The sequence below is a fragment of the Muscardinus avellanarius genome (genome assembly GCF_963383645.1).
Source record: "Muscardinus avellanarius genome assembly, chromosome: 14".
Lineage (NCBI taxonomy): Eukaryota > Metazoa > Chordata > Mammalia > Rodentia > Gliridae > Muscardinus > Muscardinus avellanarius.
Window position 1 is genome coordinate 46,046,355 of NC_137800.1, and position 72,089 is coordinate 46,118,443.

At 42.9% G+C, this 72,089-nt stretch overlaps 1 protein-coding gene across 1 annotated transcript; it reads right to left on the reverse strand.

The window, feature by feature from the left end:
- Positions 1-238: 238 nt before the first annotated feature.
- Positions 239-54,897, reverse strand: PRAG1 (PEAK1 related, kinase-activating pseudokinase 1; the record flags this gene model as incomplete). The annotated part of the gene is made up of 5 exons (XM_080710457.1): positions 239-1,333; positions 11,199-11,953; positions 22,271-22,428; positions 50,441-52,248; positions 54,568-54,897. 5 exons carry the CDS (start codon positions 54,895-54,897, stop codon positions 239-241), a joined length of 4,146 nt encoding a protein of 1,381 aa, XP_080566583.1.
- Positions 54,898-72,089: the final 17,192 nt, after the last annotated feature.

The following is a 72,089-nucleotide window of genomic DNA, read 5'->3' on the forward strand; positions in this document are numbered from 1 at the left end:
GGGGTGTGGGAGTCTTGGTAAGGCGAGGAAGCTAGAGTGGGCAGTGATATCCTTAGTCTATCATATATATATATATATATATATATATATATATATATATATATATATATGCTTTTTTTACATCCAAATTTGACAGTCATTTGTACCATTTCCCAGGGAGGCATGGCTGTTTCAAGGCAAGGTGAGGGCGAGGGGCAGGCCTGGAATGGGGCGATCAAGGGCAGGGCAGGGGCTTCACTCACAGAAGCTGCAGGAGCTTTAGTGATTGTAAAAGGGCTCCAGGCTCTGCCGCCGCCAGGTACTGACAGCAAAGCCAGTCTTCCAGTTCCACCCCCCTTTTGCGGTCCACAGCCTTCTCAGCAAACTTCATCATCATCAGGGCCCGCTTCATGTCGATCCAGTTGTTCAATGTGCTGCACAGCAGCTCCTCAGAGGTGCCTGGCTGCTCTACCAGCTCCCGCCTGGGCCCCCACAGCAAGCACTGCAGCACCCTCTTGGCCTCACCTATGCGGATGCGCTTGATGGGGTCAGCCTCGAGCAGCAGATGGGCCAGTTGCTGCAGGCCAGGCGAGTAGAGGGACAAGGTGGGCAGCGGGGGCAGGTCTTCCTGCCGGTAGTCCTGCTCCCGTAGCTGGGCTCGCACCTCAAATGGATTGGGCTGGTGGAGCAGCTCATAGATGAGGATACCTGTCTGGAACTCATCGAACTTGCTGTACTGGGAGGCAGACACGATCTCAGGGGCCAGCCGTGCCTGGCTCTTTTTCTGTTGCAGGTTGGCAGTGGCGCCTGGCTTTTGCTTGGCCTTCAGGAAGTTGCTAATGATGAGTCGGGGTAACTGCTTCTCACCAGGTACTCCCTGACAGCTGGGAGCCACTGGGGTGCTGGGAGTGACACTGGCTGGGGGCTTGGCAGAGGGTCCCGAGGAGGCCTGGGGGGTACAGTGCACTAGCAGCAGGTTTTCCAGACACAGGTCCCGGTGGATGACCCTGTGCTCCTTCAGATGCTCCAGCCCATTGCAGAGCTGAAGAAGGAGGAAACACACACGCCGCTCGTAAGCCTCGGGTTCAGCCTGATGGCTGGCGGCCGAGTCCCGTACAAAGTCTGAGGCTGTCTGGTGGGGCACCTCTCGAGTGATGACCACCACGCAGTCCTGCTCCTGGGGAGGGGGCTGGGAGGGTGGGGCAGGCAGAGGGTCTTGGGATGCATCGGGGCTGGTGAGCATGCTGGAGGGCACTGAAGCGACAAAGTGGCCGCAGTCCTGCTGGATGTTGAAATGCACAGGCACGGAGGGGCTGCAGTAGGAGGCTGTTTTGGGCTCAGGGGTTTTGCAGATCTGTGGGGAGAAGGAGAACTGGGGTTAAGAGTGGAATCCATGGTTCTGTTCAACAGATGTAGAGACATTTGGGTATCCACATTCAAAGAGGTAAACTAAATCCCTTACCTCACATCATATAAAACATTAACTCAAAATAGATTACACTTGCCGGGCGTGGTGGCGCACACTTGTAATCCCCGCGCTTGGGAGGCAGAGACAGGAGGATCGCGCAGGTTCGAAGCCAGCCGCGCGCGCGCTGGCTTAGGAGACCCTGTTTCCAAATAAAAATGTAAAAATAGGTCTGGGAGTGTAGCCCAGAGATAGAAGGACTTCCAGGAACCCCAGTACCACACACACACAAAAAAAAGAGATTACACTTAAGGGTAAGAGTTAAAACACACACACACACACATAATTTTTTTTTAAATTTTTAGTGGTACTGGGGATGGAACCCAAGGGCATTCCACCTCTGAGCTGCATCCCAGCCATATTTTTTATTCTTTATTATGAAGCAGGGCCTGAGTTGCAAAAGGCCTCCGTAAGTAGTAGCTGAGGCTGTCCTCGAACTGTGATCCTCCTGTCTCAGCCTTCCAAATGCAGAGATTACAAGTTTGTGCCACCACACCTGGCTAAAACATACATTTTTAAAGGTAAACATCCTAGAAGAAACATAAAAGAAAATCTTGAGAAACCTTGGATTGGGCACCAATTTCTTGGATACCACATCAAAAGTATGGTCTGCATAAGAACAAAATAAACTCTACCTCATAATTCAAAACATTTGTGTTTTAAAAGACACCTTTAAGAAAATGAAAGACAAGTAACAGACTTGAGAAAATATTTTCCAAACACATATATAATAAAGGGCTTATATCTAGAATTTACAAAACTACTTAAACTGAATAATAAAAGTTGAACAACCCAGTTAAAAAAATGGGCAAAAGGCATGAATAAGCAATTCACCAAAGAAATATTTAAGTGTCCATAGGCACATAAATTATGTTTAACATCATTAGAGAAGTTATATGTATCTTAATATCATTTGTTAGGGAAATAAAATCTGTATCACAGTGAGATTCCAGTTCCTACTCATTAGAATGTCTAGAATAAGAGATAGATTGTAAGGTCTATGAGGATGGGAGAAAAGGTTTCATCCTTGGAGGAGGGTGTGGCAGCTCTGCTAGAGTCAGCCCTGCAGGTCAGGCCAACATGCTGACATCATATTTGCCTGGATCTAGAAATTAGGGCAAACTGAGAGAACTTGGCCAAGTCCTAAAGGTTTAGGTCCCATGTATGCCCCTGAAATTCCCATGGAGAGAGAATTTCATAATTGCTGGTGGGAATGTAAAACAGTGCATCCACCTTGAACACATTTTGGCAATTACTTAAAAGTTCAAAATTACAGCCGGGCGTGGTGGCGCACACTTATAATCCCCGCACTTGGGAGGAGGAGACAGGAGGATCACGCAGGTTCGAAGCCAGCCATGCTGGCTTAAGAGACCCTGTTTCCAAATAAAAATATAAAAATAGGTCTGGGAGTGTAGCCCGCAGGTAAAAGATCTTCCAGGAACTCCAGTACCACCATAAAAAAATAGTTCAAAATTACATGACCACATGTAAAGTGCAGGTGGTACCCTTGCAGAGCAAGAGCAGTGGGATGGTAGGGAGACTGCTGTGCACAGCGTGGACTGGATGAATTCTCACAAAGCCAGTTAGTTTCCAAAGGACACCGCCTCATTCCCCAGTCCTTTCACTACCTGACAGCTAGTGTTTGTCTGCAGGGACATTCCCTTTGTAAGGAAATTTCAGGGGCGGATGTGGGCCCTATAAACCTTTAGGGCTTGGTTACTGCTCTCGTTTCTAGATTCAGGTACCTATGTGATGCCTACTATCTGGCATGACCTGCGGGCTGACTCTAGAGGAGCTACTCTGTTGAAGCCACACATTTTTCTCCAGGTGAGTCTGCAGCTGCAAGAAAACAGTAAGCTCTTCAGAGAATAAGGGAATCTATAGTACCCAAGGGCATCACCTGAACTGAGGGTAGGAATAAACAAGATACATGATTTCCAGTTCCTGCCTGGAAAGGGTTCCTGGGGAAAATGCACAGCAGTCTCTCTCATTTCTTCTGTCTAGTCTGCTTGTTTGAACCACAGTGTCAGCCATGTGCACAGCACTAATCTACACTGAGCTCAACTGGAGGGATTTGAGGCAGTCCTAATGGCCTCTCCAGGCCTCGATGTCCCTGTAATCACACTGCCAGAAACTGAAGATGGTCAGTGGTGTCTCTCAAATGAGAATGTCTCATTATGCTTTGTAAAGGCAAGAAGAAAAAAGCACCTCACCTCTACCTAAAAAATACAAATTAAAAAAAAATGTCAGCCAGCAAACAATCCCTGAACAACCTTCCTTTTGGGCTGCTGTGAGGAGAGGATTATAATAGCAGTATTTATAAAGCACCACAATCCTTATAGCTGATGCTTTTAGAAGTCCTATTGGAAGCACCTTTCTACAGAGATTCACTTATACTGCAATTTACAAACCTCTCAGCATAAAATCTTGCATGAAAGAGTTCAGCCCCTAGGGAAAGTTTTTTTTTAAGCTAATTGTGCAGAGGGAATGAATAACACATTAATTTAGTAATTTCTCTATTATGAAAGCAGAATAGAAATAGGAGAAAATATATTTACCCAAGACATTGCTATTACACTAACAAAAATACTGATGGCGTATATGCCTCAAGTGTGTTGTTTCAGGCTCTTTCTTATTTTAGTCCACCGAGCTGTCCTCAGTTTAATGGCAGTCTTCTGGAACACTATTAAACTAGAGAAAATTTATGGGGAGGGGTCTCATAAAAAGTCTTGCATATATATGCACAAAAAGCACCCCTGTTACCTTCTTACTGTAGCACACATGTGGACTCTTGCATGTGCCAGGCACTGTGCCAATTATACAGTTTTCGGTTTTCAATCAGTGTCTCATTAAAACTTCTTCCTCCCAAAGTGGTAGATACTATCACAGAGGAGGAAACTGAGACTTTCAGAGGTTACATTATTTGCCCTAGACAGCTGGAAATTATTCTAGAGGTAAAAGCATGGGCTCTGGAATGAAAAAGACTTGAGCTTAAATATGGACTCTGTACCCTTTGGCAAGTTACAGAGATTCTCATTATTTGAAGTAATTCTGATCTATGGAATAGGTGCACACACCAAAGTAGCAAACACTAAGCAGTGCTCCTAAGGAAATACAGAGAGGGTTTTCTGTGAACCTCAGGACACAATATTTGCATCAAGTGATCCGACATCACCTTGTTTTATGTATGTTTCTATTTAGAGACATCTTATTTAATACACATATTGCTGTTCGTTAATATTGAACTCATGGTCAACACTCTAGCTCATGCCTGCAGGAAGCCTACAGAGCACACATGTTTTCTCTGTAAGACCCATCTCAGACCTCCTGTGCTTATGAACACTAAAAGCACTTCAGCACTATACATGGGGCCATTTTAAACAACAAGCTCACAAACAAAAGCACAAAAATGTGAAAAATCAAGGCATTAAATAAGTACACTGCAAAAAGGACACTTGCTCGGAGCTGAAACAAGATGGCAGAGCACCCCTTGTTCCATTTTTATTGAAAATACCAACATCTTACCACTCCTATTTTTTTTTTCCTGCCTTGTGCATGTCCACAAAGGACTGGAAAGTGCTTCTAGCATTGCCTGTAGAGTTACAAAGAAATTTGAGTGGGTAGGTAATTCTAGAAATAGGGAATCCACAAATAACGAGGATGAATGGTATTTATCTCAAAGTCTGTTTTCTCCTTGGTTTAACCGAGGCAGTAATAATTCTTTCCTGATAAGGCCATCATGGATTAAAAAAAGAATAATATAAGGTGTGGCTTTCAGCACCAGGCCTGGCCTGGGTTGGCACTCGATGAAAGGTTGCTATGGTGACTGCCTTACCATTTCACAGTACCAACATGGTGGTGCCGAGCAATCCAGAATTGGCTTGCAGGTATTATACAACCCTAAGAATGCATCTTTGAGGGAGCCCGGGAGGTGTTTCCAGGGTCCCCTTTCCTCAGAGGAGCAAAACACTTGGGTCTGGAGCTCCAGTTGTGCCTCTGACAATCTGAACAGAGATGTAAATGAAGGAGCAGGGTAAATAGCAACTGTGCTGAATGCATTTATTTCACAATCAATGAGCAGGCCTCTGGCCAAGACCCGCAGCTTCATCATGCCCCCACCCCATCATCCTGCAGTGCTCGATGGGTGGTGGGGCAGAAGAGACAGGGGAGCAGCTTTTTGTCCATTTCCCACCTTTCCTCTTCCACCCAATTAATGTTTAAGGGATCCTGTCCTGGGTTTTCTCTGGATCTTTACATAGACCCTTGGTTCAGTTAAAATTTCAAACTTCTTATTGAGCCAAGTCTCATTTTAAACTTTGGAGCCAGGTCCTCATTAATGGGTGAAAATCTGGGCTAAATGATGTCTATTAAGTAATAAAAGGTCCAGGGACTTAACACGGGTTTCTAATTATGAACTGGAGTTCCAAATGGATAAGAAATGGATTGGCTTAAAAAAATGCATACAAGCTAGTGATTTTTTTTCTTGCTGCATATTCATGGAGTCAGGCTAAAGAGCTGGCCTTATTTCCTGGCTGATGAAGGTCAGTGAGCCCACACCTAGAGGTTCCAGAATTGGGAGAGCAGGTGTGAGCCTGCTATTGTTCACTGGGACTGTGCAACCAAGGCTGCAGTGGCAATTGGCTGCTTAACATGCCCAGGTAAAATGAACTCAGCAACACACAAGAGGTAGGTTGGGAGGAGCCCCACTCCCTCCTGCAGACTCTGAGATGGCCATACTCCATCTATACTAATCATGTGGAACTGCTGCGTGTGTGAAAGGATGCTCACAACTCCCACCCTCAATTACCGAGAGAGGCATATTTGCAAGTTCAGATTGTCATTCCTGGTAATCCCGCTCCAAGATTACTCTATTTGATGCTGTTCTCCAAACTTCATTTTTCATAGAGTATAGAGATGGTCCTGGAGTTCTCAAGTCTCTAGAAAAGCCAAATAGGAAACCCTTGGAAATCTCTTTTTTAGAGACCAAGGCTTACCTTCTGGCTTCTTTATGGTTTGGATTTCTAATGAAATAAGGAGCAATTCTTACTAACATCCTCTGGAAAAGTTGAATTTCTTTGCATTGTGTGTTGGAGAAAATGGCTGATTCTACACTATCACATGAAGCCCTAGAATCTATACTGTGCAGGACAATCACTTATGGGTACAAGTGAGGGTCAGATTCAGTGGCAGGGCCAGGTATCCTGGTTCAGATGCTAGGACTCTCTTGCCACGGTCCCATCACTTTCTGTCCCAAGGGCAAAAGAAATTAGGTTTCTTTTGCCAGACTTTTTCCCTCTTTCTCCTCAAAATAGAGACGTTAGCTATTTCTTGAGACGGAATAATTCCCCCAGGTCCAGTGCAGGAGGTGGAAGAGTAGCCAATGCTCAGGAGTAGAGGACAGATCCCAAGAGGAAGTCAAAGATAATCACAGAGCCTGTTCTCAGATTCACTGGGGCTAGTGAAAGGGAAGAACTTTCAAAACACCTTCAGACCCTCTGCCTTCAAAATACCCTGGCTCTGGGTCTACAGGTAACCTTAGGTGTTTAATTCATCATGTTCAACTCACTGGAGGGTCAGATTACTTTCCTCTGTAGACCCTGACTTATGATGGTTTGCTTATTTTTTGACTTTACTATGGTTCAAAAGTGATACGCATTCAGTAGAGAGTGCACTTTACATTTTGGATTTTCATATTTTCCTAGGTTAGTGATATGCAGTATGGTCCTCTCTTACAGTACGAGGCAGCAACCCTGAACCATGGTTCCCAGTCAGCCACACAATCGTGAAAGGAAGTATCTGAGGCTCTACAGTGTCCTATGCTGCTAAGGTAGAATGTATGGTAGGTTATGTGTATTCAATGCTTTTTTTTTTTGGTGAGGGAATAGAGGACTGAATCCAGAGACATTCTACTTTTGAGCCACACCTCCAGCCCTTTTTATTTTTTAGTTTGAAACCAGGTCTTCCTAAGTTGCTGAGAGTCTTACTAAGCTGCTGAGGTTGGCCTTGAATTTATGATCCTCTTATCTCAGACTCCCAATACTGGACTTACAGGTATGTGCCACCATGCCTTGCTTCAGTACATTTTTGACCTACCATATTTTCAGTTTATGATGGGTACATAACCCCATTTTTTGTTGTGGAGTTTCTGTATTTAGATACAGTACCATCCTAATAGAATAGAAGCTCTGGAATTGTTTTAAGTGGTTGAGGGAGTAGTGCAGAAGTATAGCTTTGAGAAGGTAGCTGCAATGTATGGATGGTAGAGAGGCGGAGTTCAGATATAATACTGCAGACTCCACTCAGGGTGTTTGTGTTTTCCTACTTCTGGTGCCTGCTGCCTTGGTCATCTCTTGACGCCAAGATTCTAGAGCCTTGATTTCACTACCACAGACTGGATCTTTCTAGTTTTTTCATAAGGGAGCAGCAACTGTAGGCAGCCCCATGAATATATCAATTAGGGTTCTCAATCTATATTTTATGGTGATGTCACACATTTCTTAAAAGAAAATCTCAAAATCCGAGGAGTCGCGCGTGGGGCACGCCAGATGGGGCCCGGGTCGCGGGACTCTGGGCCCTGGGCCGAACTGCAAGTAGCACGCCAGACCCCTGGAGAAACCGGGCCCAGTAAGACGCTGGGTTCTGGGCGGGGGTTGCGCACGGTGCACACCAGCCGGGGCCCGGGTCGCGGGACTCTGGGCCCCGGGCCGAACTGCGAGTAGCATGCCAGACCCCTGGAGAAACCGGGCCCAGAACAGAAAAAGATAAAGAAAAATATCAGAGAGGAGGTAAGAAAGCCGTTATGGATGCCAGGACACTGGAGATGCAGACAAAACTTATCTAAATTCACTGGAACTTATGGAAAAATTCGCCGTGAAAGAGGACTGCTATTTCTCTATATTGTTAAGAATCTCAGACATCACCTGTAAGGAGAGAGTTTAGCAGAGACCAAGGAGAAATGCGGCGTTGAAAGAGTTCTCCGCGATGGTGGTGGAGACTTGTATTCAGGAGAAGCAGAAACCGGCTCCTACCAACTTTAATTTTTTGGAGAAATTACACCAAATGTCAAATGCTACCATCACACATGATTAGGAACACTGGACAACATTCAGAGTGGAAAAAGAGCCTGGGAAGGATTTGAAACGGTGGAGGCAGTGGCAATGCCAGTGGCCAATACTCAGGGGAGGCAGAGATCTGATACATTACACCTGGAACCTTTGAAATAATAACCACAGAGACAGTGATCGGAACCTGCTGAGGGGTTAGGCGGGCGTCGGGGCCAGTGACCGACATCGGAGCTTGCTGTGAGGCAAGGCCACTACTGAGGCCTCCGTGGCAGGGATTGGAACCTGCCGAGGGGTTAGACCGATGCTGGGGCCAGCGAGGCTGGCATTGGAGCCTGCCATGAGACATGACCAGTGCTGGGGCCTCCAAGGTCGGGTCCGGAACCTGCTGAGGGGTTAGGCCGGTGCTGGGGCCAGCGAGGCTGGCATCAGAGCCTGCCGTGAGGAAAGGCCGGTGCTGGGGCCTCCAAGGTCGGGACCGGAGCCTGCTGAGGGGTTAGGCCGGTGCTGGGGCCAGCGAGGCATCAGAGCCTGCCATGAGGCAAGGCCGGTACTGGGGCCTCTGAGGTCAGGATAAGAGCCTGCCGAGGGGTTAGGCCGGTGCTGGGGCCAGTGAGGCCGGCATTGGAGCCTGCTGTGAGGCAAGGCCGGTGCTGGGGCCTCTGAGGCCGGGATAAGAGCCTGCCGAGGGGTTAGGCCGGTGCTGGGGCCAGCGAGGCCGGCATCGGAGCCTGCCGTGAGGCAAGGCCGGTGCTGGGGCCTCCGAGGCCAGGATAACAACCTGCCGAAGGGCTAGACAGGTGCTGGGGCCAGCGAGGCCGGCATCGGAGCCTGCCATGAGGCGAGGCCAGCATCGGAGCCTGCCGTGAGACATGGCCAGTGCTGGGGCCTCCTAGGCCGGGAACGGAACCTGCCGAGGGGTTAGGCTGGTGCTGGGGCCAACGAGGCCGGCATTGGAGCCTGCCGTGAGGCTAGGCCAGTGCTGGGGCCTCCGAGGCCGGGATTGGAATCTTGCCAAGGGGTTAGGCCGGTGCAGGGGCCAATGGCCAGCATCGGAGCCTGGCGTGAGGCAAGTTCACTCCTGCGGCCTCCAAGGCCAGGACCAAAGCCAGCTTAGGGGTTAGACCGGTGCAGGGGTCAGCGAGACCAGAACTGGGGCCTCCCATGAGGCAAGGCCACTGCTTGAGCCAGCGAGGTCTGGATCAGTCCACTAAGTAGCCAGGCCACTACTGGGACTATCAAGAGTGGGATCGGTACTTGCAACGCAGCATGCACAGAGAAATATCGCAGAAAATATAAATCAGACGCTTCTCTTAATCAGCAATAACTAGGAGGAAAAGGGCAACAGGAAGAGGTTGAGCTATAGAAAGGGCCCTATAGGGAAGCAACTAATGTGACCAATCAGAGGGTATGTAATACTGGAGGACAGAGCCTCTTTAAAACGCAGGAGGTACATAAACAAATGTATCAAAGTAAATCACCAAAGAAGCGTGGGATGGAGGAAGGGGGAGGGAATGGGATGGGGGCTGGAGGAGGGCTAATTGGATAATGTGTGCTTGTATATCCTCTCAAGTCTTGTACTCCAATGTGATTGATATATGACTACAATGCACCAATTTAAAAAATAAATTAATAAAAAAAAAGAAAATCTCAAAATCCTCTGCAATTTCCTTGGCTAATAATCACTCTATTTTTAGAAATGTTGCTGATCAGCAAACAAACCCACCAGACCATTTCAAATTACTTCACTCTTTGTATTTTTCTAGCTGGAAAAAAATAATGTCATGGGACAGGTAATGAGAGCTTAGGACCCCTTTCCTCACCCCCCACAAAAACCTGTATGTATTCAGGGGTCATGAAGAGAGTCACAAGCAAGGGCTTGTGTCCATGGTGGATATCGCAGTGGCCCAAACAGGTAGGTGTAGTTCTGCCAGTTCACTCAGGGCTGTGCCCTGAGAGGGCAATGTGGTGTGGTACCAACAACCATGATCTAGCATCAAAGATGAATATTTTGTGTTACCTTGGGTTAGTCACTTCTCTGAATTTCATTTTTCTTTAGTGATAAACTTTAGAGACAAACCATTTCTGCTACTAACTGGTTATGCTTAAATGACTAAATCACTTTCAACCTCCAATTCCCCACCTGTACAACCTAGCTACCCGGCATAATTACTATCAGAACTACAGGTAACATAGACAGTACATCTAGCCAAGGGCCTAGTTGTATACAAAATACCTAAAATGGTATAATTGCTTGTATAACTCAAGATGATGTCTCAATTTAATGCTTCTATGGCTCTAACATTTGAAGAACAATACCATAACTTTCTATCTTTACTATAGTATAAGTCCACAAGCACTTTTATTTCTCCCCTATCTGGTCAGATTATTGCAAAACACATGGCATAGAGTGGGTACATAGTAAAAATCTGCTGAATAAATGAGTGAACTCCCTGTGGCATTAAAAGGTAACTGTTTTCTAATTCCACTAGATCCCATAAGTTTATTCCTGAAAGCACAGAATATATCTTATACTACAAATCTCTTTGTGCCATGTCTTGGGCCAGACAGAGTAAAATCAAGCACCAAGTGTTAAAAAGGAACCAACCCCCTAAAGCCTGGAGAGGTGGAAAGACTGGCTCAGGCCAGGGGCAGCCAGTCCCCTGTAGAATGGAAGGAGGGGTGGTACCTACTTTCACAGCATAGGTACTGCCGGGGTCCTCGGAGCAGGTGGCGCAGTAGTAGATGGCATCTCCTGAGTCACAGCAGGGCTTGTTACAGGTCAGCTTGAAGAGTGACCAGTTATTCTCATTGAAGTGCAGCTCCTTTTTCTGGCCATCCATGAAGAGGTCCTCACACTTGGTGACGAGGCGGGCCAGAGACTGCGTGTAGAGCCCGCCCAGCTTGGCGTAGGTGCCTTCCTTGCTGCTGATGCTGCTCAGGAGGCTGTGGAGTTGCAGGTGGTTGCTGCTGGAGGAGGCCTGGCTGGATACGCTCAGCTGGGAGGAGGAGGCGGAGGCCACTTTGCACTGGAGGCTGGGACTCCCACTGCTGCTTTTGCTGCCCGCCAGCCCCAGAGCAGGAACCCAGTGGCCATTGCCTTTGAAAGCTTTCTCCAGAGGCTCAGAAGAGGAGAAGACATGGTGGTGGCGGTTCCCAGGGCTCAAGGAATAGCTAAAGTGGGACTCGTCGTGAACACAGACATTGGTTTCCGAGTGGCTTAGGTTCAGCTTCGGGCTTGCTGTTCGTGTCTTGGGGGAGCCTTGGGTCCAGAAGAAGCCATCGGGAGAAGATGCTGCTCGGCTCACTAGCTTCTTCTGGGGGAGTGGAGGGGGCTGTGCGGGGCCACTGGGGGATACATCTTCAGTGGAGCCTGAAGGGAACAGGACAGGCGCAAATAGCTTCTTCCCACTGATGGTGGGTGAGTGGGTGGGCTCATAAGACGGACCTTAAAAGAGAAGGAGAAACCATCAGGCTGGAGGCCAATGCACTTAGTAGGGCCAAGGCCCACAGGCTTTTTTGTTTTTCACAGTCAAAGCAATTCATTTCATTTTACTTCTTTTCTATTTCTTTATAAAAAGTATATGCACAGTAGATAAAATTCACAATGCAAAAAATGGTATACACTAAAAATTAAGTCTTCCTTTTACTCTGTCTCTTAGCATTCAGTCTCCCTCATGTTTTCCAAGTAATGTTGCAATAGCAATGACAAACTTGAACATGTGTGGTGTGAGGACATTTTTCTTTAAAGTCAGGTTCACAGAGAGTATAATTTATCTGGAGTAAAATTTCCCCTTTTTAGTGGGCAGTTCTTTGAGCGGAGTTTCACAAACATCTTGCTAGTTTCATGGACAGAGCAAGTCCACAGATAGCTTAGAAGCCAGGGGCATATGCTTTTAAAAATGAGGAAGCAAATCAAAAGGAATCAAGTCTTTCCAAGCCCCACGGTTTCTGATTTGGGGCACTGGACACTGCATCTGATTGGGGCAAGGTTTGATTGGGGCCACAGGTTTCTGCAGAGTATGGGGACATTCAAACACTTGTCTAGGCAGCATAGAGATGGTGATATGGAGGGCTATACCACATTTTGTATAAAACCACATGAGGTGGTTTCATGATAAAATATGAGTTTCAGTTAAAAAAGAACATTTAAAAGATATAGAAAAGATAGCAGGCATGGTGGCGTACACTTGTAATCCCAACATTTGAGAAGCTAAAACAGGAGGATCATAGTTTGTGGATAGGCTCAGGTACTTAGTGAGGACCTTTGCAACTTGGTGAGACCTTGTTTCAAAATAAATAAAGCCGGGTGTGGTGGTGCACACTTGTAATCCCAGCATTTGGGAGGCTGAGACAGAAGGATCTTGGTTCGAGGACAGCCTTAGCTACTTAGTGAGGCCCTTTTCAACCCAGTGAGACCCTGTTTCAAAATAAACAATAAGGTAGGATGCCCCTGGGTTCCATCCCCAGTACCGCAAAAAAAAAAAAAAAAAAAAAAAAAAAGATATAGACAAGAGATATGGACACTTGGAGAAAGAAAGAAAATTTTAAATAATATTCATTTTTCTTTAAAGAACTGACTTAAAGAAGTTTCCACTATTTTAATATAAGACATGTTAACATTATTCATATGTTGTAAAAGGTATCCTATTATCCTAAAGGTTAAAGTATAAAAATAAATGGGTCTTATATTTAAAAAAAAAGAGTACTTATGATGTATATCCCTCATTGAGTCTACTGTGCCAGGTCATCTTAAGGGCAGGACATGTAGTTTACCTTTGTACCTCTCCTTTCTTAGCAGTGAGGCCAGAATAAAAAACCAATAGATCAAAAGCAAGAGGCAAAAAGTCAAAGGAATGGAAGCTAGGATCCTTCTATGGCTACTCCTGAAGAGTTAATGACCTTGAAGCCCTCACCAAGCCTCTCCTGCTTTCCCCAACTCAAGAGCAACAGAGTAAGACTGAGAGGCAGCAATCCCACACCCAGCCCCTCAGATCGAAACTGGGTCTTCCAGACAGCATGACAGATGACCACGCCCTCTGGGCTCACTGGTCCTGGGCAGGCTGGGCTGACACTCTGGCCCCAGGATTACTGATAGAGATATGTGACAGCAGAGCCTCCTGCTCAGGACAGACACATCTGCAAAGCTGGTATGTGGCCTATAGTACACAGGAGCTGAGAACAACCAGGATCGTGTATAGCGAAGGCCAGCGTGGCCTAGTGAGATTGTGGGGCCCATGCCAGCACCCTCCCTGGCTCCCCCCAACTCTACTGTGCTTTGAGAAGTCACTCTTGCTTCCCAGTGCTTTATCAAGATCACAGCCATCCTTCCCACCTCACCCTGATCTGCTGGTGGCTGGCACGCCAGGCGGGGCTCTTGCAGCAAGGCTAAATGAGTGATTTATGTCCCTTCCAGGCGACTCAGGTTAATAATAAATCAAGGGGTAGTGGCATATTCAAGACCAGTCAGCTTTACACACCCAGGAATTTCCCTCTAGCAGAAGAGAGGGTGTTTAAGAAACACCCAGTGGAGGAGGGGAGAACCTGCTTGTTGCTGGTCTCGGTGGGCTCTGAAACCCTGGAGTCTAAGGTCTCCCATCCTGCGCTCCCAGGACAGCTCCTCTGCTCCAGGGGCTGGGCCAGCAACATGGACAGATGAAGCTCAGACAATGACTCACTTTCTCTAGCAGAAGATGTAGAGAGAGGAGGAGGATCACTTACTCACTCCTGGCTAAAACAGCCAGGGATAAGACACCTACCTATGAAGCTCTCCAAGGACAGAAAGTCTCTGTCACTGAGCTCCCAACTCCCGGACTGATGAGCAAGAGGGTGGGTGGTGGCAAAACCACATGCTTCCCGAGAAACCCCTCACCACTGAGCTGTCTGATTCTCAATTTATAAACACCGTGGCAGGGGCTGGCAGTGGAGTGGGATCCAAACCCCTGGCTGGTGCTTTCTTAGTGCCTCCAGTGCCACAAACAGCCTGACTAGGGTAAGGACATATTCTGGTCCTGGTCCAGGCAGCCAGGGTGCATTCTAGCAAACCAGTTTCTTCACTGGTCCCTTATTTAAGCCTGAGGCTTATTTCCATATCTTTATTGGTTTTTGTCCTGTTTGTTTTTAATTTAGGTCTCCCAGTGGCTACAACATGTCCTTTCTGTTTCCACTTTGATTTAGAGGGAAATAGCTGAATGAACCATTACCTGGCTGGTGGCCTTACTTGGTCATTTGCTCATTAAAAAAAGGATCAGATTACATAATTGGAAAGCCCCCCTCCCTGCACTAATTGTCTGTTAACTTCAGCCATTCTCTCCATTTTCAACCTTTCTAAACATGTATTTTGTCTGAAAACTGTGGGAATAAAATATCTCTAGGCAAATGGTGTCTCTCTCTAGTTACCACAGCTTGCCACTGGAAAACTTCCTAATCTATAAGAATAGTGGGCACCTTTTTAAAAAATAATCTGCAACACTTCTTATTCCTCTGATCATCCAAAAGACAAAAAAGCTTCTGCTACAGACCTTAGAGGGGCCCAGCTCAGAGGCTGACAGGTGCTGAGGCAGTGTGTGGGAGGGGTGTCTCCTTTACCCTCTGTGGTGTTCTCTTGCCTTCTATGGAAATGTGCTGGTCAGTGACTTTAATCAAATCCAAACACTGGAGCTACTTGGGTAAATATGGTACAAGGTACTGGGCATTGGGAGGCAGAGCGCCAAGGGTTAACCTGTGGACTAAATTCTCCTTAACTTCCTAGATGTGATTAGTGTTACCTAATTACACTCCACAAGAAACATACTCATCAAGATGGCGCTATTGAAGAATATTCCCCATTACGTACTTGGTCAGCAGAAGCAGTAAGTTACACATATCTTATGTGTGAGGCTTGCCTGAATTGTGGCCTTTACACATATAACTGGGCATGCTGTACATACATAATCATTTTTGTGTTAAAAAAAGCAAGAAAATCCTAATTCTATGACGGGCATTTCCCAACTTGCTATAGCCGTCTGAACTCTCATATCCTTAAAGCTCTCTGGGTAAGAAAGGACAATGGGGTCAGAGGCTGGGAGTTACTCTGAGAGTCCCCTGAGTACCTTAAGATCATATCACTTTTAGGGTGTTGTATTCTTAGGGCTACTTGGAAATAGATGTTGACACGTGGCCCTTCTAGATGAAACTTTGATTTCTCCACCGCATGACCAGCAGTAACGATCCTTTCTGGGATCAGAGGGCACTGGCTGTCATTTTCTTGCCTCCTATTTGGGGAGCCATCTCTTCATCAACATGGCCTTGGGCAACACAGTGGCTAGATTTGTACTATGTGAAGCAGCTGCTGTGCTCTGCATTTAGAAAAGCCAGGAAGAAAGAACAAATTTGCCCTGACGCCCAAAATAAGTTCAAAATTTACAGGCAAACCACTGGCTCAGGAAAATCTGCCTAAAAAAACCTTCAATGACTTCGGCCAGCAGCCAAAGGACTCAGATCCCATGGAACAAACATCTAATTCAACTATCTCCTGGTTGTATGCTGCTGTTAGGTCACTGCTGTTAGATTCTGGATTATAATTAAAAGGGGCAAGAAACTTTCCTCACACTTATGACTGTATCACAGTGGGTAGATTTTAGGTCACTGGTGAATTTTAAACGACTTTGCATTTTAATTGGGCTAGGGGGGCCCAAATGCCACTTTATAAGTTTCCTTTCCATTTCTTATAAAGAAAGCACCCAGTGAGAGAGCGGGGCACCCAGCACCCCTTTAGTGCATGTGATTTGAAGACAAGAAACCATCTCTAGCAGGAACCCACCTATCACATGTGTGCATTGGCTGGAATCTTAACAGGGCCAAGGGGAAGGTATGCTGGTTTGGCTTCTTTATATTTAGAAAGCAGGAAGAGCACACAGAATTTTAATAATAGAAAGAACAGGTTAAGCCCTCTACAGAAATGCAGGGCAAGAGTTCAGAAGTGGACCTCTGAGGTTTAGCTTATGATACAGTCCTTTCTGCTTGCTGGGTTTTAATAGGCATGTTCATTGTTTCTATGGCTACCTCAGCGCTAGGCCGAGAGAGAGAGTGGCCATTCTGTTTTGAGTTTTTGAGCCACACAAATGTGTGCCATTGGGCTCCCTCTCAGCCGGGTTGTACTGTCTGACAGAGCTGTGACAGAGCAAACAAGCATGGGAGCAAAAGGCTGAGTCCCCAGGGTTTCCCCAAGCTTCTTGCTCTTGGGATGACTGCTCTCCAAATGAGAGTGAAACAAAAAAAGTAACTTACTGCAGTATTCTATGGACAGATTTTTTTTGATGAGGATAATAGATTGTAACTATGACACGGATTAGTCCATTCACTGGTCAGTATTTCTTGGGCACATACTAAGGTGAGGTGCTGGGAACAAACAGATGGAGAAAACATTGCCCAGGCCCCGTAGCCTAGTTCAATTCTCTCCTGTTAGAGGTGAGACTATGGTCATCTGTGTAGACACCTGGCTAAGGGTCAGGCAGAAGACGAAGCCACTCCCCTGGTCCCCTTCCCCCTCAGGGACCTGCAGGTGAGGGCAGGAGGGTGCTCTAGCATCACCTGTACCGTTTTCCTCCAAAGGAAAATTGTGCAACCTTTTGTTTGGTTCCACAACAAGAATAAACTCAGCATTCCTTTTAAAGGAAAGCTTTGCTTTTTAAAGAAGATAAATGTGTTCAGAAACTGGAAGCATGTTATTAACATTTTACAACTGGATGGAAATGTGGCATTTGTGAGGAATCTCTCCAGACCACTTATTCCAGGAAACAATAATCAAGAGAAGAATATGATTTACATACAAAAGAAGAGAATCTTGGTCTCAGTTTGGAAAACAAGCTCTGGATGCCTCTGTGTGCTGCTTGCAGCCTAACGGTGGTTCTGGAATTGTGACCTTCCAATCTCTCGTTATTAACAAGAGTTTATCGTCATTAAGGGTTTTCTTCCAAGATAGATAAAAATTCATTCAAAGTACTTTTTACATGTTGTTGACATAAAGGTAAACTGACAGTTTCTTACATGTTGACAGAAAGGTAAGCTGACAGTTTTAGAGGATAATTTGGTAACATCCATTTGCAATACACATCTTTGAGCATCAATTCTAAATAAGAATGTATCTTACAGACTTGCTTACCAAATCCTGCCAATGGATTTTGCAGGATCTCACTGTAGTTTAAGAAAAACAACTTCAACATGTATTGGCAAGAGAAGAAAGGGTTTAACCAATTCATGCAATGAACAAATATGCAACAAAAATTTTAAATGAGGTAGACAGAAAGGTTTTGATTTGAAAGACTTCAAAATACATTAGATTAAAAAAATTTAGAACTAAATTTTGTGACATTCAAAATATAGAAAAAAATTTCTGAGATAATACAAAAAAATGTTCAAAGTGGTGAGAACTGAGATAGGGTGTCAGAAGACTGATTTTATTTCCTACTTACCTGTATTGTTTGAATTTTTATCATAGACATGCACTAACTTGATTGAATAACATATCATTTAAAATGTAGTTTAAGAAGAATAGTTTAAGATGCAGCTTCTTTGCTAATATTGTAGCTCAGAACATGGAAACCCTTAAAAATAAGTATCTTTTCCTGTGGGATACTGCTTCCGTGCCTCAGTAATAGATTTTCCAGATCAGAATCCATGACTCAGTGTATCTCTTTGTGGTATTGGGGTTACATACTAAGTTAGGGCAAAACAACAGTGTCATGTATTAGACTGAGCAGTGAATTTGAGATCAAGTTTGAAACCTGTTTAAACAGATACTACGTGAATTTAAGTACAGAGTTTCAGGTGCTTTTTCCACGGAACCCCCCCCCTTTTTTTTTGGTGGTACTGGGAATGGAACCCTTCTACCTCCAAGGCTACACTCCCAGACCTATTTTATATTTTTATTTGGAAACAGGGTCTCTTAAGCCAGCAAGGCTGGCTTCAAACTTGCACGATCCTCCTGTCTCCACCTCCCAAGCGCAGGGATTACAAGCGTGTGCCACCACGCCCGGCCCAAGGACCCCTTTTTAAAACTATGATTTCTTGCTGGGTGTGGTGGCGCACGCTCGTAATCCCCACGCTTAGGAGGTGGAGACAAGAGGATCGTGCAAGTTCGAAGCCAGCCTTGCTGGCTTAAGAGACCCTGTTTCCAAAAATAAAAAAAAGTATAAAATAAGTCTAGGAGTGTAGCCCGGAGGTAGAAGGGCTTCCAGGAACCTCAGTAACACCATTATATATATATATATATATTTTCTTCTGACAGCTACAGATGACAGTCTGAGGGAGGTAGGTGCTTGGTGAAGGTCAGGCTGTCACTTATTCTGGCTGGCATCTGATTTTGTGAACTTTTTGCTTTTCCCCTTGACAGGCATTCCAACTTCTACCTGCCTCCTCCAAGCCTGACCACAGTGCTCACTACCATTGAACACAGTAGTTACTCCCCAGGAGAGGAAGGCTGGATGTTTTTACTACTCTATCCAACAAATATTTACCAAATGACTGACTAAATTCATGCATATATTTAAAAAATATGTTTGGCATTATTATTGAGAAAAACAAGCTGACTACTGCCAGGATATATAATACCTTTCTCTAGCTCTGGTTTGCTAACTGTAAAAATAAGAAAAAGGCTTATGCAGCTCAGTGGTAGAGTGCTTGCGTAGCATGCTGCACATGGCCCTGGATTCAATCCCCAGAACCAATAAATAAATAAATAAATAAATAAATAAATAAATAAATAAATAAAAATAAGACCAGCACTGTGCTGGTACTTGTATTTAGGTGAGTTTATACCTAGTTACCATATTTTAGACCTCTTTTTCTCCATTGCTGGTACCAATGGTCTCAGTTAAACAGAGAATTCTAATCTCTCATCTCCAGGCATCCACAGACATTTGTTAAACTGCTGAACTGAATTTTTATGTTGTCCTAAATCAAAGAGGGAAACTATCTTAATAGGACATTTGGCTTGTGCATTTCTTCCGGTGACCATTTCTGATGCTAGTCTGTCCACCTTCTCCCCCTCCCACCCACCCACCCATCCGTTCACCACAAGTAACCTTCCTCTTGGCAGCTCACATAGACCTGTCCCGACACATGCAGTCTATCCCTCCCAAACCAAACAGCTGCTTAGGCAGATTTTTCCTTCCACTGAGTTGACTCACTGTTCAACTGAGCTGCCCTATGGACAAATAGGGTGACAGATGAGCTGGGGAGAATATGAAATCTAAGTATTAAAAAGTAGAATTAACATTGATATAAAAATTCCATTTCATTACCAGAAAATTTAGATATATCTGTTTTAAAAATCCAACGAAGTTATACATTTCAGTTTTATTTTTTGTATAGAATTTAATACCTTTTTGTCACAAAATCTGAGTAGCACATTAACTTTAACCACTAACCTTGATACATTTTCAAGACTTTACACAAACTTCTCCTAATATGGGTCCTGAAATGACTTTTTACTCAACTTACTCTGGCTAGCCCATAATGTGGATGCAAAAAGTCTACAAAATGTACTAATTTTCATTCGGAAAAAAATAAATGTATATTCATCAAATGGGATCTTACCACTTTATATATAATATGTAAGAGGTAGACACTAATTTTTCCTTTTGAAGAACTTCAGCCTGGACAGATTCTACTTCTATTCTGCTGAGTGGTCTCAGAGCTACCACCAGAAATAAAATCATAACAGAATTAGAAATGGGTAAATATTGCACTGCAAGACAAACGTGATTCATGAGACTGAAAGGTGATTGTTTAGTAATAGACCTAAAGTAAGCTGCCTTAGTTAGTGGTTCAAAGCTGAAGGAAGGATTTCTCATTTTATGTGACCAGTGGGTCTGTATCTCCAGAAAAATGTTTAGGAGATATTAAAGAGAAAGAGAAAGAGAGAGATTAAGAGAAAGAGAAAGAGAGGGAGAGGGAGAAAGAAAGAAAGACGGAGAGAAAGACAGACAGACAGACAGACAGACTATGAATGTCTTTGGTCTCTTGCCTGTTTCAAAACCTAGTTCTGATCCAGAAGTATAGGAAAAAGCAGCAGGTAGCAATGGTTGGCTCCAAAGTATCAGAGTTTGGTGACAAGATACATATGCCTTCTTGTTGATTCAGGAATCCAAACAAAGGGTTTTCTACTGATTAACTAACTTGTGATAAATAAATAATTATGAAAATATATTCTTTTAATTCCTGCTATTCAGAAACTAAGATGAGAAAATGTCTTGTCACCACTGTCATCATAAACCTCCAGCAGTTCTCTATGTTCTAACTCCACAAATGGGCTCCCACAGCCTTGTACAATCTAGCCCCTGCTTCCCCTCAGCCCCATGTGCCATTTCCCCTTGCCTGCATCCACTGTGGCACACCAGGCTGGTCCTCTTTTCCCAGTGTGCATTTCTACCCTGTTCCTTTCTGTTGTTTCTGTGGTCTGCAAAGCTCTCTCCTTATCAACCGGCTTCTCAATTCCAAGCAGACCACAGACGTGAGCTGAAGTCCCACCTTCTCAAAAGCCCTCTTATGAAACCTCCCTTTGTGTTCATTAAATCTCTTTCTTCTGGAAGCCTTTATAAGCCTTCATGTCCTGGGTAGCCCAATTTCCCATCTTGTCCCATCTATCCATGTATCTTTTGTTTTAATCTTATCTTTCTTTCTCCATCCTTAAGAACCCTGGTACAGACATCATGATTTACTGGTTCTAAGAAGCAAAGTGGTGAGGCCATCAAGCCCATTTCTCATAAACAGCAGATGACAGAGGGGTCTATTGTGAATAGTTCTAGTGACTGGATCAGAGCTGACCTGCAGAGGAGCTAATGGTCAGATGCCAGCCTTTCAGAAAATAATCCCACACTGAATTTTTGCACAATGGGATGGGAAAAGGAAGAAGATAGGAGCCTGAAAAAAAATCTGCATTTCTGCTACATTCCCCCCAAATCAAGACTAAGATATTTCCTGTTTTTAAGTGAGAACTATCAGAAGCTTCCTAGGAGAATATAGCATAGTTTGATTTAAAATACATGCTATGTCTTAGTAAGGACTCATCTTTTATCTAGAAAAATGTTGTTGACAATAAATCTACAAGAAAACCCTCTACTCCCAGATTTGTACTGAGAAGCACTTCCATAGAAATGAGAAAGTCATAAAGTGCACATCTAAACCTAACATGCTAATCCATGTCTAAGAGAAACACAGGAGATGGTGTAAGCACTACCCATCCAGGCCCCGAGTACAGAAAACCAGGGGTTCCTGTATCAGGACATACTCACACATTATGTTTTACGGTGAACTAAAGAAGCTTTCATTCAATAAATGTTTATGTAAACACCTCCTGGCTCCATTTAAACAAGTAGAAATGCGTGCCTGTGTATGTGTGCTCGTGAGAACGAGACACAGAATGCAACAGGCAAGAGCTGGTGGCTAGCGTGCACCTGATCTGTTTAAACTACTCCTGAGGACAGAAAACAGACCTGTCCATAGATGCATCATCACCCGAGGAATAAGGAGCCTTGCAGTATGCTTCCAGCTTGAGGGCCTCCCACCTTGTTGTCATACCACTCCCCTTATAATAAGAGAGGGCAACAAGGCTGAGGCAGCTTCTCATATAGTCACTGGGGAATTAACTTCAACTGCTCCTTGGTAGAGTCAGGACACAGGCATGAGGCCTTGCTCAGCTCTTCCAAATCTTGGCAGCGATCTAAGACCTGGCCTCAAGAATCCGGGAGACTCTGAACCTTTCCACTAAGGGTCAGCCCATTACCTCCATCACTGCAGGTCCTGGAGTCAGAGGTGAGGCTGTCCGTGGATCCCGTGGTGAAGCTGACATGGACAGCCCTGAAGGATGGGCTGAGGCTCTCTGTCGAGCCCTGGCTCACTTTTTCCAGATCAGAGCTGCTTTTGTTCATTTTTAAAAGGTGCCTGGAAAAGGGAGAAAGAAACAATAAAATTCATTTGGTTTCCATTCAGAGATTAGTCTGATAGATCATGAACCTACCATGCTCTTGAAACATGGCCAGAGGAAATTGAAAAAAATGGGGAGGGAGAATAGGGTTCTTCTGAAATCTTACAATCATGGATGACAAGAGGTTTCCCAAGTGGAATTAGAGTCTACAAAATTTAGACAAGCACCAAAATCCTGACTTGGGAGGAAATACTTCACATTTTGATCCCATGTGCCAAAATATTTACACAATTGATGATATCATGTATTACAATTCACTTTTTGGTGGTAATAGGGATGAAACCCAGGGACATTCTACCTCTGGGCTATGCTCCCAGCCCTATTTCTTATTCTTTATTGTGAAACAGGGTCTCACTAAGTTGTAAAGGGCCTCACTAAGTAGCTGAGGCTTTCCATGAACTGTGATCCTCCTGTCTCAGCCTCTCAAATGGTGGGATTACAAGTGTGTGCCACCATGGCTGGCTTATATGTTACACATTTTGATTTTTATAAGAAAAATCAAAATGCTGTCATACAAGCCAATGTGTAGAGATCTACAGCAACTAGGTAGTTTTTTCCAAGATTCCAGAACAAGTGAATTGCAAAATAGGACTAAATATATGGCTTCAAATTGTCTAGGTTCTTCCTTGGAATTAATAAAAACTTTATTTAAATTTTAAACAGACTTCCAGTGGAATGCTTAGAACCAAGTTAATGTAATCCTTACTCTAAGACAACCATAGACTCTGCCCTTTGACTTCCTGTAAAATCTTTCCTTGTATTCCTATGACAGCATTATCAATATATCAGAGACAGAGAGACCAACTTTAAGAACAAAGAACTTGCCTTAGAGAAAACAGTTCCACTGTTTGGTATGTTTGTTTTATTGGTTTCTCTTTCCTTGTTTGCAAGACCCACATGAAGATTCACTTCTGAGCTGCCATTTTCACCGTGAAATGAGACAGCCTGAGATCTATCGAGCTTTTCTCATGTTTCATCATGAAAGAATATGAATTGATGTTTCTTGATGACATTACTGTTCCTATACCAGATCTATATTTCAATATCTGCTATAGGAAATACACAATTTAGTATTGATTTGGCAGCAAAACTATCTTATTTAATACTTCTGATCAGAATTCATTGATTGTTTTTATGTTAACATTACTAGGTCCTGGACCAGGTTTCAGTCACTCTAATGTCTTGGTTTGTTTGTTTGCTTTAAAAATTTTTTATTGGTGCATTGTATTCATGCATCTTAATGGGATAAAAGATGGTGGAGACATACATGCACACATCACCCAATTAGCCCTTACCCAATTCCTGCCCCATTCCCTCTTCCTCCCTCCTTCCCATTCTTGGCTTAGTGACTGACTTTGATATGTTTGTTTAAGTACATCATGTGCTTTAGAGAGTTTCCTTCTTCCCCCCTCATTCCCTCTGTTGCCTTATTTGCTTCCTTATTTTGTTTGTTGTGTTGGAGATTGAACTCAGGGGCATTCTACCTCTGAACTACACCCTCAGCCATGTTTTGTTTTTATTTTGTATTAGGAAACAAGGTCTCACTGAGTTGCCAAGGCTGGCTTTGAACCTGTGATCTTCCTGTCTCAGCCTCCCAAGTATTGGGATTACAGGCATGTACCACTTACACCCAGCTTAATCTCTTAACAGAAAAGTTTAGAGAAAGTTTGTGTGCTATTACAAGAAGTGCTCTTAGACATGTCTTTGAATAACATTAAAAATGTGTTAAAGCTGTTAAGTATTAAGTGACTAATCTTTCTATTTCAGTATCACTGTAGGGATCTTGGAAATACATCTTAGGAAATGCTATGGTAGAAGATGATCTTTAACCTCTGGCAAATATAGTTATAAAAAGTTTCTTACAATATTTTTATCCTTGTCAGCTCCATCAATGATGGCCTTTAAATGGAAGCCAGGATATAAAGTTGTGATAACAACTCCTCGGTCTAGGAGAGATGCCAACTCAGAGGAATCCAGATAATTTTCCTCTTCAGAGTGGTCCCTAGGGTCTTTTGACTCCAGGCCCAGAGGAGAAATTCTAGCACCCTGGGGCTCCTGAGCTGGTACAGCCCCCCACTCCACAAATGTAGAAGACACTCAGTGAGATATGGTAACAGGGAAAACTAAACTCTATATAAATATGTGCATGCTTGAAGACACACACTCACACACAAGCTTTAAGGAAAGAAATTCTCAGGTGTGGGATGCAAAGAGGGAACTCAATACCCTCAACTCTCAATAGCAGTGGTATTTCAATACTAAGTATATGTTTACTATAGATTTTGATAGATTCTCTTTATTAGCTTAAGGATATTTGTTTCTAGCCTCAGTCTTCTAAGAGTTTTATATTTTAAGTCACGTATAGTTATTCAATTTTATAAAATGCTTTCTTATATCTAAGGAAAAATCACATTGTTTTTCTCAGTTGTTCTGTTACTATAATGACTTCCATTAATAATTTTGTTTTTTAAAATTTGTTATATTTAAGTAATACACAAAACATAACAATTGTGCACTAATATTATTCCATGTGATGTTACTAATAACTTCCTAAATCACACCATGTTTGTCTATACTACATTAACTTCTTTTTCTACCATTGCCAATTAAGTTTCATTAATATTTAATACAGGAATATTTAATATTTTATTCAAATAAAGACTAACCTATAATTTTTCTTTCTTGTCCTATCACTGTTTGGTTTGGGTATAAAGGTTAAATCAGAATCTCAAAATGAATTAACTTATTTTTATTCTTCCATTATGTGATGTAGTTGTTATCAGATAAGGTTGATGTGATCCCTGAAAGGTTGGCTAAAACCCACTGTAAAGTTATACAGGTTCAGCTGTAGTATATTTGACAGCAGTGAAGATTCAGTTCTAGCCAGGCATGGTGGTACACACCTGTAATCCTAATATTTGGGAAGCTGACACAGGAGGATCACAGGTTTGAGGATAGCCTCAGGAACTTAGCAAGACTCTGAGCAAACAAGGAAAACTCTGTGGTGTTTTTTTTTTTTTTTTTTTTTTGTGTGTGTGTGTGTGTAGTACGGGGCATGAAACTTAGGGGCCTTCTACCTCCGGGCTACACTCCCAGACCTATATTTTATATTTTATTTTGAAACAGGGTCTCTTAAGCCAGCTGAGGCTGGCTTCGAACCTGCACTATCCTCCTGTCTCAGCCTCCCAAGTGAGGGGCTTACAAGTGTGTGCCACCATGCCCGCCAAGACTCTGTTTAAAAAAAAAGTATAAGCCGGGTGTGGTGGCGCACGCTTGTAATCCCTATGCTTGGGAGGCAGAGACAGGAGGACTGCGCAGGTTCGAAGCCAGCCGCGCGTGCTGGCTTAGGAGACCCTGTTTCCAAATAAACATATAAAAATAGGTCTGGGAGTGTAGCCCGGAGGTAGAAGGGCTTCCAGGAACCCCAGTACCACCACCACCAAAAAAAAAAAAAAAAAAAGTATAGCTCATTGGGAGAATTTTCTTGGATTCTATTCTGCCCCCAAATTTGGTTTTGAGAAAAGAGATTAAAGAAATAGACTTTTATATATAGAAACTTGTTGTGGAATAAAGAGTACTCCATTGAAGGAGGATGGACAAGTCAGCTCCTGGTCCTCACGCTAGTTGTTTATTTTTGTGGTAGCCTCAGTGACTCAGTGAGGCCCTTCACAACTTAGACTAGCTATTTATGATGAGAATAAAAAAGAGAGTAGTGCATTCATATATAAAACATATATTTTTGATGGAAAAAATCAAATTTTAAACTTGTTAGAAGAAAATATCAGAAACAACATTCATAACTGTGGGGTAGAAAAGATCTCCCCCCCCCCTTTATGTGGTACTAAGGATTGAACCCAGGGGCTTTCTACCTCTCAGCTACACACCTAGCTCCTTTTTATTTTTTTTTTTAATTTTGAAATAGAGTCTTGCTAAATTGCTCATAGTGGCTTCAAACCTGTGATCTTCCTGTCTCAGCCTCCCAAGTATTAGGATTACAGGCATGTGCCACTGTGCCCAGCTGGAAAGGATCTTTTAAATAAGGTATAGAAACAGCAACAACAAAATAGAACTATAGAGGAAAAGTTAGATACATTACACTACTTTAAAATTTAAAACTTCTGTTTGAAAAGACAAACCTTGGAGTAGACAACCCACACATTTGTCATCCACCTAACTGATAAAGTACTGTAAAATATCTAGAATATAAAAAGAATGCCTATCAATGTAAGAAACAAATACCCCATTTTTTTGGTGAGACTGGGTGTGTTCAGGGTGGTATGGTCATAGACATAACCCCATTTTTAAAAGGCAATGATAATAAACAGGCAAAAATCTCAAAAGAAGAACCATGAAAGGCCAATCAACACATTTAAAAAATGTTCTGACTAGTAATCAGACTATAAATAAAAGATTTTATTACACATCCATCAGATCACATTGGCAGTATCAGGTACTGTTAAGGATGCAGAAAATTGGAACTTTCTTGCACTGTTTGTAGAGACTACAGACTAACACACACACACACACACACACACACACACACACACACTCACACACACTCTTAATGTATCCTGAAAGCTAAATGTACACATTTCTGTATTCCAGTTACTCCCTTTTGGGGGTATATATATCCTTAAGCAATGTTATTAAAATCACCAGTAGTGAACAAATGGCAAAAGCAATCTAGTGGGTCAGAGCCATTTACTCTCCTGTAATTTACTTTGACAAAACAGAGCTAACCAGAAAATAGGAAGATGTATGTAGCAAGGATTTGTAAAATTTTGTCTGTGTGAAACATTTGTTTTAGGTATGTGTTGAATCATAATAGTAAATATATTTCCTATTGTGGGTCATGGTTTAAAAATATTAAAAGTAATTGCTCTAGGGATCAACATTATTCCTTAAATAGCAAGACGGTAGATATTTAAGGTGCATAGCCATATATATTCTGGTGCAACTATTCAATTCCACTGGTATAGCAGAAAAACAGCCATAGACATTATCTATATGAATGGGCACATTTATCAATAAAAATAGATGGCTTGCTTATGGGCAATCGGTTACTGATTCTTGCTTCAGAATATGCCTTGCCCAGTAGAAGCATAATGCAAGCCATATATGTAATTTAAAATTTGTAGTAGTCATAAAAATGTAAAAACTTAGGTGATATTAATTTAGTAATGTATTTTTTACTTAATAGCATATATAAAAATTATATTTCAAAATATAATCAGTATAAAGATTATAATATGGTATTTTATATTGTTTTCTTCATTCTAAGTCTTCAAAATGTGGTGTTTTAGATTTCAAGCACATTACAATTTAGACAAGCTGGACTAACTACATTTTAAGTTAGTGGCTACTGTGCTGTACAGTGCAGATCTACAAAAACTCTTAGGTGTACAAGGACATCTGCAGTGTTACAAATACCAAAAACAAAAACAGTTCAACTGATCATAAGAAAGGGATAAATTGGGATGTAATCTTATAGCAGAATACCATATATAGTAACAAAAAATAAAGATTATATACCAATAAATTTTTTAAATGTTAAAGATTAAAAGTAGTTTACAGAAGACTCAAGTACAGCATGATACCATTTATCTATAATTTTAAAACACATAAGAATATTTATATACTTTTTATAGATCACATAATAAAATATAAATGATAGTCAGGCATGGTGGTGCACACTTGTAATCTCAGCATTCCAGAGACTGAGACCGGAAGATCACAGTTTGTGGACAGACTCAGATACTTAGGCCTTTCGCAACTCAGTGAGACCCTGCTTCAAAATAAAGAATAAAAAAAAAAAATAGGGCGGGGGGTGTGGCTCAGAGGTAGAATCCCCTGGGTTCCATTCTCAGTACTGAAACAAAATTAAAAAAATATAAATGATGATTACCAACTTTGAAGCAATAATTGTCCCAAGAAGCAATGAAAAATTAAAATGAGAGTTGGATAGAAGGAATCTTCCACTATAGCAGTAATATTTTATTTTTTAAAATCTAGGACTCAGCATATTAACTCAATGGCAGAGTGCCTGCTTAGCAGGTACATGATCCTGGGTTGAATCTCCAACATCAAGAAGAAACAAAGAAACAAAATCTAATACAAATTGCAAAATGTTAGTATTTGAAAAATCATGAGAGGATATTTAAATGTCGGTTAAATTATCCTTTGAACTTTATAGTATGCTTAAGATATTTGATAAATTGAAAATGAACATTTCTAGTAAGAAAGAAATCCCTAGCGCCTGAGTGGATCCAGGGATGGTCACTACTATTAATCTGTCCTTGAGCCTCTGAGAGGCAAGCGGCATAACAGGAACCAGGCTCCATGACAGGCCCGGGGAGGCTCACTGACTTAGTTCCCTTAGAATGGCCATGTGGGTGGAAAAAGTTGCTTCTCAGATTCAGCAACTTGTCTGTGACTTTGGGGTTAATCCTTCTGAATCTTGTCCTTATAAGGAAGAAGTCTCAGCTCTGAAGAGTCTCACCAAGAGAATGCAGACAAAAGCAAACTGGCCCTGTGGTTACAGGACAGATTCTCTGCCATGTGGGTGTGTACGTGCTGTGTGCATGCACGTGTGTACGTGTACATGCACACTGGGAAGGCAAAAAACCTCCAAATAGTAGATTTTGGTAAAAATCCTGGGAATGACAGCTTTTTCTTTACTGGAAACGTTCGTAAATTTCAGGTCTTACCAGGTAACCCAAACTCAACAGGTAAGCCAGATGTGATGGCGCATGCCTGTAATACCAGCCCTTGGGAGGCTAAGACAGGTAGATCGCAGGTGTGAAACCAGACTCAGCAACTCAGTGACACACTCAACAACCTAGCAATACCCTGTTTCCAAACAAAAAGTACAGTGTTTGCCTCATGTGGGGGAGATCCTGGGTTCAATCCCTAGTGCCTCAAACCAAAACACCTAACAAACAAAATCTTAGGCATAACAACTCTCTCACATGAACTGCATCAGAAACATTCCACTTCAACCTGTGCCTCTGCACTCTGTGAGGACTGCCATTTAATTAGGGAATGAACAAAACCACATCAATTTAAAAAGGAAAGGCAAGCTTGCCATCAAAGCCGGCTTAGAACCAAGATGTTTTTGATTCTTCAGTCAGCTCTGTGTATACAATAGACTTCTTAAGGATCTCTAGAAAAGGCTTAATATTCCAATGGTGACTTTTCTGAGCCCTAATGGAAGTTCTGTCAGATGTAAGGCCAAATGACAATCTGAGCACACTTAAAGTATAGCAAGACTATACTTATTTTTTTTTTAAGGCACGTTTCCCTCATTAACTTTAATTTGACTTGTCTTCCATAAAGCTTTTGTAAACCTCTATAAATGAAATTCAATATCATGTAACTTACGGAAGTGGTTTCAAGGGACAAAACCACACACTCTAGTCTTTCCCCTTTGGTTGGGGAACAATATTCTTTTTTTTTTTTTAAAGAGCACAAAGTTATATTTTATTAACAATATACATATGATTTTGATACTAAAAAACAAAACAACTACAGAGTAGCAAGGCTCAAAAACAGGGTACAAAGGCAATTCCTTATACATGATTTTCATCTGAATGGAATTTCTTCCCATAAATCCAACAACCATTCCCATTTTAAGTTAATACTTTTTAAACTAAATTATCATTCAACAAATAATTATCCGTGTTTGCCAAGTACTTTACCAGGTTCTCTGCTGGACACCGAGAGGGTGACTATCTACTTTAAGAATGAGCCAGATGAAGATTCTCTGAGAAGTGAGGCTCACCAAGTTAGACAATATGCTAATTTCTAAAAGATTGGGGGAGTTGCAGTTTCACCAATTCATTCCACCACTTAGTACTGCTTTGTTTCAGCTCATATTTTAAGCTTTTTGCTTGTTTATTTAATCTCATCAAGCAAATGTTTCACTTACATACTTTCATTTACATTATCTAAGGCACTTTATTTTTACTGGTACAATACAATCTCACATGTATAGTAATATTGAGAACACCTATTTCCCTTTTTAAAAGAAATCCTTTTTTTTTTAATTCATTACCTATGGTTCTCTCGGTTTTAAGTTTGATGTCCAGATTTCTTTTTTTTAATTTATTTTTTTATTGGTGTACTGTATTCATACATCACAGTGGGATACAAACTTTTGTAGACATACATGCACACATCGCCCAGTCAGCCCCCACCCGATCCCCACCCCATTCTCTCCCCATCCCTCCCTCCCATGCTTGGCTTAGTGGTTGACATCTAGTATTATAGCAATTTATCCAGAATTTAAAATGATAATCTCACATAACAGTTTCATTTGTCTGATACCAAGCTTTTGATGACTTAAAGATAACATTTCAATATTTCTTTTTACTTTCTTTCTTACCAGAGAATATTTTTTTTCTATTTTTTTTAGGTGAAACTACCATATATTTATATATTTATTTTTCAGAAAAAAATCTATCCTAATATGGACTCTAGATACCCAAAACGATTATGAAAAAGAACAAAGCTAGAAGATATATATTTTCTGATTTCAAACCATATAAAGCTACAATAATTGAAACAGTGTAGTACTATTCTAAAGGCAGATATATAAACCATTGGAGTTAAATAAAAGCCTAGAGCTAAATATTCTTATCAGCTACAGTCCAGCTTGGCCTGCACAGATGTCTCTGCTCCCGCCCTGTGATAACGACTTGTTCTTACTCAGACTTCCTTTCCTGCCTCCCACTGCTGGTCACAGGAGAGCTGTGTGAACTATGGGGCTCAGTGGCACAGCCTCGGCCTTGCAGCTGCTGCCTGGGGCTTTTTGAATGGCTTTTCCCTGCATTGTGCTTAGAGACCGAAGTCTTGCCAGAGTGGTCTCCAGGCTGCACTGGTAGAAAGCTGGGGAAAAAAATAATCCAGCCGGAAAAGCCATCTGCCAGACTTCCTCATTCATGGGAAGAAGCCTCATCTAAAAATACCCCCGAGCTTCCAGAGTGAGAGCCTTCCGAATGTCCTCAGACCTACTGGAGGCCATGCCCCAGCATGTGGCAGAGACTATAGCTCTCAATTCACGTGGCTGCTGGAGTCTCAGACCACAGCACAACTGGCAGTGTGACCAAGCAAAGTTTTATTCTCAGTGCCCGGCTTGGGTTTAGTTCACATACACTTGGCAGAGAGCTTTTTATCTCTGGAGCTGAAGATCTGAAAACACAAGTAATATCAACATACTGTTTGAGACTAGCTCTTTAAATCCCAGCAAATGTTCACATCCTCAAGTCTTGGGACTGGTCACATTCACTACTAAATTTAGTAACAGTGTGGAGAAGACCTACAAGAAAGTTTCAAACATTAACTGCGCTCTGAAAGCATTACCAAGTTTAAAAGTTTTCTACACCTTTTTAAATCACTAAAAGGAAGCACAAAGTTGGTTTTAGATTCCATCTATCAACAAATACCTCAATCAAAGAATGGGAACTTCTCACCATCCTAGACCCCAGTCCGATGTGCCGTTCTCATCAACGTGGTCTCCACAGCCTCATGACCAGTGACTTCAGGGTCTCCTGGAGCAGCCCTGGAGGGCAAAGGGCCAGCTTCAGAGGCAGCCCAAGTGCTCTGTCAGAGTGCTGTGGATTCTCCAGCTCAGAGCTCTCCGTTCCCCTCAGTTCCTCTCTGACTTTTCTATAAAATGCACTTCCTGCAAAAGCACAGGAAAATAGGGACGGCTCTGCCTCTCTGACCCGCAGCTCCGAATCTCCAATTGTCTTATTTGGCTCCCGGATTAGAAAATTTAAAACAAGCTCTAAAATACATTAAGCTTTTCTCCATTTATTCTCTACTGGTTAGCCATGTTCTAAGACAAAATCACTAATTGATTCAAGTTTGCTTGTGAATAAGAACATCTTTTTAACTTCTCTTATGCCTGTATTATTTGCAATGCTTCTCCTTCCTGTCTATTCCAAACCCCACTGTCAGGTTTGTCAGCGTGAAACACCACCTACCTACTCTGTGCCAACTGTGGTGTGAGCTGCGGGGATGCAGAGATGAGTAGCACTGGTATGATCCTGTGGCTCCACAAACCTGCAGCCCTCTAGGAAATATTTATCAAGCTTCTCTAGAGAGAGTTCAAGCCACATCTTCAAAAAGATTTGCACCCTTGGGTTATAGCATCCGGACTCAAATCTTCCTAAAATACTACATCTCATCACCGAATCCTATGAGGAGCTCCTGTAAAGATATTCTACCTTGGCCACCATATTGGATCAGCTTACAACTTCCTTGCGACGGAAACGCCTATCTCAGATTTTCTTTGACAACCTCATATTCAAATATTCCCTTCACCTTCTCCATATTATAAAACACACCTAGATTTCTATTTTGCAAACAAAACAAAACAAAAACAAACAAACAAAAAAAAAAGAACCACCGCCATCTTTTTGGTTAAAATACTACCACTTTCCCTAACAAATCCTTTGCTCCAATCAGGTTCATCCTCTGCTTATCCACAAAGTACCCAGTATTCCTTATCTTTTCTCCACATGCACTCACAGTAACCATTTCCCTCTCCCTTTCAAATCTTCATTCTCAGGACCCACCATCAGTTTCACTTACCTACAAATTCCTCCCAAACCATTGCAGTCTTCTCTGACAGGTTCCTCCCATCTATAACTCACACTGAACTGAATCTGAATCACTTTGCTGAGCATTGGGTTATGATCCTAGGTATGTTATTCTAATTGTTTCATGTTAAATCGGCTTATTACCATACCAAAATTATACATAGTTTGAGGAGTTGTGTCACAGGCAGGACATGCTGGAACACAAAGTAATTATTAAATACTTCTTGATTAAGTTTATCTGCCTCTGTTGGAGAAAGGAGGGGGGAAGAGGAAAATCTCTAAAACACACAATGTACTTAAACATATCGAAGTCAACCACTAAGCCAAGCAAGGGAAGGACGGACAGGGAGGGATGGGGTGGGAATTGGGTAGGGGTTAAATCAGTGATGTGTACATGTATGTACCCACAAGTTTTTTACCCCAATATGATGTATGAATATAATTACACCAATTATAAAAAAGAAAAAGGAAAAAAAGTTTATCTGCCTCTGTTTTGATACCCCAGTGGCATTAGAAAGAATAAATGCTTTCTGTAAGAAAGAATTACATTTGCCTGGCAAACTTCAAAAGGCAGGAACACTGAGCCACTGACAACCATCAGGAATATTGATTCAATAGCAGACCATTCTCATATCTATGAAATACAATAGTCTTAAACATATCTTTAATTTGAAGAAATCTTATTGTTTAAAATAATTTCTTTTCAGAAGATGGGATGAAAAAAGCAGGTAACTCAGCTGGAAAGGTTTTTATTATCTTTATAGCATATTTGGACAAAGTTGTGAAAGTCATTTTGTAAGTGCCCAAGTGTCATCTGAAAGGAGTCATAGGACCAGTTTGCTCTTAGGAACATATTTTCACCATCAATTTATTTGCATGTATAAATAAAGAAGATCTGCTTCATCTGTGCTCAGATTACTGGTATGGTCCCCATGATGCAGATCTGTGAATTTGCATTTGCAGTTAAATGCCCCACCAATTCTGCTAGGGCTCTAAAGGTTTAAGTTCAACTTTGCATTTGGTGGAATTTAGCTCCTTTAAATGAGCTAAAGGCAATACTGGTCATGAAAGATGATTGACTTAGTCAATCATGTCTCTAATGAGGCTTCTATAAACCCAAAGGACAGTGTTTGGAGAGTTTCTGGCTGAATACTTGAACGCTGGAGTGGTATGCCAGAGAGGGCAGGAAAGCTTCACACTGCCTTGGCCTATGCTGCTTTCCACCTGCTGTTCAACAGTATTATTTGAAATAGCGTTTATGATAAATCTGTAAGTAGAAATGTTTCTCTGAGATTTGTGTTCAAACACGCCACTCTAGCAAATTAACCAAATCCAAGAAGGGTGTGTGGGAACCCTGGTTTATAGCTGGCTGATCAGAAGCATAGGTTAAACAGCCTGGGGCTTACAACTGGCATCTGAAGTTGGTGGAGAGTGGTTTGGGCAGGGGCCCTCAACCTGTGGGATCTGTGGACAGTGACAGAAAGAACTGAACTAGAGGACAGCTAGCTGGGGTCCACTGAAGAATTACTTGTTTGCTTGATGCATGGGAAAACCTCATACACATTTAGTTATGAAGTCTTCTGCATTATTTAGAGATAGAAGGAATGAAGGTAAGGTGCTCAGTCAACAGAAATTTGTAGGCATTTGTTCTAACTATATAAAGTTACATCCTGATATTGAGAGGTATAAGTGTGTGTGTGTGTGTGTGTGTGTGTGTGTGTGTGTGTGTGTGTGAAGACTGGTTATTGAGGTTTCAGAAAATCAATATTTTATTTGTGGTTCTAGTCTACATGATTATGTACTTTCCCAAAGAAGCACTGGGCTGCCTGGTGTGGGGGTGGGGATGGCAGATGTCTGGAGTTTCCAAGGTTGGGGAGGTTTCGGCTGAAACTAGATGAAGAGTTGAAGTGTAGATAAGTGTTGAGGAGCTCAGCAGCATGACCTATTTCCCAATCCACTGCACTTTCACCTCCAGTCACCTAAAGACATGTCTCCAACCCACAGCCTGGACTGTCAAGAAAGAAGTCTATACCTGTCACACAGGAGGGGCAGATGGGAAGAGGAGATGAAAAAAGAAAACAAATAGAAGCTAAAGACAAGGACAATCCGCAGGACACCTCCTCCCAGCTGCCTACCTACAGATGGGCACAGAGTGGGCAGGGCCCTCAGGAGCCTTTGGAAGAGTAGCTAGACAGGCAAGTAACTTCCTAAATGAATGTCAGAGTTATGTAGGAAAGCCACTGATGTTGTGAAAGCATGGACATTGGGGGCCCCTGGTTACTGATGTGTGTCTTAAAAAAACAGCACTTGTTAAGCGTAGTGGCACACATTTGCAATCCCAGCATTCGGGAGGCAGAGACTGGAGGATCGTGGTTTACGGACAGCCTCAGCTACTTAGTGAGGCCCTAAAGACTTAAAAAAAAAAATAGGGCTAGGGTCTAGCTCAAAAGTAGAATGCCCCTGGATTCCATCCCCAGTACCGCAAAAATTAATAATAATAATAATAATAATAATAATAACAACAACAACAATAATAATAACAGCACTTAATCTGTTAGTTTTCCATTTATAATAGGAAGATAACAATGCTTATCTCTTACAGATGTTAGGAAGATTCAACAAGTTAATATTTATAAAGTTCTAAAAACAGCACCATGTATAGAGAAAGCACTAGTTTAATAGAAGGATGGATGGATGAATGAATGGATTGATTTCAGTGTCCTCTAAGAAAATGATTAATGCTTTTTTTCTACCTGGACAGAACTAGAATCAGATGGGCTAGAGATTTCACTCCACCTTGATACCTCTATTTTATTATAGCTTTTTTTTTTTTTTTTTTTTGGTGGTCCTGGGGGTGGAACCCAGAGGCTTTCTACCAAGCTATACTCCCAGACCTATTTTATATTTCATTTGGAAACAGGGTCTCACTAAGTTGCTGAGAGCCTCACTAAGTAGTTGAGGCTGGCTTTGAACCTGTGCGATTCTTCTGTCTCAGCCTCCCAAGCGCAGGGATTATAAGCGTGCACCACCACGCCCAGCTTATTATGGAATTTTAAGGGGACTCAAAGAAGAAAGATAACCGATGTAATGTTTTGAAGAAATACACTATCCTAAAATAAAGGGAAAGAGTTGATTTGTCAATAAATCAGACCTCATTTTGAATCTATGTGTTCAAGAGCTGGATCATTTATACTAATCTCCAGATGCAGAAGCTAACACAATCCTCAGCTAAACAGGTTGCTCAGTTCTGTCATCTTGCTTCCATTATAGGAAAATCTAGAAAAAGAAAAGGCCTTTTATTGTGTTACACTGCTTTCTACCTGCAAAATAATAGTAATAACAATAATAATAATCTCCCTTGAATACCTTCAGTCTTCTAAGAGTTTTTCTCCCTTCACCCTGCCCATCTAACCCCCAACACACCTCTGGTGGTCGACTAAAGAACACGAGTAGTAAGCTCTAATGATGTTGGGAGTCACTGTGCTTATTTTTTCCTGGCCTATTCCTATAAGACTCCATCCACCCAAATCAACCATACCTCATGGGAATCTTTGTTTCTGGACCACTGCGTTTGTGAACTCTGTTCTCAGAATCCTGAGACCATCCTTTCCTTGATTAGCAATTATTCAATTCACTTTGCTGACCCAGCATCCAAGCCCAACTATTTGCCTTAAGAAATCATTTTTATACTAGACTTTATTTCTACTTTTCTGGCTTGGCAGTCTGCTTGGAAGAAAGATTCCAGGGTGAGCTACCTCCCGTTTCTCATGCTGGTCCATCCCGTTGCTCAGTAAGGATCAGACACTCTTCTATGTTCCTTCCACCCACCCAGGTAAGTCCCAACACTGTCTTGCCACAATAGCTCCATTTCCCTATTCTCCCCACTCTGGACAACTCCAAACATTTGCCATTCTCACTCTTGCACCAGGCAGCCCAGTGCTTCTCTAGGGAAGTGCACAACCATGCAGGCCAATATTAATTCATGTGGGCTCCCACTCAGTGCTTGCACTTGATCCAAAGTAGTTGTTCCGCACATTCATCACTTTTATTCATCTTTGTAATTGCCGTATTCATCTCTCAGGTCCTTTCTCTCTCCATGGCTCAAGCTCTCCCTTCCTGTTGTGCTGCTTGCATCAGGTGCAGGGAGATGAGATAAACATATGCTTCAATTAATGATACATTTTCGCATTGTTCTGTACTTTAGTTTTACCCTTTATCCCATTTCTACTTCCCCAATATCTCATTTCTAGGTATGAATACTATTTTGGTATCTATTTTATTTATATCTTGTATATATTTTTAAAAATACAATGTTAAGTTAAAGAATAAGTGGAAAAACATCCCATGTCCATGGATTGGAAAACTTATCTTGTTAAGATGCCAATACTACCCAATATGATCTATGGATTCAATGAAAGCCATATCAAAATCCCAAGTAGCAAATTTTGCAGAAACTGGAAATTCCATCTTAAGATTCATATGAAATCTCAATGGCCACAAAGAGCAAAAACAAACTTGACAAAGAACAAAATTAGAAGTCTCATATTTCCTGATTTGAAAATTTGTCACAAGAGAAATACAGCAACATATGCATACCTATGTTCATAGCAGCACAATTTGTAATAGCCAAAATATGGAACCAACCCAGATCACCATCAATAGATGAATGGATAGCAAAACCGTGGGAAATACACACAATGGAATTCTATTCAGCCATAAAAAAGAACAAAATTATATCATTTGCAAGAAGATGGAAAGCCCTGGAGAGCATCATGTTAAGTGAGATCAGCCAAGCACAGAAGGAGAAGATACACATGTTTCCTCTAATATGCCCAAACTAGAAAACACAAAGGATACCAGTAGGACCCCAGATATTAGAGGGGAAATACTAGCTAAGTTTTAATAGAAAGATAGGAGAGGAGAAAGGCCGATCTTGATTAATGAGGGTCTACACCTGAACATGTGTAAAATTATGAATAAGACATGGTTAACCTGGACAACCATTGGTGGGGGGGGAGAGAAAACGGGGGAAGGGGGGAGAGGGCACCAAATATAGTGTAAATGTATACTACTTATGTTCAATAAAAAATTGTTAAAAAAAAAGAAAAAGAAAATTTGTCACAAAGCTACAATAATCAAAACAGTGTGGTAGATAAGCACGTACACTAATGGATTAGACTAGAGCCCACAAATAAACCTTTTACATGTGGGCAGATGATTTTTATCAAAGGTGCCAGGACCATTCAATGGTGAAAGGACAATTTTTTTTTCAACAAATGATGCTGGAAAAATTGTATACCTACATTCAAAAGAATGAAGTTGGACTGTTATTTAACATCATGTATAAAAACTAGCCCAAAATGGATCCAAAGCCTAAATGTAAGACCTAAAACTATAGAACTTTTAGAAAATAGGAGAAAAGCTTCATGATGATTTTACAATGACTTTTTAGGTATCATACCAAAATCACCAATAACAAAAGATAAAATAGGTAAGTTGGACTGTCTGAAAATTGTTTTATGTTTCAATGGATCCAGTAAACAAAATGAAAAGATAATCTATGGACTGAAAGACTCAATTTTCAGATTCTATATCTGATAAGAGTTTAATATCCAGGGTACATAAAGAGCTCTTAAAACTGAACAATGACAATAACAACAAACAAAAATGGGCAAAATATTTAAACAGACATTTTTCCAAAGAAATATATAAGTGGCCACAAAGCACATGAAAAGATTCTTAACATCACTAATCATTTGGGAAATGTATATCAAAACCATGATGAAATACTATCATATACTCATTAAGGTAGTTACTACCAAAAAACCCAAAAAATTCTATGTGTTGGAGAGCATATGGAGAAATTAAAACTTTATGCACTATGATACCACAGTTATGGGAAAAAGTATGGCAGTTTCTCAAAATATCAAAAATTGGGTTATAAAAATATCCATCAACTCATTCCTGGGTATAGACTCAGAAGCACTGAAAGCAGAGTCTTGAAGAGATATCCCTCCAGGGCATGGATAGCTGGTTTCAACTATCTTTGATAAAATTTTGTATCATTTGATAAAATTTGATATCATTTGATAAAATTTTGTATCATTTGATAAAATTTTGTATCATCTGACTTTATAATTTTCACTCATCTGGTGTATGTAAAGCTTACTATTCCTAAATTCCACATTTCTCTGAATATTAATTAGGTTAAGTAGCTCTTATTTCTGTTACATATTTTGGTTTTCCCTTTGTTAATTGGCTACCTATATCTCTTACCCATTTTGCTACTCATTTCCTAATACTGTGCTAATTGATTTATCATAGTAACTTAAAGTATTCTTCATATTAATCCCTTTAAGCCTTTTTTTAAAATTTTTTCAATCTCTCACTCATTAATTATCTGCCTATGGCATCCTCCATTCACCAAAAAATTTTAATTTAATTGGATGAAGTCAAATACACCAATCATGTTACGGTTTATAATTCTGCCCTTAAAAATGCCGTGAATGTTTTCAAGTTGTTTTTTTTTTTTTTTTTTTTTTCCAGTACTGGGGATGGAACCCAGGGGGATTCTACCTCCAAGCTATACCCCTAACGCTATTAAAAAAAAAAAAAAAAAGCTATACTCTTTTTTTTTTTTTTTTTTTGCAAGTCTGGGAATAGAACGCAGAGGCATTTGACTTCTAAGCTACACTCTCTGCCCAATTTTTTATTCTTTATTTTGAAACAGGGTCTCACTGAGTTGCAGAGGGCCTCACTAAGTAACTGATGCTGTCTGCGAACCGCGATCCTCCGGTCTCAGCCTCCCAAATGCTGGGATTACAAGCGTGCGCCACCACACCCGGCTTGTTCTTTATTTTGAAACAGAATTTCACTAAGTTGCATTGGGCCTCACTAAGTAGCTGAGGCTGTCCAAGAACTGTGATCCTCCTGTCTCAGCCTCCCAAATGCTGGGGTTACAAGTGTGCGCCACCATGCCTGGCTCAGCTTTTTTATTTTACCTTCTACTTTTGGATCATTATCCCATGTGCAGCCCACCTTTGTGTAGGGTATAAAGCAGGGCTTCAATGTCGTTTTTTCCATAGGTAAACCAATTTGCTAAAACAATCTAAAAAACAACCTGTATAGTAAGGGCTTTACCTATATCCAGTCCTATATCCTATTATTTAGTGATTAAATGAATGTCAAAAAAAGAGGTTTCAGACCTTGAACTATAAGGGTCTGGTCTACTCTGCATGAAGCCAATCATGATCTTTCTTTGCCTTTGGAGGAAAGATGGAGAAGCACCGAGATTATGGTAAGCAGCAAATCTGGGTTTAGAATTCACTTTATAGACAACTTTCCTATTTTAAGTTTTGGAGATGACATGAATATAAAGAAGACATTTTTAAAGATGTGAAGGAAAGTTACCAAGTATATATGACACATCAGCAAATATCTGTCCTGGTTTTCTTCTATTATCACCTAGGTACACACCAGACCCCAGTTGAGCATTTCTATAAGAAAGATGGTCTCTTATCACTAGTCAAGAAAGTTTGAAAAAAGCCTATACAGTATGTATTATGAAGATAATAGTTTTGTTCTATTTCCAAATTTTCCAAATTTAAATTTATAAAAAATAATATATATGTTCAGATTATCCTTCCAAAGAATTCTGACATACCTCCTGCACTGACCACTTCACACCCTAATCTCGAGCATAAGAAATGGGAGGGACAGGAAAGGCTAAGTGCCATGCTCAAAAATTTAAGAACTTAAAATGTAAATTTAAGGTCTGTAAAGGAAAACAGTACTTTAAATAATGGGTAATAAACTTACTAGTAGCTGTATTTATTTCAACACAGAGTTGCCAAAAGGTTAAAATTCATGCTTTATTCATAATAACTTCATTGAGAGGAAACAAGACACTTGACATTCCAGTCTGCAATGTGAGGCTATAATCAAAGAGGATTACATCTTCTGTTAAGCATTCAGCTTAAGGTCACTGAGTTAGACAACCACAGGCCCCATTCTCAGGTATAGGACTGTTGAATTCTTAAATTAATATAGTAAATGGTTATTGATCACCAGATATTTTGCATTTGGGATGACAAATTTTAGATTTTTAAAGCTTGTTTAGCATATAGCCAACACAAGTATCTATATCGCCACCTCTGAACAATCTGCAGACATTACTAATCAATCTTGGCAAATTTTGCTACAGGTGGAATTCCACATGGAGAACAGTATTTCAACTGATCAGAACTAGCAGAGAGGATCCAACCCAACTACCCTCATGGTTTAAGAATATGCAGTCAGGCTGAGCACAGTGGTTCATACCTGTAATGCTAGAGAGCTGGGAAGTAGAGGCAGGAGGACTGAAAGTTTGAGACCAGCCTTGGCAATTTATTGAGACGCTGTCTCAAAATAAAAAACGAAAAAGGCTGAGGATGTAGCTCAGTAGCTCAGTGATACAGTAGCTTTGGGTTCAATCCCCAGCATTCATATTCATTATCTCTCTCTCTCTCTCTCTCTCTCTCTCTCTCTCTCTCTCTCTCACACACACACACACACACACACACACACACACACACACACACACAAATGCACAGTCATAATTAATATTTTGTGGTACTGGGATTGAACCCAGGAGCATTCTACCTCTGAGCTATACCCCCAGCCCTATTTTTTTTAATTTTGTTTTGAAACAGGGTCTCACTAAATTGCTGAGGTCCTTGCTAAGTTGCAGAGGCTGGCCTCAAACCTGCTATCTTCCTGTCTTAGCCTCTCAAGTAGTGGGATTACAGGTATGCACCACCATGTCTGGTTTAATAATGATTTTAAGTAGTGTTCTGCCCTAACATTCCAGACTCTCCTTCCCTTTCTACTTGATCATATTACTTACTAATATGTCCCTTTAGCTTAAGAATTCTTGTATTTATCCAATGTATCTTAATTTCTACTAATTTTTACTGCCATGAGGAGCTTCCGTTCTGAAGGGCTTCTTACAATTTAGAAATATGGCACATTTACAACCAATGATTTGCCTAGCTTTTAGACCTTTAAATTTTTTTGTACTACATATATACATAGGTATGAAATGTCAAAAAAACCAAATTACCAGAAAATCAAGGGAATCACTTGACAGTGATGAATGATAAAATTAATAGATGAACAAGATATCTGAGTAAGGCAGAAAGTTATTTTGTGTTGTTTTGTTTTGTTTTGTTTTGTTTTTTTTGGTGGTACTGGGGTTCCTGGAAGCCCTTGTACCTCCGGGCTACACTCCCAGACCTATTTTTACATTTTTATTTGGAAACAGGGTCTCCTAAGCCAGCGCGCGGGGCTGGCTTCGAACCTGCGCGATCCTCCTGTTTCTGCCTCCCAAGCGCGGGGATTACAAGCGTGCGCCACCACACCCGGCGCCTTGTTTTGTTTTTTTAAGTAGTCTTCAACCTGGAAATTCCCCTTGTCACCCAACAAAGAACAATTATTTCTCTAAGTCTGACTGTCAGAGAAGCTCAGAGAATCAGCCACCCAGGGCATTGGATACAAGCTTATTGAAGCAGGGAATTTATAAAGCTGTATGGGGAACAGCAGGAACACTTTTAACAGCCAGCATTTTTAAGGATCTGACGAAAAGTCAGTAGGAGACATAACAAGCAATTAAAACATGAACTCTGACCTTTAAACTCTGATACTTAGTAGCTGCAGAAAAGGGCACCAAATACTCTTTGTTGTTTGATCTATCACCCTGATAGAAGGAATGCAAAGTCAACCAAATTAATCCCTAAAACAACAACAAAACATTCCTTGAGCCACTAACAAAAAAATTTCATACCAGTTGGTGACTTTATGCCCCCAAAGTAGTCTGACCACTCTAGGGACAAAGTCCCTCCATCTGCATGATGGGCAGAGGAGTCGCGAAAGCTTGAGTTTTCTAACTCCTCTCAGAAAGTATAAAAAACTTTTCTCAGAAAAGCAAAACCGCACCCTAGAATTCCTTGCAATTTGCTGGTAGATTATCACTACCTGAAAGGAAAGTCCTTGTACCAAGAAAGGTTTGGCTCTATACACCTGCTCAGACAAAAAACAAAAAAAAAACCAAAAACAAACAAACAAACAAAAAAAACAAAGTAGAGTAATAGAACCCAGTTGCAAAAGTGATGTGTATAATCATTGCAGAATAATCTATGAAAGGATGCACTGTGCCCACACAGTGTATGACCACCATAAAACATTAATAATTATTAACCTCAGATAACAATGCTCTCTTGAACACAGATAGCCAAAGAATTGCAAATAGTGTCAAAGAGAGATCAAGCTAAAATTATTTCATGTGTAGCACACTATGGCCTTAAAAAATCAATTATGAATTGAATACCCATAATGTATGGGATTTTGTGTTAAGGTATGCTATGGAGAAGTCAAGGAAGAAGGTATGAGATGTAGGCCCTGCACGCCCCACTCCTCAGAGTTTACACTTTCTTCAAAAGATGCACACATAAATCAATTTTAATGCACTGCAAAACATACTGTATTACCTGTAAAAATAGAGTATGGCAGAGGAATGGGGAAACTAGAATACCTGGCTTCAAAGGATACCTCATAGTCAAAGCTGTCTACTTTGTTCCTAAACACTCCTTGAGCAACCCATTATGTGGCAGCATGCCGTTAGATGCTTGCCTTGTAAATGAGATAAAGAGCATGGTCTGTGCCTATAAATGTCCAACCAAAAAAATATTTCTTGAGCATACTATGTGCCAAGCTATACCTTCTGTAGTTACAGATGATTCTATATGCCTTTTATATATTTATTTTGTACTGGGGATTGAATACAGGGGCATCCTACCTCCACAGTACAACCCTAGCCCTTCTTATTTCTTAAAGAAGCACCTAGCCTATTTTATATATATAGAATTCAGATCCTATGAGAATCAGTCCCATCAAGGGAATCAAAGCAGGGGACAAGCATTTGGTGATCATATTGCACATCTGTGAATTTATTTATTTTTTTCACTCTCAGACCTATTTTTCATATTTTTCATATTTTATTATTATATTTTTAAATTTTTATTGGTACACTATAGTTTCACATCATAATGTGGATCATACTGACAATGGCATACATTCACACAGTACTTGGTGCTCTACCCTCCCAAGAATAAGTGTCTAGGTTGACCACACTACATTCATACTTATACACATATTCGAATGCAGCTCTTCCATTTATAAACCTCAGCCTTCTTCCTAAAATACCCTTCCTTTCTAGCTTTGCTGAGGTTTCCTCTCCATTATTTGGAGTCCCTCTGGTATCCCTAAAACTCCCTAGTTTGGTCATATTAGAGAAAATATATGTCCCTTCTCTCTTTCTGTGCTTGGCTGATCTCAACATGTTTCCATCTAACTGCAATCAGAGTGACAAGCATAAAGAAATCAAATAACAACAAATGCTGGTGAGTATGTGGGGAAATAGGAACTCTTTTTTACTGTTGGTGGGAGGGCAAACTAGTTCAGCTGCTATGGAGATCAGTGTGGAGATTCCTTAGAAAACTGGGAATGGATCCACCATATGATCCAGTTATACCAGTCCTGGGTATCTTTCCAAAGGGGTTGAATTCAGAGAACTACAGTAACATATGCATACCTATGTCATGGCAGCACAATTTGCAATAGCCAAAATATGGAACCAACCTAGGTTTCCATCAACGGATGAATGGATTGCAAAATTATGGGAAATACATAATGGAATTCTACTCAGCAATAAAGAAGAAGAAAATTGTGTCATTCACAAGAAGATGGAAAGACCTGGAAAACATTGGCTGATTTAATTTATACCAACTCAACCTTCAGAATCCTTAAGGAATAGAACCTCTGATAGGTGTGTGTGTGTGTGTGTGTGTGTGTGTGTGTGTGTGTGTCCTGGGGATTGAACCCAGGGACATTCTATCTCTGACCTATATCCCCAGCGCTATTTTTTAATTTTAAAATAGGGTCTCATTAAGTTTCTGAGAACCTCCCTAAATTGCTAAGGCTGGCTTCAGATCTGCGATTCTCCTGACTCAGACTCCCAAGTATTAGGATAGCAGGCATTTGCTATCATCACTGAACAGTAACTGCATTTTTAAACACCTTGCACAGAGCCCAGTGAAGAGCACACAGTTGGTAGATATGTGACAAAGGATCTTTAATCCCTGCCCTTCATCAGGGATGTATGCTCAAAATTAGACAGATGGTCTTAAAAGTTTTATACATACTGCCGTCAAATAATTGATTTTTAAAAAATCAGAACAGGAAGAAGAAATCAATTTCAATACTCTTTGCTATAGCACATGAAATGTCCTGTGTTTTCAGGTTCTACTTACAAATGCAGGGGAAGAGGCCAACAATTAATTAGCTTCTGACATGGAACAGAAGATAAACTTGCATTGTGGATACATGTGCTTTGTTTTCTTTATCTAACTCTATGTGTGTGCGTTAGGAGGGAATTTTTCCCACTAGAATATGCTCAGTGTTCAGTTATCCCTGACCAGCTTCACCTCCAGCCTGCTTATTTAAGTTTAGTCAAAAGGCTAACCATATTTAGAGAAGAGTCTGTAAAAACAGTGCTTCCTATTACAAACTGATTTTCAAATGTCCCATACATAAGTCCATGACCCTTGGAGACAGTGGGATTCCCTAGTCAACGGCGCCACCCAAAATTTGCTGCAGTAGATCACACCTCCAGAACAAAGCCCATGGAGCCTTTGTCAGATTGGAGATGGAGTCTGGAGCCAAACACCTCGTGCTGTTGCCATCCTAGGGGCTCATGCTGAGCGACCATGTTATCGGGAGAGAACACACACTGAGGTTGCTTCAGCTCCTTTGGTTAGCAAAGTGGCAGCTTCTGTGGACAGAAGAGCGCTCCATTGTGACCTGCCTACCTGTCTGGTGAGAAGCAGCGTAGGAGGGGCCTGAAGAAGTGGCAAAAGTTAAAAGGCAGACTCAGCCCCTGCTCCGCAATAACCCCGAGAGGAAGAGGGAATTCACCGGGTCATGGGTTAAAGTTAAAATTGTCCTGAGTGACAATTTTAAGAAAAAAAAATCTAATTTTCTTGGGGAAACTTCTTTTGCTTAGTATTACCTGGGAGAAGCCATTTGAAAACTGAAACCACATAAACCCGTCTCATTCCTTTTTCCTCTTTTACCCTCGATTTTGCAACAACGCCACCTATTATCCTGATTTGGGGTCTCCATGTAAAATGCACACCTGCACTAACTAGATGATTCTCCTTTGACTGACTTTGTCACTCAAAAGTCACATCATTTTAAACTAGGTTTGCTCTGCAGAGAAATAAAGGGCAGAAAGAAATGCAATTCTTGTATAACTCTCAATTAAATTCCCTTAAGTCTGGAAGGTGATGTTTGTTTACACTAACAGTCCATGCTTCTTGTCTGCAGTTTTTCATTTCCTAACCAACAGCCAATCCTCATTTTATGACGCTGCCCTAAATTGGGGCAGGGTGACCCAGAGATCTGGTGAGGTTCATAGTTCTAAGTGCATGGGAGTTTGTGAGTGTAGAGGGTAAGGAAAGCCCAGATTGTTCCTCACCTGCTCAGCAGCACGTCCAGAGAAGGGTCCTTTAGTGCATTAACTGGGCATGGAGAGCCTCTGACCAGGAATGGGTTTCTCACAAATGCAAATGGGCATTTACAGAGGACAATATCTCTAAGACAGATAAGCTGCTGCCAAACATTCAAACAGGACTTCAGGAAAGCCAAGTCATTTGCAACATCTATTTATTCCCCAATCAGTCAGAGTCAGTTTTATAATAGGATGACAGGCAAGCCAGAAAATCATTATCTTGTTTTTCCATGATGGCCCAAGAAAGCAGATCTATTTATCCATACTGTATATGGGAAAGTAACACAGCCCTGCACGGAGCAATTCCTTTCTTTAGAGTTCTGAGCACATATAACAGGCATGACAGAGGGGTTCACTAGGCCTAGGACCCATTAACAGATGGGTCCATATGAGGCAATCAGTTTAACCTTCCATGCTGCTTAAAGATATTCCACATTTTCTGTTTTGGAAAACTGACCTCAGCCTGCCATAATTACCAGTGTAACCTGGTACTGAAACCGGATCCACTGGAAGCTTTATTCTGGCTAATGCTCTGGTTTGCCTATACCCTGATCTGCAAGGTTTGAAGACTTTGGGCTCCTGGCACCTTTCCTAAAGGAATTCAGTAAGTTTTGAGTTCCAGAATCAAAAGCCAACTTACAGCCCCAAGCTTTTCCTCTTATAACCTCACAAGGGAGGTGTGAAAACCCAAAAGGTTATGTCAGTAATGTTTAAAACTCAAAAATGCTTTCCCAAATGAACTAGTTTGACTTCTTTTAAATACTATGAAACAGTGGTCTTGTCTTTTTTCTATGTCCCCTTGGTTAATTTTTTTTTTTTCTGTAATGGGGATGGAACCCAGTGGCATTCTACCTTCAAGCTACCTCCCCAGCCCTATTTTTTATTCTTCATTTTGAAACAAGGTCTCACTGAGTTGCAAAGGGACTCACTAGCTGAGGCTATCCATGAACTGTGATCCTCCTGTCTCAGCTTACCAAATGCTGGGATTATAAGTGTGTGCCACCAGGCCCGGCTGGTTAATTTTATTTCCTAAGTTTTTCTCCAAAAAGCCCTCAAAATAAGAACTTTCTTATATTTTTGTTTTGTTCTTTAAGAACTGGAACCTAAAATCGCTGAGATTCTCACCTGATTTGAGCTATATTTATTATAAGAGTTTTTGTCATAATACATCTGACCAAAAATCTCTAATCTCAATCAGATATTAATTAAAACCCTTCCTGAGTCATGTTGCTATGGTTACCAGGATTTCTCCAAGTCCTTTGACTCTTAAATGAGAAACTTTTAGTTAGTTCCCCAAGGCTCAGGTGATGTTACTGGGGCTGGACCAGGCTTGGTCTATTATAGGTAATGGGTGTCCCTGCCACACTTAACAAATTCCTGTCCCTTTTTACTACGGAATAGAGTAACTTCACTGTTGGAGATCATTGTTCATCTAATTTCAATAACAGGGTGTAATGTAAGTATTATTATCACCTCACAAAAACCTAAAGACTTAATCACACTGGAGGGTTTGCTTGGGGTCACTCAAGTGAGGGGGATGGAGTTGAACTTGGATTTTTTCTTTTCTATTCTGCAGTACTAGGAATTGAACCCAGTGGCGCTCTAACACTGAGCTATATCCCCAGGCTGATTTATTTATTTATTTATTTATTTATTTATTTATTTATTTATTTCTGAGACAAGATCTTGCTAAACTGCCCAGGCTGGCCGTGAAATTACTATCCTCCTGTCTCAGGCTCTCAAGCAGCTGGGATTAGAGGTGTGTGCATCACGTTGTCCTGCGATGAACCTGGTTTTCTGACAGTGAAGTTGATGCTTTCCATCAACCTTCCCCATACACAGGCACACAGATACAATGCCAAGGCTTCATTCTGCGATCCCTGCTCAGTTCCAGTGATGTGTACTCCATGTTCAGGAGCAGAGACTTGGGGCTGGACAGCCAGATACAGGTGCAAACTCAGGCAGGTTACTTCAGCTCTCTATCTTTGTCTTGTCATCTGTGGAATGGGGCTGGTAATTCTTTTCTCCTAGGGCTTTTCTGTGAATTAAATGAATTATCATGTCTAACATTCTTCAATCTGTGCCTGGCCCAGAGAAAGTATCATATAAATGAGAGTTTATTTTAGCTACTGAATACCTCATTCATTCAGGGAGTTCAAATAGTAGCCAAAGCGAGTGTGCAATCACCTTAGGATCTGGAAGATGTCTACTGTGCATGGTGGGCAGCCAATGCAATACCAGAACAAAGTGGTGGTCATGACAATAAGCCCATGTTAGATCACATCACAGCCTGGGACACCTTGATGTTCAAAGTCAGGTGTCACAGCTGCGTCTCTCTGTGGCCAATTCCCTTGCTTCTGACATCAACCTCGAGGCACATCCACTGAAGCAGAACACTGGCAGTGACATGACTAGAAAAAGCCTGTTTAGAAAGGCTGTCATTTTTTTAAGAACAGCAGGTTTATTCTTTCCTTGATAAAGATCAGCTCTGCTTTCACTAAAGGAATTTTTTACCAGAATTTAAATTTCATGCACAGCTCAATAGCTTGAAAAAAAAAAAGGCATTTATTTTTCTGGATTCTTTGAAAGATACTTTAAACTCGCAGGACAGCAATAGGACTGTGGGTAAAGCTGTGAATTTCACTAACACAAAACTACAATTTTTTTACCTTTAAAAAACCCACACCTGAGAGCTGAGGGTTAAGCTCAGGGGTAGAGTGTTTGTCTAGCGTGCACAAAGCCCTGAGTTCAATCCCCTGCATGGTAAATAAATAAAGTAAAACATAAACTAAAATAAAGAAACCCAGGTCTGAGCATTACTAACCATGTGCATAGCTTCTTCTTTTCTAATTCTGGCCTCAAGCCTAATCACCATCCTGTTAAATAGTTTGCTTATTTATTCGTTTGTGTGTTTGTGGTGCTAGGAATTAAAACCAGGGGCATTCTACAAGTGATACCCCAGCCCTTTTTAATTTTTTAAAAATTTATTCCGAAACAGGGTCTTGCTAGGTTACCACATACTGTCCTTGGACCTACAATCTTTCTATTTCAGCCTTCCAAGAACAGGGATTACAAGTCGGTGCCTCTACATCCAGCTTTGGTAGCAGCTGAACACACTTAGACTATGCTTGTTCTGCCTCCTCAGATCTTGCATTATAACCTCCCTTAGCACTCTTTTGTATATTTAAGCAAATAAAAAAATTTAAGCATTTCTTAAAAGAAGCCTGCAGAAGATACTTATAATCAATATAGAGAAAACAAGAGTACCAGAGAACTGGGTTATAAAAACAAAATATGGGCACCAGAAATGAGCAACAGCTTGGTGGTGCTTCTCGTGTGTGTGCGTGTGTGTGTGTGTGTGTGTGTGTGTGTGTGTGTGTGTGTGTGCTGAGTATAGAACCAGAGGCTCATACATGCCTATATTTTATATATTTTATAGCCCCTGGTATTTATTTGAAAAATTCTTTCCAAATAGCCAATGTAAGCAGAGCACTACTTGTAGGTTTGTTTGCTGAACACAAATTCAGAATGCCAACAATTCCTGCTCTCAGAAGGCTGCATTGGTGCTCTTGGAAACTTATATAAAGGCATAATGGCTTCTGGGCAGATGTTGGTGCCTGGAGGGCAAGACTGCCAGCTGGCCTGAAAGTCTTCCAGAGAGGCAGCAAAGGCAGAGGTTTCTGGAAGAGCCCTGGGTTCTGTAGATGGGTATTTTTCCTTTAGAGTTGGCCTATGTCTCCCCATACAGACACTGGTACTCACCTGGACTTTGGAGGTGGAGGAGGTGGTGAGAAGGCCTCCATCCTGCTTCTGTCCTTGGGGAATTCAAAAGCAAAAGAGGCTGATTTGCTCATCCCAGTCGCAGCTTTGATATTCTGTCCAGAGGAGCCATCAGAAGGGTGGAGTCGGTGCCAGGTAGAAGAATTTGCATGGTCTATGGGGCCATTTTCCTTCTCTCTTCCCCAGCTTTGACTCAACAGTTCCTGCTCCACCTCCTCCTCTTCCTCTATCCGGCACTGACGACTCCAGGCACCTGTCTGGTACCTGGGACGCCTCTGGTCCAAGGCTGAAGAGGAGGCAGCAGGCGGAGAGCACCTAGCAGGGTCGCTAGTGACAGCTCCATTGGTCCGGCAGGAAAAAGCTGGGTCCGTGGAGCCCTTGGACGAAAGCTGGGGTGCAATGCCACTACCACTGAAGCTCCCATCACTGAGCTCAACCAATGGGGAAGCAGATGGTGATGCCGGCGACCCGACGGGGCTACTCTTAGACAGCTTAGGGGGAATGGCAGGCCTCCCCTTGGGTGTGTTCTCAGTTGCATCATGAGGGTGGCTTTCCCTGGAGCTCAGCCTCTTCCCCATTGAAGTGTCCTCTTCCCCAGCCTCCGAGTCTTGGCTCACAGGTCCCCGTGGCCACTGCACTCCCACTGCAGAATCAGGGCTGCTCAGGTAGATGGTCCGATGGTCCTCTTCTGGATGGGTTGCCATGACTGTAATGGTGGCAGATACCTGGGGAGCCATGTCAGGACCTTCCCTGTCCCGGCCCCAGCCAGAAACTGCTTTCTGAGCCCAGCAGTCCCCTGTCTGGGCCTGGCCCTGCCCTTGGCCCTGAGCAGCTGCTGCCTGTTCTGCCTTGGCCTGTGGCCTGGAAGGCACTCGAACAGGCTTCTTCCTCTTGGTGCTCTCAGCATAGATGGGTTCTGGCTGCACAGCCTCCCTGGGGTGGACTGGGAGCTGGGGTTCCTCAGCCAGCCCCGGGCACCTGCTAGGAGTCACCTTATGGCAGCCAGTATCCTGCTGCCTCCCTGGGGTGGGCTCCTTCACGAGGGAGCAGTAATCACTCTCCAGGTGGGCGGTGAAGGGGCTGCTAGTGCCACTGCTGGTGCTACCACAGGACAGACCATCGGAAGAGCTGGTGACCTCTGAGGTGAGGGATGGCTTCTTGGGGCCCAGGCTGGACAGGTTTCCTGTGGGCCCCTGGGTACAGAACTCCCTGGGGAAGCTCAGAATACGCTTTTCTTCCTCAGAGGGACCCGAGCAGGTACCCTGCTCCCAACAGGTTAGGGAGCAGTTCCCTTCTCCAGGTCCATCCCGGGGACCCTTGGTGTGTTCAGCATCCTTGGCACCTGGGTTCCCAGGGCGGCAGTCCAGGATGGAGCAGTACTCCCCACCTTCACTGTCCCCTGAGGGCGAGCACCTTTGATCGCTGTCATCCTCCTCCTCCGAAGGCAGTGACTCCCGTGGGGGCTGTGGAGAAGGGCAGGGCCTGGGGCCCTTGTGACAGCTTGACATCATCCCATTAAAGGCAGCCAGTTTCTGGTGGAAGCTCTCCTGAGCTGAGCGCAGCTCTTCTTCCTCCATGCCCTGTTCATTTGTAAAGCTCACTTGGTGGAAGGCGAGGTTCCTCTCGCCCCGGGTCTCTAGGTTGTGCAGGCCGACCATGGTGTACGCTGGGGGGCAGCGAGAGCTGCCATCTGTGCAGGCGGGGGGACCACGAAAGCTGCCCAGGTAAACTATTGGCACATCTTCCTGCTTCGGGATGGGAAGCTTGCCGGGGGCTCGTCTCCAGATGACCTACAGCCCCAAGGTTAAAAGACTTACATTAGACCTTGTCAGAGAAAAAAGGAAGAGAGAAAGAGTGAGGGCCAAGTGCTATGACATCGTAGACTGTCTTTCACATGCAGTGCAAGCAGGAGGGAGCATGGGCTCAGGCAAGCCATGCACACACCCACTTTCTGATCTCCCCACTGCTATGAACATTTCTGGGGCACCCATCAAGCCATCTGTCTTCCTAGGTGCTGTGCTAAGCTGCCCACCCAGGGTCTGTACGCTGCAGGCTTAAGTCAGTGATGTAGGGGGCAAAAATTCTATAAAAGAATAGTTTACCTTCTCCTTCTCAAATGCTGAGCAAAATAGTTCTCTAATAGGCTTGAAAAATAGTGTTAGGTCTGGCTTCATTTTTTTGCTTTCTGTTCCATGGTTGGATAGTTGTTTGATAACCCTGTCATGATGCGTACTCAAAAACTGAAGTTGCACGATTTCTAAAACACCTGAGGCAGGTTATAGGGGCAGGAAAGGAAGCTGAGGGGTGTTTCCAAGCTGGGTGCAAGCTCCAGGGCTTCTTGCTGGGATCTGCCTCAGGCCACACCACAGAGCTGCTCTTTATCCCAGTTAGCAGTGGGACCTCAGCCAGAGCCTGCCTAAGTGGTTGGACTTGTTGGGCTACAAGATAGAGATGCAGACTGGTCATTTCCATCCTCGAAGTCACTGTCCCCTCTTCCTTTCCTTCATAATCCTTACCACCACCACTTTTTGAAGCAACCTCAAAGTAGGGCCTGTATGTGGCTTCTTTCCCAGAGGACTCTGGATTTAGAGTCACTGGCTTATGTAGGTGAAGGTTGAAGGTCTAGAGAATGGCCTGGTGAATAGGTGTGACCAGCTTAAGGAAAACAGCCCTGAAAGGAATAGGGATCTCATGGCAACCACAGGAAATGCCTCTCTTCAATTAAGCCTCCTCTGGTTCTGAAACTGACCTTTGTTTTCACAAACACTTACACACCCGTCCGGATCCACTACCACACGAGTGGAAGAAAACTAGAATATGCAAAGAGGCCAAGATGGCGCAAGTAATTCTTAGAATGCCACAGACATACAGCCTCTCAGAAGTATCTTGAGGCAGTAACTCCAGAGGGCAGGGCTTACCTGCCCTCTCAATAATTATACCTTTCTAAGGGTTTCTATACCTTTCTCAGAGGACTCTGGATTTACAGAGTCCCTGGCTCATACTTATGGGATGAGCAGAAGGGTCTAGGCTCTAGGAATATAACTGTTAGGTGATCCTATATCAAAGCTGGTCAAATCCAAGCTTCAAAATGGGGATATGTTCACTGGCTGGGAACTAGATGAAAATATGTAATTACTGTAACATTTTCAGTGTGATAATGGCATTGTGGCTATATTTTTAATCAAATCTTTGTTTATTGGTACTGGGAACTAAACCCAGGAGCATACTACTTCTGAGCTACACCCCCAGCCCTTTTCATTTTTTTATTTTTTATTTTGAAACAGGGTCTCACTCAGTTGCTGAGAGTCTCACTAAATTGATGAGCCTGGCCTTAACCCTGTGATCCTCCTGTCTTAATCTCCTAAGTACTGGGATTACAGTTGTGAGCTACAATGTCTGGCTAAAATCTTTCTCTTTTAACATTTGTACTAAAACCACATGCTGTTTGGGGTTTGCTCTAAAATCTTGGGGCAGGGGGTGGGCAGAGATAAAACAAGACTGTAAGTTGATGGCTTTTTAAGCTCATGTTGAAGACTGCCCAGTGCATGGGATTCATTATGCAATGACTACTATTTATTTATTTATTTATTTATTTATTTATTTATTTATTTATTTGGTGGTACTGGGGTTCCTGGAAGCCCTTCTACATCCAGGCTACCCTCCCAGGCCTATTTTATACTTTTTTATTTTTGGAAACAGGGTCTCTTAAACCAGCGTGCCTGGCTTCGAACCTGCGTGATCCTCCTGTCTCTGCCTCCCAAGCGTGGGGATTATAAGCATGTGCCACCATGCCCGGCATGACTACTATTTATATACATGTTTAAAATGATCATTTGAAATGTTTCAAACCCGTTTTTTAAAAAGCTTCACTTCTGTCTGCCCTTTCACAAGTCTACAGTCATAGGAGAACATCTGAGAGACTGGACTGACTGATAGGAAGGTAGCCATAGTCAAGGAGCTGTCATCAGGAGAGCACTCTCTGGGCAAGCCAACATGCAGCTGTCCTGCACAGTGCCTGCTCCGACAGCGCTTTCTGGCCACCAGCCAGCCACCAAGCATCAGCATAGGAGCAGCCTCGGTAAAAATACCACAGGGCTGAGTCAGCTCACCTGCGGGACTTCTGTGCTCAGACTGGCCTCTGTCCACACCTCGGAGGCCTCGGAGCTCATCATGGTGGGCTTCACGGCGATCGTGGGCTTGGAATAGGGCGAGCTGTTCACCCCGTCATCTTCCAGGCGGAAGTTCTCAGGCCTGGGGGGCAGGCGAGGTGGAGGGGGCAGGCTGCTAGCTCTGGGCTGAACACAATCAGAAGCCAGCTGGTGGTCGCTCCGAAGGCAGAAGCAGTTCTTGCAGGACCCAGGCTTCCAGATGTGCTCTACAAAGTCACTGCACGCAGACATTTTTGGGCTCTCGGGGTTCAGTCGGACAGTGTGGAGCATGGTGAGCCCGTGGTGCGCTGGTGCATCTTGTGCCCAGCTCTCTGGTGTGGCCTGGTGGGAGGTAGAGGTAGGTTCCAGAGCAGCCTCCTGGAAAGGCAGAACACTGGCCTGATGAGAAGGTAGATGCAGAGGGCTGGGGATTTAGCTCAGTGGCAGAGCGCTCACCTAGCACACATAAGGCTCTAGGGTCCATCCTCAGCACTGGCAAAGAAAGAAAAGAAGCAGCTGGGCATACTGGCAGTCAGTCTGATTATGTGATTGGGGAAGAGGGAGATAGTGAGGAGGGGAAAATGGTTTAGATTAGTGTTCCATTATTCTCCTCACCCATTTGTCACAAGACTCTTGGAAACTCTCTAGTGGTGTGGCCTTATCAGAAGGTGCAAACACTCAACAGGATAAAAGACATTTCAGTGCCCTCCAATGCTAAAGACCAGGAGGTGTGGGGCAGTTGCAAAAGGGGATCATATCAGGTTTGACATGAGAAGTCTGTACCTCCTCCATATGTTCACTGAAGCACTGGAAGGTCCAGAGCCAGGGGCCTGCCCCAGAGGGGGAAAAACACCACCTCAAATTAGTACAGCAAATAAAAGCAATGGCTCCCAGCCAATAAATCACAATTTTTGACCAAGAACAATATCAGAATAGAAATGTACTTGAAACAGGCATTGTAAGCTATATGTCTGATAGGTAGAGGTAAGAATAATTGAGAAAGGGGAGGTATAGCTCTGGCTGTCCCCCAGGGGCACCCTATCAAGAAGTATGGCACCTTGGGATTTCTGCTTCCTCTTCTTGCTTATTATATATATTCTACCCTCAGCTGAGTAGGATCAAGAAAGCTGGATGCTGTGGGCCAAGAAGGAAACCAGAAGAGAAAAATATGCATGGTCACCAGTCCTAATCTAAGAGTGATTGGGCAGAATATATGAGAGACAAGACATTATCAAATAGTCATTTTCCTTAACATAGCTCAGTGAAGGAGATCAGCTTGCTGAAAGAGATCGTTGCTGCTGAGAGTGAAACTAAAAGCACAGTTTGCACCAATGGCCCCCCCCCCAAGAGGAGATCAAAGAGCTTCCGACATCAGTCAATTAACCCAAATAACACCCCATCAGTGCCTCTTATCCCCATTCTACAGGTGAGGAAACTTGGCTAAGTCAAAAAACAGACTTGTCCATTGACACTGAGGTTTGCTGGTTCTGGAAAGAGAAGCCAGTCTGGCGGCCACCTCTTACCTCAACTCCTGGTTATCTGCATGGGCTCATCGCTCATATTCACCTACTCTTCTTCAAGACCCCATGTGAGCTGGGTGTGGTGGCTCACGCTTGTAATCCCAGCATTTGGGAGGCTGAGACCGGAGGATCGCGGTTCATGGACAGCCTCAGCTACTTAGTGAGGCCCTCTGCAACTCAGTGAGACCCGGTTTCAAAATAAAGACTAAAAAATAGGGCAGGGGGTGTAGTTCAGAGGTCGAATGCCTCTGGGTTCCATCCCCAGACCCGCAAAAAAAAAAAAAAAAAAGACCCCATGTAAGCAGATTCTTATTGTACAGGGTTTGCCCTGGGGTTATACTTCACTTTGCTCCTGTGAGAATCTGCTTGAGGTTGATGCTCTCTAAATAATCAACAGGACTAACAAGGTGGAATGTGCCAGGAGCTCCAGAGATCATTCCAGAGCCCTTGTGGGAAGCGCCCTCGCTCCTGTCTCCCACACGCTCACATGGGAGTGCTTGCTCCAGGAGGGCTGAAGCTAACTGGACCACTTTTCGCTCTCAAAGTTAACAATGAGTGAAGCAGCTGCATCTTTAAGTCAGAGGAAAACTGAAATAAGACTTTGTCGCTCAGCAATCACTATTCAGATCTTTTTTTTTTTATTTTTTATAACAGTGTTGGGGGTAGAACCCAGGGCCTTGGGCATCCTAGGCAGGTACTGTACTGCTGAGCCTTAGATCCTTTCTTTACTTTCCCTACCCTAGCCCTTAGATCCCTTTATTTAACCATTGTCCCTTAGGTTCTTCTCCAAATACACCCAAGTAGCAGGTTCCTTCCTTGCCAAGTTCTCCAGGACAGGTCCCTGGGCTTCAACAAGCAGAGGAGGCATACATAGCCAGGGTTTTTCTTTCTCTTATCAGAGAGCTATAGGTCTCCACTAAATTTTTGAAGGGGTTGGGGTAGGAAAGTATTTTGGGTTTCAGGGACTGGGAGTGGGTCCCTTCTAGAAAGCCAGTGAGTGAGTAAACAGACTTCCCTGGCCACAGAAAAGACTCTGTCGGGCCCACATGTACTGCAGGCAGAGGCTGCCACATACCCTGGTAGAAGAGAGCTGAGAGACCAGGTCCATGTGGGCTCCTCAGCTTCCTGCCAGCTCTTAGTCAGGCTGGGCCATCTGAGGAGCTCAGCATCCAACCACTTCCTTGGGGGCTACCATAGATTCACAAGAAGCGGTTTGCATGGCCATATTTCATTTCTTCCTCGCCAGGCAACCCAGAACTCAAATTTGTCATAGGAAGTTTGCTGGGTGTCAGAGGGCCCACTTTCTAAGGCCCCCTGCTCTGTAGCCACCGGCCTGCAATCGTCCTGGGACCATGCATGTTTCCTTGAGAATCCCTCCCTAGTCTGACTGCTTTCTTGGCTTCCATCCTCAGCCCTGAAAAGCTCTGCTGGTCAGACACAACTTTCACCCCACAAATGCCCAGATACACAAAGGTGTTTCAGGGGAAGTCATTGAATCAGGGAATAGAATGAAGCCCTGGGCTTCCCACCACCATTGACTCACTACATCCTGTTAAAACTGGTTTCCCAGTCATAGCAAAGCGAACTTACAGCCAGGGCTATGGAGTCAGTTAAAAAAAAAAAAAAAAGCTCATTTCCTGTTGCCCTTCTGCTCTCTAAGGATCTTCTATTTGTTTTAAGTAAAATACGGTAAAGCATGTAGCTAGTGTAGCAGTGGTGCCAGTTTCCCCTTGCCTGGGAATGGCACCTTCTCACCTGGTGTTCCTTACTCTGAGGGAAGAATTATGCAAATTATAGAATTATGCAAATTCTACGTTTCAGTGGGAGGCTGCAGTGCCAGATTAAAGAAAGATCTCAGCATTCTCTCTGATCTAAGTCATGACAAAATAGCTTTGCCTCTGCAAACTTCTGCACTAGCTCTGTGGCTACGATGCTTAAGACTGAAGCTGTCAGAAGTCTCACCACTTTTCTAAGTGAATTTAAAGAATCCGGGTGGCCAGAACCATAAAATGAACTATTTTGGCTAAACACACCCTCAAATTTATGCAGGAATCACTTTCCTTACCCTGAGGTGACAAGATTCCAGGAAACTCGCATCTTAAAAAATTCTATATATTGCAAATAAATGAATGCAACATCTGGGAAAGGACATGAGCCAGGGCTGACCAGGCCAAAAGGAGAGAATGACAACCTTAACTGCCCAACTCCAATAGCACACTAAGTTAATATTCACACACCTTTTCCTTTCTCCAATGCTGTATAATCTCATCTCACCTAGAGGGATGTGGGTTTGCACCTAGTACAGTCTAAACCAATATGGACACGTAGAGCTCAACAGGACCCCAGGACAACAAGCTAACTGCAGACTTCCTTTTCAGAAGAGGAGAGAGACCAATAACGCCTTCCGAAGATGGACTGGAAGCATTGCAAAACTCCTGGCACCTAGACCTTTGGGCTTTGCTATCAGCTCCGTACAGACATGTGCGGGCTTAGCTTCACCAGGGAGAAACAAACACACAGCAAGTCCATCCGCCTCCATTCGCATTCGCAGGGCTCAGAAGTCGAGAGATTCTATTTCCCAGCGTGCACGCCTGCCCGTTTGTGTCCAAGCAAAGGTTAAGAGTGTGCTCCCCGGGTGCCTTTTCAGGGCTTGGAAAAGGGGCAGCATCTCGTTCCCTCCCGAGCCCCGCCGCCGCACGAGTGAGCTAGCCTGGGCTCCCGAGCCACCCCCGGGGCTGGTCCAGGGAGCCGAGGCGACCTCTCCCTCCCTCTCCGTCCCTCTGACAATACGCGGTGGAAAGCCAGCCCCAGAGCGCCGGAGCCCCTGCCTCAAACGGCAGCAAGACCAACAAAATCATCACAACAGAACCCCCCCCCCCCCCGCCGGAACTCGAGGGAAAGTTTCCCCGTTTTAAAGAGCGCGATTCTCGAATGAATTGGAGACACCCCTACAGCTCGCACTCCCGGGCCGGCACTCCGCGCTCGGGCGCACGCGGTGTGGACGGCCCGGCCGGCCGCCTGTCACCCGGACGGGGCTGGGGGCGGGGGCTGCAGCGCCCCGCGGGCCCGGCGCGGCCACGCTTGCCAGACAAAAAGGGCGGGGGGGCGCGCACGCCCGGCTCACCTGGGGGCTGCGCTCCGCCCGCCTCGCCGCCGGTGGCCGCGCCGCCTGCCCGGCCCGGCGCCTCCGAGCATTGTCTGCGGAGCGCGGCTCGCCCTGCGCCCGGCGGCGCCCGGTGTCGTCTGCCCGGGCCCGCGGCCGGGTGGCAGCTGCCGCGGCTCCGCCCCCGCCGCCTCCGGTGACGCCGCCCGCCCGCAGCCCCCTGCCCCGCCCCCGCCGACCCCGGCGCGCCCCTCCTCCGCCGCCCGCGGACTGCAGGGCGCGCGGCTTGCAGGCTGCTTACTCAGGTGCCCCGCGTCCATTCATCCTGAGCCGAGGGAGAAGGAGCAGGAAACGAGGAAGCCCGGGGTCGGCCCGGGAGAGAAAGCCCGAGATTGCGGTCTGGGGAGGGCTCTGAAAGCGGCTCGGGCACCGCGGCTGTCCGTTCCTGTGACCCTGTGACGAGGGTCGCCCTGCTGAAGGAGCCTGGCAGAGAATCCAGCAGCGAATTCCAGGTCCTGCCCACAGCCTCCTCGACTCAGGCCGCCGGCGAATTGCTTAGCCTCTCTGAACTTTGGTGTTCCGCCTGTGGACTGGAAGGCCGGGACTGCAGGGCTGGCCTTCCACCGTGCTGGGGCACCCAGGTCCTCCGTAGGCCAGCATTGCACCTGTGTTTACACCGTTCCCAGTTGAGTCATTCTCCAAGAGAGGAGTTCGAGATATTCCTCAGGCGAAACTCTTTTAACTCGGAGCATGATGGCTTATGACCCAATCAGTCCCTCCCTTCCTCCAGCCACTGGCACCTTGGCTTGGGTGTTCCCTGGGAGAACCCAAGCCCAGGTCCCCTCCCCAATGCTACACCTGGGAAAAGACCTCACCAAAAAATAAAACAAAACAAAACAAAAACACATAAAAAAGACCTTACCAAAACAACAACCACCACAGTCTTCTCTCTGCCCCTCCTGCCAGGGGCAATTTATATTATTGAACTCTATTTAGAATCCTAAGCCAGGCACGGCCTGTAAGTCTCCTCCTATACCCTGATGGGAGGAGGAAAGTGGCTCCCCGGGATTCTCGTGCTCTCCTCTGTAACTCTATGTGGTAGTCAGAGCAGGACTGAAGAGGACAAGGTAGAGGGAGAAGACACATTTCTTACATACTTGTCTTTGGTGTCAGAAAAGGAAAATACAGGGGAAATACAGGGACTATTTCCTGTATTCCAGTGTTACAGATGGGGGGATGGGTTGGATGGGGGGTGGATTTTTAGGAGGGGGTAGAGAGCTGGAAGTGGAACCAACACTTGGGAAGTACCTATCCTGTGCTAAGAAACCACGGGAGAGAGGCATCATCATGCCCCATTTTACAGAGAAGAAAACTGAGGCTCATATTGGCCAGTGTCCCTCAGCTGAAAAGTATTGGGATTAGAACCAAGAGCTGACTGGTTCCAGTGATACGCAATTCGTTTCTGCCGTGCTGTCCTCCTCAGGTTCTGATCATCCAGCCTTATTTCTCTTCCCAAAGTGAAGAGAAATCATTTGAACAAACACGTAAGGAAAACTTATCACTATTCAACTGAACTGAAAGATCCAGCTCAGCCATTTACCAACACCCAAGAGGGGTGTTGCTGAGCTGGGTGTGGTGGCACAAGCTTATAATTCCAGTACTTGGGAGGCTGAGACAGGATGATCACAGGTTTGAGGACAGCTTCAGCAAGGAGTGAGACTCTGGGGTATGGCTCGTAGATATATTGCTCCTGGGTTCAATCCCCAGTAACCTCTACCCCCGCCCCCCAAAAAAAGAGGGCTGTTGCTAAACAGACAAGTACAATGTAGTCTGCACTGGAGAAGTACAAAAGTGACATGGTAGGTAGGTGCATGCAAATTCATTACACTGAGATTTCTTTCAGGGTTTTTGAGAAGTTCATGTTTCCCAGCATTCAGACTACATATTTCAGTTCTTCCTCTATAAAGCCTTCTGTAGGAGGACACCCTCCTCATGGGGTAAATGAAAGTCAGAAGATAATTTTTTTTTTTTTTTTTGGTGGTACTGGGGTTCCTGGAAACCCTTCTACCTCAGGGCAACACTCCCAGACCTAGTTTTATACTTTTTTTTTTTTTTTTTTTTTTTTTGGAAACAGGGTCTCTTAAGCCAGCACGGATGGCTTCGAACCTGTGCAATCCTCCTATCTCTGCCTCCCAAGTGCAGGGATTACAAGCCTGCGCCACCACGCCTGGCGTTGAAGATGCTTTTACACTTTTTTTTTTAATCTAATGTTATGGTTACATAGAATGTCCCTGACGAGTTCATGTATTAATGTTCAGAGTTGATATTTTTTTGTGTGTGTGGTACCAGGGATGGAACCCAGGACATTCTACCTCTGAGTCACACCCCTAGCCCTATTTTTTAGTCTTTTTATTTTTGAAACAGGCTCTCACTGAGTTGCAAAGGGCCTAAGTGGCCAAGGCTGTCCACGAACCACGATCCTCCAGTCTTCACCTCCTGAATGCTGGGATTATAAGTGTGCACCACCAAGCGCCAGCTCAGAGTTGATATAATTAAGTCACGAAGATTGTAATCTCATCAGTAGATAAATTCAAGGTAATGGATTTTCTGAGTGGTAACATAGGCTAATGGGGTGTGGCTAGAGAAGCTGGGTCCCTGAAGATGCAGCCTTAGAATTGTGCTTTTGTCTTTGGATTCCCTTGTTTGTCTGCTCTCCTTTCTGGCCTCTCTGATATGAGAGCAGAGCCTTGCTTTCTTGGTATCTCTGGTTCCCTCTGCCATGCCCTGAGCTCTGCGGATCCCAGCCTCCCATGGACTGAACCCAGAAATCTCAAGAAAACTGTGAGCAAATAAATCTTTTTTCCTCTAAGTCGTGTGGTCTGTTATTTTGGATTATATCAGTGAGAATGTTGAGTGTGGTCTGTTATTTTGGATTATATCAGTGAGAATGTTGACTGAGACACCAAATTTTCCTTAATATGTGAACAGGCAAAATAACATAATTGAGAGAAGCAATGGTGTGTGACAAGACTACTCATTCTTTGGAATGTTATAGCAACTGAAGGGTTAATTTAATGTTTCTGCAAAATAAACTGTTGTCAGGTGCTCACACAAAATAAATGTATTATGCTCTAGTTGTTGACATATAATGTTCATCTTTTTATACCCACAACCTGGCTGTAAAGATGGTTCATCTTGCCTAATGAAAAGAATCAAAAGATACTTCAAAAGAATCGCTTAGATGCACATAAAATACCCATCCTCTTAAGCGGTGCTGCACTGGTGGCTGTCGGGCATGTGATAGCCTCAGTCAAGCTATAGTAAGCTCCTGCAGGTCATCAACAATTCTCCTTGAACCTCCAAACTGCACCCTGCAGTGCAGTGCAGTTTGTATATACACTGCATTCTACTTCTAGCAACTTATCACTCTGCTTTCCTTACATATTTAGCTGCTGTGCTTGGGATCCCTGATATAGACCAAACCTTTAAAAAGAGCAATTCTCTTCATTGTTTTAGTTCACAGCCACCATTGCGGACAGGACAGTGGGCAGTTATATTTTAGGAGATTAAGATAAGTTTAGATGGGTAGTATTTATGGGTGAGCAAGATAAGGGAGTTTGGAATTGGAAAGGCAAAACAGCAGAATTAGAAAGTACACACTATTAAATTAGATGGAAAATACAAACAGGGGTATTTGAGAGCTCTCATACAGCACAAAGATTGGGCTAAAGAAATCCTGGGTCTCGCACCTTAAAGTGTAAAAGGTGTTTAATTTTAGTCACTGAATATTTAGAGTGCTTTCTCCTTATGAAATGCTATATGAGGATCTATAGGAAAAACAAAGCAAAATGAGTAAGAGTTGAAAATATAAGCTCTACAAGAGGAAGATAAGTCAAGGGCAGTGTAGGCTCAAAGACGAAGTCAGAAACACAAGAAGTCGTTTCATGGGAGAAGAGGCCTTTGCAGAATGAGAACTACTGCTCTGTATGGAAAAGGAGAAATTTCCAGACTGATAGGATGGTATTCATAAAGGAATGGACGTGAGAGAGGCCGAAGAGATGTTTCAGAGATTCGCCATTGCCATGGTCACAGGACATGCCTAGAAATGTACGGTGGCACTTGATAGGGCTTTGTTTCCAGGTGAGCCAACAAGAACGCACTGACATTTCTGAGCAGCAGGGTGATATTATCCAAGTTAGTTTTCATCAGCTCCATCTGGATTTTGTATCCCTGATGGAGGATTAGAAAATGTAAGAGAGATTGGAGACAAGGCTTAGAGTTTCTATCCCTGATCCAGGTGGGAGGTAGTGAGCTTTGATAAGGGAGAAGTCAAGGAGAATAGCAAGAATGGATGGTGTAGGGATGTTTTTGAGAGGCATAAAGAGGGAGACCTGGAGACTAGCTATTGCACTGATTCACTATGAGCCATAACATATTAACTAGCTTACATAATGGAGCTCTTAATATGTGTCAAGCCTGCTGTGCTCAATGATTGACATGAATTCTCTCATTAAACCTCACTATTACTGAGGAAGGGGAAGGAATCAAGACACTCAACCTAAACATTGGTATCATCAGTACAAATAAGAAAGTTGGAGAATTTAGTAGTGGCCCCTGAGTGGGAAGGGTATAGTAGCGTTCTGAGAAATGGAGCTACTTTGGCAGAAGTGATGTTCAGAGCCACAGGGCAGATGAAAGAGGTTGAAGAAATATTGTGAAGAAGGTGCAGAAATCATACGAAGAGGTGAAAGATTGGAGGTCACAGTAACTTAGGAGAGGCCACAAACAAAGGGAGGGTGGACTCTTTTCTTGCAGACCTTGGGAAATCCAGAGCAGCCTGAAAGTGATCTCTTGGAAAGGAAAGATAGGAGCTAAGAAGTGTTATCAAGGGGATTCCAGGCTTTGGTTAATTGCATGAGATGGAGAGTATTTGAGACCAGTTTAAGCTCTTAGTTACTTTGTTTATAATAGTAGGAGATTGCAGTAGACCCCAAGAAAGAAACAAATCCTATGCAAGGGCAAATGGGATGATTAAGTGGGCTTGATACTTATGCAAGCAAAGAAAAGGAGCCTTTCATACAGGGAAGGGGTGACTGCAGATGTACCTGCAACCAACCGGGCCTGCCCTGGTGGCATCTGGGGGCCACAAAGCTACCATGGAAGGGATTGGGAGCTAGTGAGAAAAGAGGAGAAAATGTCTCCTGAAAATTTGTTGTGAAGAGCCCTGGTGGTTCCTTCTGATCTGCTGGAAGGTAGTATTCTCAGCAAGCCAGTTAAAGGTTGATGTGGCCGGCGTGCACGGCTCCAGTCCTTAAAGTCTTTCCTCCCAGCGTGATACCCAGAGTCATCTCCTCCTTCTTGGAGGTGTGGAAATTCAAGTCACCTTCTATGAGTTGACCCCGTCCTATGACTATGGCATCACATCCTCCTGTCCCAATTTTTTTAAAACCTTATCCTGATTTTAGCTCTAGGCAGCACTAAGCAGGAAAAGCATTATAAATAATTTACATGTCATATTCTATACACTGAATAGTTTTTTCTTTCCCAAACTGAAAGGTATTATTTAAATAATAACTGTGGATGTCAGAATCTCAATTCACATGGGACTGAAGGCCAAATATTCACAGCTTTATGACCTTTCTTTGTGCCCAAACACGAGAGAGTTCAGATGTCAGTGTTGAATTAAAAAAAAGGAAAAAAATCCCCTTTTATATATAATTATCATTAGGCATGCATTTAGTGGCAGACACATTATTTTTCAAACTTCATTTTTCAAAATCTTACTGTTAAGTGTTGATTGTGCTTCTTCCCCTAAAAGACACATTGAAACCTAAACTTCAGTATGCAGAATGTGATCTTGGAAGTAGAGTCTTTACAGATCTAGTCATGTTAAAAGGAGGTCATAGGCAGGTGTGGTGGTGCGTGCCTAAAATCACAATACTTGGGAGGCTGAGACAGGGGGATCCCAGGTTAGAGGCCAGCCTCAGCTACACAATGAGTCTCTCAGCAACCTAGCAAGACCTGGATTCCAAACAAAAAAGTAGAAAGGCTGGGAGTGTAGCTCCAAGGCATAATGCTTCTGGGTTCAATCCCCAATATCCCCACTCCCAACGCACACACAAAAGGAAGCCATGAGTATGGGCTCTAATCTAATGTAACTGGTGTCTTTCTATAAGGAGAAACTTGTACAGAGACAGAAACATAAAGAAGCAGCCAGGCATGGTGGCACACCCTTGTAATACCAGTACATAGGAGGCCGAGACAGGAGGATTGCAGGTTCCTGGCCAGCCTCAGCTATTTAGCGAGCCCTACATGACTTGGTGAGATCCTGTTTCAAAGTAAAGAATCAAAACAATAGGGCTGAGGGTGTAGCTCAGAGGGAGAATGCCCCTGGGTTTCATCCCTAGATCCACAACCCCACCACCACCACACACACAGTTAGGTAAAGACAGCCATGGAACCTGTGATGCGTCTCTAGTGTGTGGAATGTCTAGTACTGCCAGCCAACACCAAAAAAGACAAGGCAGGTTTCTCCTAGAGCCATCAGAGAGAACCTGGCCCTGTTGACACCTTGATTTCAGACTTCTGGTCTCCAGAAGTATGTGAGCAGAAGTTCATGTTGGTTTAACCCCCACTCCCACCTTCAATTTTGCACCATTTGTTAAAGGAGTCTCAGAAAAGGTTCCTAGTCAGAACGTAAGAGTTTTTTTCAAAAAAAATTATCTGCTAGGACGTGACATAAGGAACCACATTAATTAACACCTGTGCACTGTGGATGCAATGCCAGGTGACTGGAATAGGAAGGTTGGATGTCACTTCATTCTCTTTTTGGTTACTTTGACCTGTCCTGCAGAGGAAATGAGCGTTCTTTTTCTCTGCACCTCTTGCTCCAGTTGTAGGGTCTATGGTTATGGAAAGGGCTACTCCTTTACTGAACCAGGACGTGCAAGGTGAGAAACCACCTTGGCACTCGGGCAGTGTGAAGGGAGATGTACTAGCAGCACTGGATGGTCCTGTGTACTGGATCCATGTGTACTTCCAGAGATGCTAATGGCTGAAGAGGACATTGGAGATGGTCTAGGTCTAACAGGCTTACAAATGGGGACACTGAGATGATCAATGAAACTGATCCAAAGCCTCCTAGGACACCTAACACTGTTCTTCTGAAAATTCAAGGTTGTTCAGCTGTAACATGAACTCACTAATGAGCAAAGGATATGAAAATGAGAAATATTTAAGGAATTAATTCCTGACATCTAATGCTAGGCTTTCTGTCTAAGCTGGGGTCATAGTCAGAAAGCAGAGTTTTTAACATTAGGAAATGTCACTAAGGAAAACATAAGCCCACTTGAAGGACCTGTCCAGTTCTCCTGAAAAGACCCCGCTAATGGCACAGTTGCTTTTGAAGAGTTTGACAATTTCTTTAAAGGTTAGATATGAATTTATCATATGACCCAGCAATTCCACTGCCATGTGTCTACCAAGAGAAATGAAAATATAACCACATAGACTTGCACACAGATTTTCATATGGCATCATTAATAGTAGCCAGAGCAGAGACAGCTCAAATATTCATCAATTCATGAACGAATAAGTAATCTGTGTTATATTTCTAATGCAATGAAATACTATTCCATAATAAAAATGGAATGAAATACTGACTCATAGTACAATATGGATGAACCCCTGTAACTTTATGCTAAGTGAAAAGAGCCAGGTGCAAAGATAATATTATTCCATTTATATAATGAAAAAAGAAAACTTATGGAGACATAAAGTAGATTAGTGGTTTTTTAGGACTAGAGGTGGTAAACAGATACAGGAATGAGGTTCAACTATAAATTGGCACTAGGGAGCTTTTTGAGAAAATAATGTTCTCAAACCAAATTGTGACCATGGTTCAAACCTTGATGAATTTATAAAAAGCTACTGAATTTTATATTTAAAATGGTTTTACTTTATTGTATATAATTATACCTCAATAAAGTTGTTTCTAAAAAGAAAAGGAATGGAATATTATTAAAGCTTAAACAGGAAGAAAATTCTGACACATGCTACCACATGTATGAATATTGAGGACCTTATGCCAAAGTGAAATAAGCTAGTCATAAAAAAGACTTTATAATTCCAATTATGTGAAATATTTAGTCAAATTCATAGAAACAAAAATAGAATGATGGTTGTTGAGGCATGGGGAAAGGTTGAGGGGGAAATTCATGTTCAATGGGTCCAAAGCTACAGTTTGGGGAGATGAAAAATGTTCTGGAGATGTATGGTGATGACTTGCAGAAATATGTAAATATTCTGGATGTCACTAGTTAAAATGGTAAGTTTTGTATTATATACATATGTATATTATCACTATATACATATATAGTCACAATTTAAAATAAAAAGCCTTTTGTTTCTATAAGTGAACAGTTTTTTTAATCCCTTAAGTGAATAGTTTTTTTTTTTTTTTTCTGGTGGTACTGGGGTTCCTGGAAGCCCTTCTACCTCCAGGCTACACTCCAGACCTATTTGTATATTTTTATTTGGAAACAGGGTCTCTTAAGCCAGCACGGCTAGCTTTGAACCTGCCTGATCCTCCTGTCTCCGCCTCCTAAGTGCGGGGATTGCAAGCGAGTGAATAGTTTTTAAAGTAGATCGAAGAAATCTCATGAACTTTAGTCATTCAAAAAGCCATCAGTTCTTTTTCTTGTTTGTCTTTTGCGGTACTGAGGATGGATCCCAAGGGCATGATCCCAGCCCTATGTTTTTTTAAATTTTGAAACAGGGTCTCATTGAGTTGCAGAAAGCCTCATTAAGTAGTACTTGAGGCTGTTTGTGAACCGCGCTCCTCCTGTCTCAGCCTCCCAAATGCTGGGATTACAAGCGTGTGCACCACACCTGGCAAGACATCAGTTTTGAAATTCCTATAGAAAACAGATCAAGCTCCACTCCTATAAAATCACAGAAAGGCTAGACCTACTGTTGTGTAGTAAACCCTGGGTGAGAAAACTTCACATGTTTTTGCTGTGGTTCAGCAGTCCCACCCCTAAAAGTTGTAGTCTCCTCTGTCCTCTAGAGGCTGCGGGGGTTTGGGTGTTAGTAGGTCCGAGGACTCCAGCAGGTCCTGGCCTCTGAATGGTTTTGTTGGCTTCTACCAAATGCTCCTTTGTGATGTTATCTCTGAAACCTCACTGCCATTTGCCAAAACCTGGCTGTGAAAAATTCATGACAAGGGCCATATCTTTGGGTCATGAAGTTTTCCTGGGCATTGTTCAGTAGCAGAAAAAAAAAAAAAGATTTCCATTTATCCAAAAAGAATATGTCATTTTCCATGTGTTGCAAGTTTTATATACTTAAAAAAAACAGTATTTCTTTTACTTATTCATACTTGACATGCATGAACTTTTTTCTTCCCCTCCTTCTTTTCCTTAATATCCTCACAATAAATATGCTCATACAGGATTTTAGCAACCCTTTGGACTCATAGTATTTTATTAATAATCAGCACAAGGAAATTTCATTTTGATATAGTACAAGTAACTCTGGAGACATTTCCTATTTCTCTTCTCTTTGCAGGACACAGTAAAACAAAACAAAAGACTTTATCATGTTCTCTTCTTTTGGTTTTCTGAGGGCATGTATTAAGAAAACAGTTATCTGATTTTTAGGTTGGGTAGAGTATAACGTGGAGCTGGTGATATGGGGTGAACATAAGACTTCCCATCTAGGACCTGGGGATACCTGCACCTTCTTTGAATTCCAGGCCTATACTATGTAGTTGACGTAGGTCATCTTTAACTTATCTATGCCATCTCAGAGCCTTCTTCAAACACTGGTTCTTAACTTTCTCATTGTGTATCTCAGTAAAGTAAGGTGGGGAAGACTTGAAGAGCCAGACCAATCAATAGTCAAGCATAGAAGATTCAGGAAAAAAGAGACTGACTATCTTCCAGATCCCCTGCTTGAACTCCTCAGTAGCACCAGTCAAAAGAGAACACTCATGGATTTACATTCCTAACAGGTTCCAGAGGAGAAGACATACAGTAATGGTGGCTGAGAGGCTTCTGCAGGGACGCTTGGTAGAATGTCCAGTGGCTGCAGAACATAGCTTTGCAATGACCAGTGAAAGGGCCAGAGGGCAGCATGCTAGCAAAGGGGAGGTGGGAGAAGCTCAGACTCATTTACTGGAAAGCCCAGGCCTTGTTAAGGAGTCTTTAAAATAATAGCTCTTTTGACTAGCTGTTCAGTCCTCCCCCTTTTAGAAGAGTAGTGGTGGTTGGCTGGGAGAGATGTGGAGAAAGCCGGGTAGGAAGGGGGTCAAAAGACACGTGATGGGCTGATTAACAAGTCGGCTTTGTGAGCAGTGCGGATGGACACCTGCAGCGTGGCCGTTGCCGGACAGGCTTGCCCAGTGGGGGCTGTTTGAATGAGAAAACAGCTTCCAAAAAATGTAGCAAGAACATAAAAGCACAAGGAAAATGTGCATTTGTGAGCTGAGGGAACTGTGGAATTTTATCTCTGGCTCTCCTTTAAATAAATCTTCCATTATCTAATATTCTCACCCCTAGGTCAGCATCACAAAATACATGAGAGAGGACTCAGGGTCAGGGCACAGAGCTGGTGTTTGGATCCAAAAGGAATTCGCTTTCAAACAGACATGTATTCTTTTAAAAAATAAAAATAAACACAAAATTTCTTCCAACTCAACTAAGCCTGAATGGGGATGACAGCAGTGTTTGCTTTCAAGATCCCACAGAACTAGTGTCTAGAGGAAAATAAATGTGACTTTAATTTCAGAGCAAAGTATTACTTTGTAATCCAGTGAAAAATGGATATTATAATGCTATTGTATACAATGCTGCTATCTTGCTGGGGTCCTCAGAGGTCTGCATCTTTGGGGCTCAAATACAGCTAAGCCCATGGTTGGCAGATTGGCATCAGTATCTCCCCAGAGCCAGAAAGGCCCATTCCTTGGTTTCCAAGGAACTAAATTTAGGTGTAAAGTGGAAGTGGGAAAGCAAAGAGGAAAACCCCAAACTTCCAGAGCCAATTGGTTTGGCCCAGATTTATTCCAGAGGCCTATGTCTCTTTTGTTGATATTTCCCACAACTAATAGAGTCTTGGTAAAAATTAATTGTGTAAAAAATTTATATATACATATACATATGAGTGCATATATTCCCATAATGGGATTGATATATTGACAGATAAGGTCAGAACTTAAATTTTCTTTAAGAAGAACTTGGAAGGAATTAAGCAAGGGGTCATCACCCTTCCTTGATGTCCTCCTGTGCTTGCCTGACTCTGGGACCTGCCTTGGATACCCTTTATTTTATTTTATTTTATTTTATTTTATTTTATTTTATTTTTGTAGGTCTGGGGATGGAACCCAGGGACATTCGACCTCCGAGCTACACCCTCTGCCCTATTTCCTATTCTTTATTTTGAAACAGGGTCTCACTAAGTTGCAGCGGGCCTCACTAAGTAGCTGAGGCTGTCTGAGAACCGAGATCCTCCAGTTTCAGCCTCCCGAATGCTGGGATTACAAGCATGCGCCACCACGCCCTCTTCCTTGGATGCCCTTTCTTGGAACTTTTATTACTTGCCATTTCCTTTTCTATAAAATGAGACGCACACCTTCCTCAGAGGGTTGTTTTGGTAGTTCAGTAAACTAAGTTAGATTCTGTGCCTTGTTCACAACTTGGCATGTCCTATGATCTCAATAAATGTTTAGTGTTTTTCAAGCATTCCTCAGTAGGTAAAATCCATTTCTTACCAAACAGCATCCTTTTACTGAGGATACAAGCTGGGCCAGGCCCTAAGCAAAGTCCTAATGGTGAGCAATGAGCCAACCACATAGGCTTCCTAAATTTCCCACGGGACAGCCACTGGGGACTACAGACAGAGCCAAATGGTATAGTGAGTTTTCTCAGTGGCAAATTGTGACAGGTGCTCAGGAGGTACAGTGGTCTATAAAGCTGCAAAGAGAGGGACCTCTGTAGCCCAGGGAGTGAAGGAGGCCTTCCATGTCTGTGAACACTGTGGTTGACATTTCAGGGTTAAAGGCTCACTACCTGGAGGGGTGGGTGGGGCATGGGAAACAAGCAGGATGTGGGAAAGGGACATAGTTGTAGTCATTTAACTTTATACTCTTAAGAGATCAGAGTATGTATTGGTATGAGCAGGAAGGCCTAAATTCCAAAACTTTTTCTGGGACGTGGGTTGCTATCCTTGCATTGCAGGGGCAGAGGCAATGGCCGATTAGGGGTCAGCAGGAAAGATGTGAGGGAAGACTATGAGGGTGAACAGGAAGGTGCCAGTGTGACCCTGCAGCAAACACAGGCGCCCGGGACTGAGAGGCAGGAGAGCTGATTCCATCCCTGGTCATGAGAAAACTGGAGTTAATGAAGGTCATGCATTTTCCCACAGTATTCACCAAGTACTGGTGAAATGTAGACTGAAATCCAGGTCTTTTAATTTCGGGTCTCTTGATTATACCACATGGCTGGACTGCAAAATGGAAGGCTTTGGAAAGAAACAACTGTTAGAGCTCTTTACAGGGCCGAAGTACAATATTATGAATCTTCTCATTATGTCTTCTCAATATTGAAAAGAAAAGTAAAGGTAAATTAAGAGACTAAGCAAAAAAAGCCCGGCGTGGCGGCACATGCTTGTAATCCCAGTACTTGGGAGGCTGAGACAGGAGGATCGCAGTTTTGCAGTTCTGAGGAGAGCCTCAGCAGCTTAGCAAGGCCCTTGGAAGTTTAGTGAGACCTTGTTTCAAAAAAGAAAAAGCAAATAGGGCTGGAGCTGCAGAGGTAGAATGTTCTTGGGTTCAATCTCCAGTACCACTAAAATAAAATAAAAAA